Raw genomic sequence first — 72,089 nt, 5'->3', positions numbered from 1 at the left:
CTATAGAAGCATTGAGAGATGCACACATGAGAACTGTGCATTTCTGAAAAGTGGATTCGAGCAAAGGTAAAAACAATATGTATACTTACGGCGGCCATACTTGCCTTTTCTAGGTATGACCACTTTTCCCTCGGTAGCACCATCCAGTAAGAAGCACCAGCAACACGCCCACGAGACGCCGCCGACTCCTGGATTGAATGACGGCCCGCCTGAGGTCTTGGAAGGAGATCCGGAACACTGCTTTAGGCCAGATGTTGTATCTGGTGTGCAGGGACAAAAAGTAAAAATTAACAAATTTATCTGAAGCGCTAAATTACTATAGCAGAAACTCTAGGATGGCAGTATTTTTTTAAGTCAGTGATGCGTTTTAATTAAACACAAATGGTTGGTTTATATGATGAACCAGCAGCCGCCGTAATTTGCTTAAGTGTAACGCAGTGTCTAACGTTACGTCCGACGGAACCCGAAATTAAAATTAAAATTAAAGTTACGCCCAACGTAACTGTCAAGCATTCGAGTTACGTCCGACGTAACCCAAGATAAAAATTAAAGTTACCGTATTTACTCGAAACCCTATTTATTGGACCCACCGAGAGTAAAAAAAAACTAATTCAAATATTGGTCGATCTTTTTTTTATTTTTAAGAACAAGGGAAAAGTTCGCGCAGAAGAAAGAAACAAACCTTTATTTACATCACTCTCAGCTAAACCACGGGGCGATGCCAAAAACTTAATCACCATCAGAACTTCTGGACATGTCATCTTCGTCCGGAGCTTCGTCAGCTTGGTAGACATGCTCGCAAATTCGCAACAATACCTCATTGACACCGTTGTAAAATGACGACAAGAAGAAACGAAAGAAGGTGGAGACGGGCGAAGTGACGAAAGACAAAATACCAAGACGCAAGCAACGCCGCGAGTCGAGTCGCCATGAGCAACATGCGAGCCGAGCCGCCTCAAGCAACAAACAAAAGCAATCTCTGTTGTTGTTATTGTTTTTATGCGCGTTTGCGAGGGTGGAGGGCAAAGTGCATGGCGCATCGCGTTCCTCTCCCTCCCCTTCCCCGTTGCCCAGCGAGGGGAACTCTAGTGGCTAGAGGCGCGATGTCAAAACCCGACGCCCGATGGGGAAACCCGACGCCCGATGGCGAAACCCGACGCCCGAGGGATGCTCATTATGAAAGCGATTGGTGCGAGCGACCAAGGCAACGAGCGACGTTTTCTAGAAGCCCAAAAACCGAGCGGCGCAAGCAGCGAGAGTGAGAAATCTTCGTCGCTCGCCGCCGGCACTCGTAGCTTCTCGCCGTCGTTCGTCTCGTTAATCGCTATATTGTTTACATGCCGTTCAGAAAGGCGCTCTAAGTGCTTACCATTGCATTGGGACCAGCCTCGCATCCAACCGTAACCAGTCTTGTCTTTTTTCTAAGCCGCCCAGGTAAAAGTTAACATCGTACATACATCGTTTTCAAGCATGGCTCCTCGTTCATTGGCTGGATTTACATTTTCGGTAAATGACAAACCGTAATGAAGCACAATTATTCTAGCTCAGAATTGTCACGAACACTTGGCACGCATGCTTACGCTGAAGTGTACCTAACTTAATTTAAAAGTAGAACGAAAACGGGTCGAGATTCGCTTACCGCTTCACGGAAAGACAGACGCTCTCGAATCCTAGGCCTACCGGCCGAACTTCGAAGTCGTCGACGGTCCGGTGGTCAGACGAGGCGAGCCGGCCGCGCTGCGCTGCCCAGGCTGACCACACCTGGGTGAACTATGAGAGGCGCCGCCGAGTTGAGAACCAGAGTCGCAATAGAAACAGACCGCCAAACATCTGCCCCGTACAACGAACGAGCCGACGTCCCCCACGCCGCTACGACGGGAAGCCAGGGAAGCTGGGGAGGCTGGGAAGCCGAGCAGCGGAAGTGCAAGTCACTGGGTGGCCGCTTTTCGTTTCGCTTTTAGGCGACGCCGGTTTCAACGGGCCGTTTGCCGCTGTCGACCGGTGACCTGGTATCCTGGCTTGGTGTCACGATCGGTTTGTTGCCGTGCACGTTGGCTTTCCTATGCGATACGGCTGGTGCGGTTGTCGAATACTTGTGGTGCAAACTATTCGAGACAGTCGCCCAACACTCTAAGAAAAAGTGAGCATCCCCCCCCTCCCCCTTCGTCATCGTGCGTTTTGACGGCTGTAGCTACCCCACAGGCTTATTTAGCTACCCACTGGGCTCGAGCCATTGAGAGTTAGCACCCTGTTGGCAGGTGACAAGCATAGGGTAGTCACGTTTTATAAACTCTTGAATTGAACATTCAAGTGCATGCAGTCGTTCAATAGTAAAAGTCACTTCAAAAATCTCAAAAAGTACTTGAAACTTGTTTTCTTTGTGCGTTGGTTATCATTTATTCAAATTTGAACCGGTCGAAACAAACGTGTGGCTCAGTTCGTTTAAACTGGCAGAAAACAAACAAGTACAGGCAACCTTGGTAGGCACCTGCTAAAACCCGAGGCAGATAAAATGTATCGCGGTTGTCCTTATTGGTACCGTCGCGGGTTTTACCATGTACAGCAGTAAACAGCTGGCAGCTGGCGTCGTGCTCGAGGAATTTAACCAAATCTCTAGAAAAGCTCAGGAAGCTACGCACAGGCGTGAGTTGACTTGAATGTTCGCCGGACGAGATACTCTCGTCGTCTTTTATTGTGCGGTTCAGTAAAGAGCGTGCTCTCAATAAAGGTGTGATCGGTCAGTTCTGCGTGCAGATCAGTTGTAAATGGCCTCGTCGGTTCCGCCGAACTTGCGCGCCTGTCGTACCCAATTTTTTTGCTTTCAAGTGCAGGGAAGTATGAAGCATTGAACACCACGACTGAGGCAGGACAGGACGAACGTACACAGATATCTAGGATCATGTCCGTGTATTTCACTATTTCTCCGTCTCGAGGTACATGATTCGCCTTCTCTGGTTCATTTGGCACATTTCATCGAGCATACCCGATAAAAAGATGCTTCAAACAAGGCCGGTTCAGACACTAGCGTTTGACAGCGTTGCGTCGAGAACCGAAAGCCACTCACCGGCACGTCTGTGCTTCGTATCAAGCGTGGAATCCAATAGACCCTTTCCGAAATTCAGTGCCATCTGGTGGTTCGTAAAGCAGTTTAGGTTTTGCCATATCAATGGCGGAGATGAACTTGTATCGGCACCGCCACTTTCGTAAGTCAACGGCACGCGATGAATTGTTCAGTGTGAGTTCTTTCTTGATCACTTTCAGTTCGATGGTGACCAAGAACCTGCATTCAGAACAAAGCTTTAACCCACTCAGATGCCTCGAGAAAATTCTATACACCGAAGGGCTTTAAAGCCAATTGTGTGCCGCCCACAGATTGACTGAATCTGAGTTAATAGAAATAAACGCTTCCGTAGCTCTTCTGTTCCATTCCTCCGAATATACAGGCCTCGCATCATCCACTTAGGAGCGTCTTCAACGTCTTCCTTTATCAGTCATAGAAGGTCGCATTGGTATGGCACAGATGCCGTTCCACAGATGATGATAGTGATCAAAGTGGCCAGACTGAATTTCGGAAAGGGTCTATTCAAGGAATCATCTTGGCACGCGATATAAGCAGCAGGGATGTCCTGATTTCTTGCTGCCGCAACGCAGTCAGACGCACGCAGTCAAACACTACTGTCTCAACCAGGATGTAGATAATTTAGCTAACGTATTTCGCGTTCGTTGCAGGTGAAGGCACGGGCCCGAAAGCAGCAATTCTCCACTGTCCTCCTGGCGCGAGCGCGAACGCATAGAACGGATATTTAGCGAAAAGAAGAAAACTGAAAACTGAAGAAGAAAGTAAAAGGAATGTAGAGTGTTCATATGTGATGTTGTATCTTGCGCTGTTTCTGAATGCGTTAATGTATAAAATGCTGTGATGTCTGTATGTCGCGTACGAGTGCAGTGTGGCGTGGGATATGTACATGCGGCATTGTCTGGCGAAGTGCTCAGAGCAAGAATTGCTGGTTTCTTTTTTTCTTTAGTTTGAGTGCTGTTCGTTAGGTGGCGCGTGTCGCCGCCCAATTCAAGGAGTCGCGCGTTTATGTGTCTCAGTCTTGTACACGTTACTAAAAAAAAGTAATCGATTACAATTACTATTACTCTTGACTAAAAAGTATTCGATTAGATTACTTGATTACACGACGGCAAAAGTAATTGGACATTACTTAAAGAAGTAATCGTTACTTTTCCGATCACTTTATTGTGTGAAGACACATCTTTAGCGCTCATAAAAATGAACTACTTCCAATTTATATTTCACATTTGCACAAGTATTGAAGAAGAAAAACTGGCTCCCTCTTTGTGGTCGTTGCACCTTCACAATGCGGACACAAGCATAGAATTCGTTTGAAGACGTTTAATGATTTGAGCGTTCGCCAGTGTGTGTGTGTGGGGGGGGGGGGGGGGGATTCTAGATCTTGTTAAGCTTGAGCAAGGGTTGTCGCTCAAAGTTTGAGTCGCTCATTTTATTATTCACATGTCGATGAGCTCGCACGTTATACAAAAGAGCAGCAGCTCCAGGATTTGTAACGTAGGGGAAATGGGGAAATATTTCAATTGCCTTTGTTATATTTTGCATCTGCTTTAGGCATCCTTCGGTTCTGTTTCTCCTACGGGCTGCGAGTAGATACCCTAAGCAGGATTTTTTTTATTTTTTTTTTATTTTTGTGTGTGTGTGCGTGATGAGGCTTTTGAACGAAGTCACAAAGCTACATTCTGCTTCCTCAAACTTCGCCCTGAATGGCCTTTGTCACATACTGCGCTCCCCTGGGGGTTCCCACTCCCAGTCCCAGCTCGAAAAAAAACAAAAAAACGGACATTCCACAGAAACTGTACATAGAAAGAGTTTGACCTCGTTTCCTACAGCTCCGCCAAAATCTTTCTTTTTTCCGTTCGAAAAAAAAAAAAGCAAATTTTATTTTTGTCATTTTATAAAAAAGAGGCGTGTGCCGGGGGAGAGGGGGGGGGGGGAGTCCTGTGGACAAATTGTAACGGTTACTAGTAATTTTATTACTTCAAAAAGTAATCAGATTACTCTTGTGATTACTGCCTAATAAAAGTAATCAACTGATTACAAAATTACTCCAAAAAGTAATCGATTACAAGTAATTTGTTTACTTGTAATGCGTACGGTACAAGTCTGATGTGTCTACTTATTTGAGTGAAAAACATGGAGGCGTTCCATGGCTCCACGTAGCAGCCACAAAGGGTTCGGTCTGGTTCGGTTCTCGGCCTCTCGTCCAAATGGGATCAGTCCCATTGCCAGTTGAATGGGTGTTCCGTGCGGTGAATAGCGAGAAGTGCGTGCACAGACGCGGTGAGGATTACCAGGGACTTGAAAGTCAAGTGCGTGCACAGACGCGGTGAGGATTACCAGGGACTTGAAAGTGGATAACGAATGCTAACAGGTGAGCAGAGCGTTGAACGATCGGAACCGACGCCGCTTAAATAGGTGATGCTTCGCCTCGCCGCTGTCAACCGAAAACGCCGGATCACTTACGGCAAGCACAGCAAGCAGATGCTCTGTTCAATAAAGACATCATTCCATTTGTCGCTATTTTGTTTCCTTCTTTGAATGTTTTCTGGCCGCGAAGTAAATGCAGCGGGCCTCGCGAAAGCAATCGCGGACAAACCCCCTCGAATGCGCCCCCCCCGCCCCCCCCCCCCCCCCCCCTCACATCGTCGCCCCTACTCGTATTAGGTGCGGTGCCGGTCCTTCGAGGCGCGTTTCGGAGTGCTTTGTGCGCACGGAAGGCAGCGAACGGGCGTACGCACTTGAGAATCGTATTTTAGCAAAAAGCAGTCCAGGTCGCTAGGCCTTACTCGTATTGCTCCACTGTCGCTTGCCAGCCGCCATGTTGCTTTTGGGGGTGCTCACTGTGATTACCTGCTGATTGCGTGCCGTGTGACTGCCTATGGGGTTGTTAGTATAACGAAGGGGGGGGGGGGGGGGTAGCGATATCTGTGACGGCTTCTGACTACCCCAAGTGTAGCACCCTACGACTACCCTTTTGTTGGGAGTGAAGACGTCGCTGTGAAGAGTTGGCCGAGGAATTTGTGTTTGGGGTGGAGTAGAGTTCCTGTATAGGCTCCCTAGGTAGCTATATAGACCGACACGCGGAGCGGCTCTGTTTACCAACACGGCCGGAAGGCCGCGCATGCGCGGTAGCTATGTGGGCAAAAGCAGCCCGGCTCTCCGTGTTTTCGCCATTGCGCTCTATGGCGTGCGCTCGTTGTTGACGTTGTAGGGACGCTTGTATCTTTATTTGTGCGTCGTATTTCCTCATAACGTATGTCGTATGCTATGCCCGACTATTTGAGCTCGTTGCCCGAGCCTGAATGGTAGCGGTATCGAAACAAACTGTGCGTGGACGGCGTTGCCTACGAGGATCCGTGCGTCGTAAACAAGGCCTAGGTGCTGGACTTCCGACGTAAAGTTGCTGCCACGGAAGTCGACGGCTCAGGTCGTCGTTTATTTAGTTTTCGCCAAGTCAGTTCACGCCCGACACGGTGCAGGCCTACAAGTCTCTCGAGGCTTACGATTACATCGAGTCGGTTTCCGCACTGCCGGCGGGATCAGCAGACTGTGGGTCTGCGGAAGGGTTCCCGGACATTTCATCGAACGCCGTTTCGTCGAATGCCGTTTCATCGAAAAAATGGACGTTTCATCGAACGCCGTTTCATCGAATGTCTTTTATATAAAAAGTGTGAAAGTTGCTCTTTTACGCACGGATCGAGTGCACTTTCGTGTCATTCACCCATTTCATCGTCAGGTTTTTTAATGTCCAAACTTGTAGCTGTTACAATTTATGTTGATGCAAGTAACCCATGAGGATATTTGTACCGATTTTTTTATGTTTGTTTCGCATATTGTGCTTATCTGTTCCCCCCTCTGTATTGCCCGATGGGCCTTGAGGGTTATTGTAACAAATAAATAAAAAGTCGCACTCCCGGTAAGAGTGCACTCCGCCTCGTGGAGGCCAGAAGGCGACTTAGGTTTTGCGCAGGCGCAACAACTTTAGTCATGTGAGCCTCCTAGTCTCTTATGTCTTTCTATTGATACTTTTTTACTGCCCGAAGCTTGCAGTAGCTAAAGCTGAGGTGGTGTTGATGAAACTACAACGAAACATTGTTTGTTTAGTTCTAAGACTCAATGAAGTAAAAGTATGTACGTCACTTCAAATTTTATTTGAAAACTTTCGGGGATTCATGTGTTCGTGCGACAGCCATTCACCGTTTTAAATGATGAGCAATTGCTCTCAAAAAGTCCCCCTCAGCTATGCTCCGTCGGTTCTCATAAGAAAGGCGGACCTTCTCATTTCTTGCCGCTATGGCATTCTTCTGGCGAGGAGGCTCTTGGGAACTCAGCATCGCCTCCAGCTTGTCTTCCGTCAGTTGATGTTCTGCGGCGATGCAAGTCAAAAACTTCCAGAACCCGGGATGGGCACCTCCGACCAGCTTCAGGAAGCGGGAATGCCACCCTGGCGTTTGATAAGACGGCGTTCGATAAAACGGCGTTCGATGAAACGACTTCGATGAAACGGTATTCGATGAAACGGCGTTCGATGAAACGGCATTCGATGAAACGGCTTCGATGAAACGACGTTCGACGAAACGGCGTTCGATGAAATGTCCGGTCCCACTGCGGAAGTGTGTGTATTCATTAATTGATTCAATACACAGAGCGTCTTCAAGTCAAGGTATGATATTTTTCATACCCTCGTGACCACAAGGCATTACAACCAGTAAAGGTTTGTCCGTTCTGCAGTCTTGGCGGTAACACGTTACAAGTAACGGCGTTACCAGGAACGCGTTACTTTTTTCAGTAACGTAGTAACCCACTCGTTACGTTTTCGACACAGTAACGGGTAACGTACTTATGTTACTATTTCAAGTAACGTAGTTACGTTAGTCTTTACTACTTCCCAAGTCTTAAAGAGATTACACTTCAATTGTTTCCGTGTTTTAGGCGTCAAGCCATGTTCTTCTTTGCGTTTTTTCTCGTAAGTATTTAGGTGAAACCGTAAAAAAAGATAAAGTAGTTATGTTCAGTTTCTGCTCGATATATGACCTGTATCGTCAAAACCGTAAAATGTGTTAAATCATAATTTTAAAAAAAGTAACGCAGAAGTAACGTGCCTTACTTTTTATCGGTAGCGGTAACGCGTTCCTTTTATTTTTAGATAACGTAGCTCAGTAACGCGTACCTTTTATTTCCAAGTAACGAGTAACGTATTTCGATACTTTTTTCGGTAACGCCTACAACACTGCCGTTTTGTCGCCGATCCCCTTCTGCTCGGTAGCACGGGCGTAGCGAGCCTCCGACGAGCGCTTGGCCGGTGCGTTGTGCGCGAACACCGTGGGAACAAAATCCGGGTGGTCTCGATCAGACAACGGTTTCCCTGCACATAAGCAAGCCTCGGGACGGAGATTGAAATGTAAGCCGCACTTGCCTCCAAGAAAGTGTTTGCCGCACAAACGGTCGTTCGCGCGAGGCGACCATTCTTTTCGATCCACGGATATTATCCACCTTCCATGCCTTTTAGAGTCTGCCGGGTACTTGTGGAAACTCACTCCGCTGCTTTTCTTGTACATTTCGGTGCAATTAATGGCAACACAGCTTCGCAGCATGCTGAAATGCTATGACGCCCATGCGAAACGTGCGCGCTTTTGCCCACACCCCCCGGCTCCGGCGCGATCGCAGCGCCGCCGCAGCTCCGTGACGTCAAGCTCGCGTGTCGGTGTATACAGGAACTCTAGGGTGGGGGAGCTCAACGTCGGTCTGTGTTTCGTTTCGACTTGTATGGTACCATTGAAGTCGAAGAAGGCGGAAGACATCCATAATGGACCTTTTTCCAGTAAGGAGTGCCTCCTGACGGTTTCGCCGCCTACTACAAATGGAGGGCAACCGGACTCGCCTTCTCCCACAGGAACAGATTAGTGTCGCAAGAAAACAGTGCCCCCCAAGAATGGCGAAAGGGCGGTCAAGGTCAAGGGAAAAGGGTGTGCGCGTGCGCAGACGCTTACTGGAAAAAGGTCCATTGCAAGCGTCCTGGCTTCCGTGTGTTAGGGGATGATCCCATGGGCGATCTAAGCTGGGGAAATTGAGTAAAGCCCCCTCCTTTGTCGAGGACGTAAGGCTGTCGGGACGCCATGCGTCGAGGCCAGACAGAAGAAGCAGGGAGAGGGGCCGGACGGGAAAGACGGCCAGATGACACTGGCGTGGGTTAACGCGATGATCGTTCGGAGAAGGTCACGTCGTCCCCGTGTACCAAGGTACGTTGGCGACTCCAAGGCGCCTCTCGCTCTGTCTCCGGGTGCAGCTGACCGTTGCCACCTAGCGACGATGCTCCAGGACGTTCACCCGTGCCAGTCGGGTTGGAAGGGCAAGGTCGTCCTTTCGCAACGGTGTCTGCACCGCTCCTTGCATGCTTATCAAGAGCGACACGTTCACCACATTCTGCCAAAACATACTTTTAACCAAAAGTAAAGGCCCGTTCACACTCTTGCGACCGAGTTAGACCGAGAGAGACCAGACCGGTTTTTAAGCCTCTTGCGACTTCTTAGGACCAGCTCCGCTGCATCGCATCCGGTCCTAAGAAGTCGCAAAAAGCTTAAAACCGGTCTGGTCTCTCTAGGTCGAAGTCGGTCGCAAGAGTGTGAACGGGCCTTAATGGTGATTCTAATTGATTACTTCTTGAAGTAATGTCCACAGGACTATAGCAACCTTAGTTGTCATTTTCTTCTCAGTTTTTTTTTCCCGATTCCTAAGTTTTTTTTAATGTCTTTCCTCCACCTGCACATTAAGGCTGTGTGGATAACCGCGCTTGATTAATCTGTTCAACTGGCTAAAAAATGGCACATAATGTTATGGTGACATGACTTGTTTAAAGCCATCCGTATGCATATTACCACTATACCTGTTTTTATCATATCGAGTGGCTAGACTAAAACGGAAGCACGCATTTGTGCTGTGACGTAAAATTTACAAAAGAAGAGCCAGTGGGTAGGACCCTGCCGTTTTTGGACAGAACGCTTAGCTTTGAAGATATCCACGTGCGTTGGCTTTATTGCCCCAGATTTAACAAAGTGTAGCCGTTTGATTCTAGCCACTCAAAAGTAGTAAAAAGATATATTATGGTAACCTGCCTACGGACGGCTTTAGATAAGGTTGTTGCACATAAAATGATGTGCGTTATTTTTTCAGCCAGTTGAGCAGATTAACTGAAAGTGGTTACCCGCACCGCTTTTTTTTTTTGTTGGGGGGGGGGGGGGGGGTGACAAAACATTTTATATATCATTGAGGTTTAAAGTCTGAAAAAAATTCCAGAGACAAGATCTACTGTAAGGCTTGTATTATTAATGTATGCACACAAGGTGGTGCATAGGTTTAAGAGAGTTGCACAGGTGCATAATGTTCTTGCGGTACTATTAGCTCCTTTAAAATTCGGTCGTTTGTACGCCCAATTTGATCGCGGAAAATTCAGTGGTAAGGGCGACAGTAAAGGCAAATGTAAACTAAAAAGGTTTGCGCAATGTGGAGACGGTGTTGCGTATAATGAAGCACCTTCCTGAGAAAGAGTATATCGGCCAAAGCGGAAGGTGCGTCAATGACAGGCTGATTGAACACGCGCTGTGAGTCCGATCATTATCATCGGGCTTTCTAGCTATTCATTGTAGCAGATGTAAGCATCTGCCTAAGCTAGAAGATACGACCATTATGTGCAGACATGTCCAACAAGTCAGGAGGGAGATTGCAGAGGCATGCCTCATATCATAGGGCGAGAACGACACGTATGTCAGCGTGGCAAAGATAGCGCTCTATGACAAGGGAATTGCATTCTTAAATAGACCATCAAGACTATTTGGAAGTTCAGCTGAACGATTAAAATAGAACTCATCTGTATTGCAGGTAATCCTGATGTAGTTTCAGCCCGATGTTATTTTTGCGTGCTGCCACAGTAATTTAAAATATCGAGCAGAAATCGCATGGAGGCCGATGACAGCGACTGCGAAAATATTAGTCTTGGGTAGTATCGCGATACTGTAACTCGTTGTCTTTTTTTTTACATTTTAGCTGGAACTCGATGCATTTTTTTCAATGTAACTGTAACAGTAACGTAAATACTTTTCTAGTAACTCAAAGTATCTGCAGAGATACATATACTTTTCGCAAAAGAAATGTTCTTGTTTTGTAAACATTACAGCGGGCTGGATCTTGGCGGACGTGGGGCCTCACATTTGACGCGACAAAGTAAAACACTAGCTTTAAACTTTCTTTGTCCGAGCAAAGGGGCGGCGCAGACGGCAGTTCTTTTTCTACTTCGGTTTCTCTTTCATCGCGCGGAAAAGCGCATTTAGCATTTGCTCTACATTAGCTGAAGAGTGCGTTGGAAACGTTTACCGACAACAGAAAGAATAAAACAAACTCGGCACGTCGTCATTCATCTCGAGTTTATTTTGTTCATTCTGTTGTCAGTATTTGATTTATTTGTACCTTTTCGTGCGTGTCCCTCTCGCCTCGTCTTCATCCTTTACGGCCTCATGAAACACCCCCGCCTCTTCAGCAAAGCGACAGGGCCACCTCGCGGAAATACGCGGCGCGTAGACACCTAAAGCGCCGTTCACACATATGCAACCGAGAGCGACCAGACTGGTTTTTAGGCCTCTTGCGACGTCTTAGGACCGGATGCGCTGCAGCGGAGCCGGTCCTAAGACGTCGCAAGAGGCTTAAAAACCGGTCTGGTCTCTCTCGGTCCTACTCGGTTGCATATGTGTGAACGGCGCTTAACGGTGAAGTGTTGAACTCCAAACGAGAGCCTCTGTCGTCGGTGTCGCAACAGTCGCGGCGATAGCTTTCTTTGCGATATCGAGTCGCCGCAAGTAGAGACTGTCTGACCGGAGCCACATACAATGTTTCCAGTGGTCCACTTTCCCTTCCCAAGGAGCCGTGAGCCCGCCAATTGCGATCGAGATTTTTGTGTTGCGTTGCATAGGAAAAAGTAAGAAGAAAAGCGGAACACATTGGGAGACGATTTTGTGTTGTTTTCGTGCTCTCTTATCTTTACCTTGTTGGATAGTAACGATAGTTTGTATTTTATTCAGTTCCAAATAGTTTGGTATTCTGCTCCCCTCCCTGGTTGTTGTAATATAACCGTCTGTTAATTGGTACCTCCCTCTCGTATCATCCGAAAAAGAGAGCTCTCAAGAGTAAAAGGATGCAAGAGTAAACGTCACAAGAAAGTAGGAAAATAGTTGGATGGTAATTAACCGTTATCGCTCAAATCAAATGAGAGGCTATCATGAGTGGCGAATTGCAAGTATTACCGTCCTCACGATTGACAGCTGATGGTGTCCGCGTTAAGCTGGACACCACGTTCTGTCCTACTTGGTGCGTATAACAGCGAGACGCAACAATTATTGCTCTTCGTAATCCGATAGCGTCGCTCGCAAATCGATGGACAATAAACGTGTCGACAAAAAATAAGGCTCATACACACAGTTCCGTTTGAATGCTCTTGCCTGCGTTGCGTCGACAAACGGCCTCGAGTCAGTGGTTCATCCGTGTTTCGTGTGAAGCGTATAAACTAATTCAAGGAGAAGCTTCTCAAGCGGCATAAGAAGCACGATTGACTCGCCGTCGCAACGCGGTGCAAGACTCTCAAACCACAAGGCGCCGCCACAGCTTACTGTGACATCTACGCTCATGACCAATGAATTCCATCGGTACCGCCGTTCATTCTTGGAGTCATTTCCGTGTTAAAAGAGGCTGCACGGCGAGGTAGCCCAAGGTCAGTTTCGGTTTCGTTGATTTACTCTTATACGAAATAATGAGCGTTATACAACTGTATTAAAAAATTAGGCATGTTGCCTCGTCCCTCAAGAGTCCGATAACAGCGTTTTTTAGAAAAAGGTGAAAATTGTCTTCATGGTCCTTTCGAGAGCTTTTTACAGAATTTTACGCTTAATGACTTGGTGAAAGAAATATTGCTCTCCTTTTCGCTTCGATATGTGTGATTTTCAAGTAAAATCAGTTCAAAGTCAGCGCTTTGTCTGTGTACATCTCTATTCCTACGTCTCGTTTCCGCTGTTTTTAGTTTTTGAGGTCCCTATCTTAGGCCTGCTGGCCTGCCATTTATTTTCATTTTAAGATTCCTTCAGAATTTGCTCGAAGCCGTAAAAACGGTCATAATTGTTAATTTTATTAAAGACCTCTCGCGCTTTAAAAGAAAAATGTATAGAATGTGCGACAATCAAAACGTCTTCTTAACAAACCTCCAAAATTATCGATACTCACGTGCATTTCTGAAACTCAAGTTTGTGCGGCGAATTTCACCCATTGAGTGAAGAGTGGGTGAATCCCCCATAATTCTTCATGAGCCCATAGCCCATCAGCCAGTCCGTCCCGTACCGTATTCATTCCTCAGATGTTACTGCTACAACTTTAAAAGATGTTCCAAAGCTATCTGCCCAGCTGCCGCGAGGTTTTTTACTGCTTTTTAAGTTTTACTCTTTCACCAGGTCGAAAGTTCCTTCCTCTTATTTCATAAAACTTTTTAAAATGCCTACCGTCTACTTGCCACTTTTCAAAGTTTCCTACAACGTTACTAGAACCACTCAGTTGGGAAACTGCCATAGAGACTGTTCTGAAAAAGTGGCCCCAATCTGTCCACCAGAACCCAGCTAATGGCGAACACAACGCCGCCATTTCTCCCGCAGCGGTCACTGGAGGAACTGCACGTCACTTCTATTTTGGCTTTAATCGGCCATTTTGGCACCGAAACAGATACAGCGGAAGAGGTTACAGGGGTGCCACTTCCGTCTCCCCAGCGGACGCGCCGCGAATATCTACCGAAGTTAAAATGCACCTATACTCTGTTTCATGCTTAGAGTGCAACGCTGTTAAAGCTTTTGGCGCGAGCATGGAGCTTGATCTCGTTGATCATTTGCACGCGTTCTCGCGCAAACAAAACCATAGATGAAGCCACGCACTCGCGCCAGTAGCTTTGACAGCGTTGCACGCTAAGTATGAAACAGAGTATAGGTCGGGACGTGCTACCTGAAAGGACCGCTGAGGCATGGTTGTATAAAAACAATATTAATTGTTCCGCAAAACCTTGCAAACTAAAGATGATAAAAACATCACGCGCCCTTCATTTTGTACTAGACGCCAACAAATTTCATACAAAAAGAGTCTTTTCCGTTTGTTTTTACGCAAAACCATGCTTTCTAAAAGCTCATAGTGACCACAGTACAGACAAATGATAAAGAGTGGCGCTGTTATCGTATTGAGCTCGGTCTCGGTGGACGAAGCGGCCCAGGTTTCGACGGCGAGTTTCCCAAGTGAGTGTTCTAGTAACGTTGGTTTCCTATGAAGGGTGTAGTTCTTTGCTGGGGGCTGTTTTTGTTAATTTTCCGTCCTTGTTTTCTTCCTTTGTCGGAGTAGTTGTTTAGTCTTCCAGGCAGGAGAGATTTATTCTTGATTGACAAAATTGTACAGTTCATCACGTACCATGTTGTGTTACGTATTTTAGTATTTTTATGGTGTTGCGGTTGTTGCATTACCAAAATCTTCTGCAGGGTTGCTACAGGGTTGCTGCTAATGGTGGGTAATCTGTCGGCAGGTAGCTTCTAGGTGTTACCCTGACATAGACGCAGATATTTGACGCAGTCGTAAAGCGCCCCATTCAATGAGGGGTTGCAGAAAACACTATGCTTTACAGGTCCGCTAACCATATCTGAAACTTGCGCGAAACTGGGTTATCTGCAGCTATCAATCAGGTTTCCCGCGTGTTAAATCATCTCTCGTGATTACCGCAGTTCAAAGTGGCGAAGCGTAATCGGCCATGCGTGAGCGGCGCTGCGCCGCTGATAAAATGTTGGGGAAGAAGTAGGCGCGGGGCATTAGGTGTCGGAGCGCGCAGCGTAAACAGGGAATAAATGACTACGTGTTGTTAAGCGAGTAAGTTGTGGCATTCTTGAATTGTGAACAGCAGCAAGGAAAATCACACGAACTCTCAATCTGAATTTTATAATACATTGTAAAGCTGGAAGAGGAGAAGTAAAAGCAAAAGGAGGAGAAATTGTGGGCACTGTAGTATGCAGTATTTCTTGCTTCTCTTTACCTTGTCTGGGTACTTCATCGTGCATTCTAAAACTCAGCGCCAGTTCGAACAACATTCCGCACTGTTACTCTAGCTATGGGCCAACCGCTGCCTGGATTTCGCAGAATAGAGTTTTACTGCGAACTGAAAACTTAAAACTCTGGTCTGTCAGAACCTCAATAAGGGCTAGGCCCCTGCCAAAAGACTTTCCATTTCTTATACTCGTTCACAAAAGTGCGAATTTGCACCTTTCAGGGTATCTTTTGGCGCTTCTTTGTTTGATAGATTGCTTCATCGCTCTGTCAAATTTGGTGCAGCCTCTATCGGAGAAGCGTCACTGACCACTTCACAAAGAGGTGTCTCAACTGACTCTTTCCTTTTTCTAACTCCTTAGCACTGAATTGATTCATAAAATCTTCATTTTATAAAATTAGATTGTGAAACAAGTATTAGGTGTCGTCCGTGCATTTCGTGAGCGTTATGATTTTTTACGATTTGAACATGGATCTTTTGGGCGGGTTAGAATACATCGCACGTACGACGCACTCATGTATAGGACGTGTTTATCAGAAGCTTTAGGACGAGTCTTAATTTATTAAAAAAATAGAGCGTGTAAGGAGTATGCTTTAAAGAAAGGTTTCCATGTGTTTAGCTCCTGCGTATAGCACGTTGAGTTCCACGTGCTGTTGGACTGGAACGAGGTGCACCACCGCAAGCTCGCTGCGGGGCGGTAATTAGAGGGCACTTAACGACACCAAGATCTAGCGCGCGTTGCTTCCATACCATGCCTCGCCAGCTGCACCTGATTAACACCACATAGCATAGACAGAGCTCTTGCACTAAAACTATGACCCCATTTTAGTGGGATCGAGCGAAGACACCAATTTCACCCGAGTGCTCCGTCAGCGTTCCGCTGGGCTTCGTGTCCCTCCAACGCGTCGAATGTCGCAACTCATCGGGGTCGGGTCTATTTGCCGACGATGCCCAGTTTCCACCATTTTACTGTAATGGCGTTCCATAGAGGAACGACTCCTTTCTATGTGCAAACTGGTTTTCAGAATAAAACTTGCGCAATGTGAGGAAACGAGCTAAAAACCGAGCGTGCTGGTTAGTAGGAAGAAGGCGAGTTGTGCAAGTTGGTATGCATTGGACATGGTGTTAAACAGCTCACAAGGGACAAAGAACCACAGTAGAAGAAAACAGATGAACAAGCGCTTGCCCTGTCTGTTTTAGACTACCGCGTCTTTTTCTCCTGTGCGCTGTTTATCACCTTGTTCAGTGTTAGTGGGATTCATTTGCATACGAAAGAATAAACACAAAGGACGGAGCACAGATGAAGGATGTCGTGCTTACTGTTCCGTCCTGTGTTCAATATTTCGTCTGTGAATGGATTTATGGCTCATTTATTTCACATTTATGTTCATATTTGCTAATGCGTGATCGACGAGTTCAAATAAATTGAGCCCTGCAGCGCATTTTTATACCCAAAACTATTATAAGAAATTTGTCTTTCGAGGAACATATTGCAGGCTTAAGGAACGCATCGCAGGCTGTGCCCATTTGGGGCTAACAAAAAGAAAATATTTGTCTGTGTACTTCAATGTCCTGTTCAACAGGGTAATTTGTTATCAAACAGGTGCTCGTATCCCATAATATTGTATGAAATCATCGGTTCCACCAGTAGGTCATGCGTCCAAATTCCACACGTTTTTGTTTTCACTAGAATGAACCTGCCCAGCGAATTCGTGAGATCACGTGAGTAACTACACTTTGGCATTCGGGGTTCAGCTGCGTACACCGCCGGTCGACTCCTTGCTCCGAGCACCGGCGCCGTGTTGTAGTTGTATGTTCAAGGGTTTGATTCTCACAGAGCCGCTCGGGAAATCTCGCTGATTGCGACTAATTATGCTCAGGTATAATTATGATTATTTATGATTGACTGCCGCCTTTTATATGAGTTGTATGCTTATACATCGCCTTCTATTCGCTAATTAGGCTTTATGTTACTTTGGTCTGCATGTAGCTGTTTTTCTTAAACTTCCGAGCTTAGCGCTCTCGCAGAGAATTCCACTCAAGATACATGTATACGTACGTACGTATTTATTTTTTATCAGAATGAAACGAATAAATATTGCTGGCCCATGAAAGCAGCATTCCGATTGTGCGTGAACCCAGGCCACCAACTAGAATTGAAAAGCGCCACAAAGCTACAAGCTTTGGGGTGGGGCGTGCCCTACGAGCATACTCATCATAAGCCTGTGTTAATATGCTTGTGTAAACTACGTCACACGCCAATCCAATGTCGTTTATTCTTCTATTCGAATCACATCTTTTAAATTAAGCGATGGAACATTTCCAATAAGAGTTGAATTAAACCCTAGAGGAATGATGTGTACCTACCCGGATATTACTGACGAAATACAAGTAAACCCGTCATATTTACCCGAAAGCCCCAGCCGAAATGAAAAAAAAAACGAATTCTTCTTGAGCATACAATTTAAAGGGTGGTGTTTATTAGCAATAACAAATCCAGAGGACTTGGAAGCAGTAGCCTTTACTTGGACACTTTGTTGAACAGTGTTTTTCACGGGTCTGAACGACCGGTTCAGCAATGACCCAGGCGTTCTTGCCTCAGTAGCTCGCTGCTGGAGCAGCGTAACTCGGAGCTGGGGCGGCGTAGCTGGGAGGGGCGTAGCTAGCGTACGAAGGAGGCACGTACGTGACGTAAGTGTAGGTGACCGAGGGCACGTAGCTGCTGCTTCTGTAAAAATAAGGAGGCGACATTATTCTATCATGCATGCAAAAAATAAAAGACGTTTACAAATCTCTGCAATGCAAAATTAGAGCGCAGCTCTTGAGGAGGAGGAGAAGAAGAGGGTTACGGAGGGAGGGGTATGCCGTTCCTCCTCCTCCGTACCCTCTCTTCCTGCCCTCCTCCTCCTCCCCTTCTGCTCCTCTTCCAATTCAGTTTCCCTGCTAAATGTACCGGGGAAATTGACGTCACATGACTAGGTGTCACGTCAGCTATGAACAAATTCCATCTATCCGCTAAATGTAGCGGACGAAACTAAATTTTTGCTGTTAAATTTACCGGATATTGAATTTGTGTTGAGGTCACGTGACGTAAACTTTGCCGCTAAATTTAGCGCGGTTACGCCGACGCCGATGCCGTGAAACCCGGAAACGGGCACGTAAAAGCTGCTCTCTAAAACGTCCTTATGTCACCACGTACAGATATGTAAAACGTCGTACCCGCTGTAGCTGTCACCATAGCTGTCACCATAGCTGTCCTGGCTTGGAGCAGAGTAAGACGGGGCACTGTAGCTTGGCGGAGAGTAAGAGGGGGCGCTGTAGCTTGGGGGAGAGTAAGACGGAGCGCTGTAGCTTGGTGGAGAGTAAGACGGGGCACTGTAGCTTGGAGGAGAGTAAGAGGGGGCGCTGTAGCTTGGGGGAGCGTAAGACGGAGCGCTGTAGCTTGGCGGAGAGTAAGACGGGGCGCTGTAGCTTGGGGGAGAGTAAGACGGAGCGCTGTAGCTTGGTGGAGAGTAAGACGGGGCACTGTAGCTTGGAGGAGAGTAAGAGGGGGCGCTGTAGCTTGGAGGAGCGTAAGACGGAGCGCTGTAGCTTGGGGGAGAGTAAGACGGGGCACTGTAACTTGGGGGAGAGTAAGATGGGGCGCTGTAGCTTGGGGGAGAGTAAGACGGAGCGCTGTAGCTTGGCGGAGAGTAAGAGGGGGCGCTGTAGCTTGGGGGAGAGTAAGACGGAGCGCTGTAGCTTGGCGGAGAGTAAGACGGGGCGCTGTAGCTTGGGGGAGAGTAAGACGGAGCGCTGTAGCTTGGGGGAGAGTAAGACGGGGCACTGTAGCTAGGGGGAGAGTAAGATGGAGCGCTGTAGCTTGGGGGAGAGTAAGACGGGGCACTGTAGCTTGGGGGAGAGTAAGTCGGAGCGCTGTAGCTCGGAGGAGAATAGGACGGGGCACTGTAGCTTGGGGCAGAGTAAGACGGGGCACTGTAGCTTGGGGGAGAGTAAGATGGGGCACTGTAGCTTGGAGGAGAGTAAGAGGGGGCGCTGTAGCTTGGGGGAGCGTAAGACGGAGCGCTGTAGCTTGGAGCAGAGTAAGCCGGAGCACTGTAGCTTGGAGGCGCGTAGGATGGGGCACTGTAGCTCGGAGGGGCATAGGATGGGGCACTGTAGCTAGGTGGCGAGTAAGAGGGAGCACTGTAGCTTGGCGGAGAGTAAGAAGGAGCACTATAACTTGGAGGCGAATAAGATGGGGCACTGTAGCTTGGAGGAGAATAAGATGGGGCGCTGTAACTAGGGGGAGCATAGGATGGGGCGCTGTAGCTAGGTGGAGCATATGATGGAGCGCTGTAACTTGGAGGAGCATATGACGGAGCACTGTAGCTTGGTGGAGAGTAAGAAGGAGCACTGTAGCTCGGGGGAGAATAAGTAGGCGCGCTGTAACTTGGGGGAGAATAGGATGGGGCACTATAACTTGGGGCAGAGTAAGAAGGAGCGCTGTAGCTTGGTGCAGAATAAGATGGGGCACTGTAGCTTGGAGTTTTATATGATGGAGCACTATAACTTGGGTAGGAGTAAGAGGGAGCACTGTAGCTCGGAGCAGAATATGAAGGAGCGCTGTAGCTCGGTGCATGATAGGATGGGGCACTATAGCTAGGGGCTGAATACGATGGAGCACTGTAACTTGGGACTGAATATGACGGAGCACTATAGCTTGGTGGAGAGTACGAGGGTGCACTATAACTCATGGCAGAGTAAGAAGGCGCACTATAGCTTGGTGCAGAATATGATGGGGCACTATAGCTTGGGGCGGAATACGAGGGAGCACTATAGCTTGGGGCAGAATACGAGGGAGCACTGTAGCTTGGTGGGGAGTAAGAAGGAGCACTGTAGCTTGGAGCAGAATAGGATGGGGCACTGTAGCTTGGTGCAGAATAAGAGGGTGCACTATAGCTTGGTGGGGAGTAAGAAGGAGCGCTGTAGCTTGGAGCATAATAGGATGGGGCACTGTAGCTTGGTGGGGAGTATGAAGGAGCACTGTAGCTTGGAGCGGAATAGGATGGAGCACTATAGCTTGGAGCTGAATAAGAGGGAGCACTATAGCTAGGTGGGGAGTAAGATGGAGCACTGTAGCTAGGAGCAGAATATGACGGGGCACTGTAGCTTGGTGGGGAGTATGAAGGAGGACTGTAACTTGGAGCGGAATAGGATGGAGCACTATAGCTTGGAGCTGAATAAGAGGGAGCACTATAGCTAGGTGGGGAGTAAGATGGAGCACTGTAGCTAGGAGCAGAATATGACGGGGCACTGTAACTTGGTGCAGAATAAGAGGGAGCACTATAGCTTGGTGGGGAGTAAGAAGGAGCACTGTAGCTTGGAGCAGAATAGGATGGGGCACTGTAGCTTGGTGCAGAATAAGGGGGTGCACTATAGCTTGGTGGGGAATAAGATGGAGCACTGTAGCTAGGAGCAGAATACGACGGGGCACTGTAGCTTGGAGCAGCATAGGACGGGGCACTATAGCTAGGTGCTGAATAAGAGGGAGCACTGTAGCTTGGTGGGGAGTAAGAAGGAGCACTGTAGCTTGGAGCAGAATAGGATGGGGCACTGTAGCTAGGTGCGGAATACGAGGGTGCGCTATAGCTTGGCGGGGAGTAAGAAGGGGCACTGTAGCTTGGAGCAGAATAGGATGGGGCACTGTAGCTAGGTGCGGAATAAGAGGGCGCACTATAGCTTGGTGGGGAGTAAGAAGGAGCACTGTAGCTTGGAGCGGAGTACGAAGGAGCGCTGTAACTTGGAGCTGAGTAGGAGTCTCCGCCATAACTTGGCTCGTAACCTGAAAGGAAAGATGAAAATGTGGGAACATTGCTTTAAATAAGAAAGATTATTTGATGTTTACATTTAGCGACTAATACTTGGTTCATGCGTAAGTTCCTGTGTTAGACTAACATACCATTAGACCAAGTTTGTTGGAATGTCACTTTGTCTATCTGCATAGTGGGGCACTGGTGAACTATCATGTAAAGTTAAGGAAGCAGAAACATGATTTTTGCTGTTACGTTTAGGAAAATGAATTGCATAATTTTTTTTTCTTAATGCAAGCTTCCTAACATCATCGTGGTGTACGTGGAACCGTCACACATCATGGCCACGACGTGGCGAACCCAAAAAACTACTTGTAATGCAGCCATGTCAGCCTTTATAAAGCTTGAGAAACCGAGCAAAATTTATTTTATTAGCCGCATAATGAGCCATCAGGGGCGGTTCGCTGGTGTAGCGGGTGTCTCTCTCGGCGGGTAAAATCCCCGCAAGTGAGAATTTCTGGTCACATCACTAATGTAGATATTGAAAAAAAACTTCGGATCAATTATTTTCTGCTACATTTTGAAGGCTTGCGTACCTTCCACAATGATGCAACCCAGCATTGCTGCGCTCGCGCAAGAGCTTTGCCAGCTTTAGCCTGCTGTGAAAGTTGCGGCTGCCTTGACTGTGTAGCACAAAATATTTGCCGCCGAGACAAGCAAATGACTGCCGCAAGTCCGTCCTTGCTTCGATTATTCAAGTTCGGTATTGCGCGCAGAAAGAAAGTTGCCAGGCTTAAAGTTTGAGCGTAGTGAACTGCATGTGTGTTCTTACTTTACGAGTGGCCTGTAAAGCTATTTTTTTGGAAGATCGTGTTAGGCAGGAATGAAAAATAACAAGAAACTAGACTTAACTCTGTTGATCGGAATTGTCTGAAACGCTAGGCACTTTCTGCCCTCTCAGCTGGTTACGTGGCGTAAAAATCTTTCGTTCCCGCCGGAAGGAATAGCCGAATTCACTAACAAACCGCCCTTGGTGTCTCCGCTTGCAACCAGGGCGAGTTGAATACTTTATTTGGCAGCTGTGGTGCGCGCGGTGTCGACACCTATATACTGTAGATGTAAACCATGCCCACGGCAAAATTTATTGTATATTCCATCGACTGGCATTATGTGGTCGGCCAATCAACGAGCACCATTCTTGGCGCAGCGTTGTTTACGCGCGACACTCGGAGTCAAGTTTGCGAGCGGCTTCGCCCGTTCCCTAATGTCAGTTCATGGAATCTACGTTACACTTTGCAGTGTCTGAAAAGCACATAACACAACGTTATATTATACAGTTTCGAATGGGGTGGTTAAGTAGAAGTACTCATTGTCATGTTATTACAAATACAAATCTGCAATATGGGTGTTAACGTTGTTTTTATGCGCTAGAGGAAATAGGGCGTTCAATACTGACACTCGTACTTGGACAAGATGTTGAAGAAATGTGCTGTACAGCGTGAATAGGGTTTTTTCTCGCAGGCTCGGTGAGCCGGCAGTTGTGGGTGATGCAATATTAGATTTACCCCGATGTATTAAATGAAGGTTTATGACGCTACGCTTACCAACGTAGCATTGAGGAATGAGCTAATGTGGCCCACTTTGCATCTACTCTTGACTCGTAGTGGCAGTCCTTAACGTTAAAGGGCAAGTTTCTTAAGCAACCTACGTCATCGGTACTGTGCAATGAATGTCTTTAAGCCGGAGCCAGACCTCGCACCACACGTCATAAAAATATCGTCTTCGCTTTAGGTTTCAGAAGGACCGAGTGTAAAACAACATCTATTGAAATGGTCAGCTTAGGATTCTAAATAACGTGCATAACGAGCGCGACAGATCCTTTTCGAAAAGTCCGCGCCAACTTGTAGCTGCACCGCCTATTGTCAGAGTTGAACATTGTTGGGACATGTACTCTGATCATGTATTATTGGATAAGGATGGCTAGTTGGGCTAGTTGGTTTTGCATCATGGTGTAATACGCCAAAACAACAGGAAGATAGAACCTGTCTGGTTCTATCTTCGTTTTTCGTCCCTGTTGTTTCGGCGTATTACACCATCATGTATTATTGGACACGAGTTCTACATCGACGTTCAGCGAGGAACACTCGCTGAACGTTGACGCAGAGCTCGCTCTCGTATCCAATCAAACGTTTCGTGTCCATGAAACACCGACCACCAATGTTGCTTGACCGGGTTTTTAAAAGACCCTATTGCCCATTTCTACCTCTAGCATCAACATCTGAGTTCAACAGTACGAGAAAAGGTAAGAAGGAGAGGAAGGTTAATGTGAGCCCATGAAAGTGCGAACGGAAAGTGCGAAGGTTCTCCTTGATTTTCGAATCTGACAAGCTTCCATGCTAGCCACGTATTTTCGAAGCGAAGACCAATTTTCTCACTTTCTAGGATTCTCCTGCACTTACATTGCTCCGCATGCTTTGTAAAAGCATAATTGTGTTTATTGAGAAATCAAGTGGCATCATGCTCCTACGGTCATGCAGGAAACAACAGCAAGGAGGTCGTCCAACACTCTCGCCTCCGAAGGCGTTTTCACACATACATCACAGCGCTAACTCGGTGGAATATAAAAAAAGCGCTGACTTTACGTTACATACCAGCACTGCATCGGTGCTCCGCTGCATGTGACCCCGCCTTCCATCGCTTACACACACTGCGCTGTCAGCTCAAGCTGCTTTAGCGCTGACCACGGCGCTGGTACGGCGCTGAATTTGCGTTGTTTGAGAGTTTAGATGCGTGACTAAACGGACCTTAAAGCCACAGTAACGCTGCTAATGCATCTTACAAAAGCCAGTCTGCACACACTCTCTGAGACATGTTTTTTCTTACATCATGGTTCTGACATATTGGTCACAGAAATGCTGTCCACAGACATGTTCACACATGCTTCAATCATGCTCGAGTCGTGTGCGCAGATAATAATGTTCCTATGCCTGCAGTGAACACCATGTCCTTCGTATGATGTACGAGCGGTGGGATGGTGGTTTAACAGTGCCTAACCATTCGAGCGCGATCTTGATTGCATATGATCTCCGACTAAACTGATTTAAGAAAAGCCAGTGATTCTTGTTCCTAGTGTACCACGGATCAGTGCACGAATAGAAGCTTCTGGATGTGTAGAGACGATTGCCTTAAGGAACTTGCCCTTTAATTGGTCCGTCTTTTTGCGCGGACCCATAGCGGACTTACCATACGCGGGCACTGGGTAGAAGTGCTTGACCGTCTTGACGAGATAGGAGGACGTGTGGGCATTACCTCCTCCGTAGCTGTCGCTTCGCTTCAGTCGCAGCACCGGGGCGTATCCCTGACATGTCCGCAACAACTCCTGGAGCTTGGCGCTGGTGGTCTCGTTGTACTTGACGATCTTCACGTCGTGGTCCAGCGGCAGATGGGATACGCCAGTAGTCGGGAAGATAACCTTCTCGTTCTTGAACAGGAGGACAAAGGCCGTTGACTCTGCGCAAGAAGAAGTCGTTGATGGACCACATGCAGTGGAAGAGGGGCGGTGGCATCCAAGTCGGGAGCTTCCTAAAGCCTTGCAGTTTCTGTGGCATAGACACCCAGAGATTACGATATAACATGATATATGAGAGCCAGCAGGTTTACAGAGTCTGCAGTTTTTAGCGAACCCTTATTGAACACAATAGCACAGAAGGATAACGGCAGAATGGTAAAGGGAAAGCATCTCTTTTTTGGATACCCGGTCCGCAGTGCGCGCTTGTTGCGGTCCGTCGGTCTTAGGCTGCATTTGCACACTCGCGGTTCGCGAGACGCCATAGCTTTGTGTAAGGAAGGGAGCTTAAGCTGGGTGAAGGGATAACTGAAGGATTACCCTACCATTCTCATTCTGTGAGTATGGCCTCAGTAATTGGCGACATAAAACAAGCCCAAAAGAACCTTTTTTGTGGCGTTAAATTGGGGCTCACTTTGGACGTGTAAAATATTTTTTTCCTTTCAACCAAGTATCAAAGATCCTCCTCGATGCATGGCTACGATTATAGTACTCATTTTAAGTGAACGGAATGCACGCCTAAAGTAAAACAACACGTGAAGATAATTGCGATATAATTAGGTAAAACCATAACATAATCAATGGAAACTATTTATGCTGCAGTAATGTCTTATTTCCTCTGCATCATTAGTAGCAATAACTCTTACAAAAAGCGTCTGGCCAAGAGTAGTGGCAATTTCAATTGATATTGTTTTTAATTGCGAAACTTATGGCGAGTAGAAATAGACTTGAAAGATTTGCAGAACTTACTTTTGCCGGAAACGCAGCTGCAATCTTCGTCCAGAGATACCCTGTAGACTTCGGACAAGGGCTCGTTCACAGCGCGAAGTGCAGTCAAGACTTTCAGGTATCCGCAGAGCTTGTTTTCATGCTCGACCGCTGCACAAATGTTAGACAACGCCGTTACTCACTTGAACGATCCATTTTCTTAAAGTACACCTGCCCTATCCGGGAGTAACCTGCTACAACGGTTGAGCTGTGTAAACCGCACAATCAAAGTACAGCATTAGCAAACGCTTAGTTTCCTCCCAAATGTAGCGCTAGCGTCCGGAAACAATGCCAATATTTCAAAACAAACCGTTAAATTTGTCGAGTGTTATAAGCGATTTCTGTAAATTTTAAATGGGAAAAAGATGGCCGACGAAGGCCACGAATACGTGGTTTCGAACCGCGCACAAACATCCGGCAGCAAGCTCCATTTTCCCATTAAAATATGAAGAGAATTACTTATAACTTCTAGTTAGGGTAACGGCTCGTTCTGGAACCTCCTTATCTTATTCGGACGGCTAGCGCTACATGGGAACGTAAACTGGGAGCGTTCGACCATGAATGACTTACGTTTGCAATTTAAATTAAAAAAACGCAGTATTTTTTTTAAAGCGATATTTTGTTTTATTTAGCACGTCTTTAATCGGAGACCGAGATAGTCCCTGCCGGAGTACATGGGGACAGCAATGAATGCGATGGAATCTGGAACGCTTCGCCAACACGGCCCTTTCGCATTGAGCCCGACCGCAGGGAACGCTTCCATTACATGGAGCCGATCAACTCGGCGTCGAGGGCGCATCGTCACGTCGCTCGTTCGCTTGTTGTCTTTGTGTGTTTGGCATAACTGGCTGAACCAAACACGTGCTGTAAATGCGCAGTGATCCTGCGTTTTTTTGTTTTTTTTTCTTGTGAGTGACTGGTTTTGGGTGGTGATAGAACAAAACACACAAAGACGACGTGCTCCGTGACGATGCAGTTTCTGCGTTCTTTTATTGGTTCCACTGGATCGTAGCGTCGGCTGCCGACGAACTTAATTTAAATCTGTGTACTTTTTTTTTTGCTTTTTTTTAATATATTTAGGCTCTGAGAAAATACACCTAACTCGAATTGAGTTAACGGAAAACACTAAGCTTTAGTGTACTCCGAACGTTGCCGGCACTTTAATATTATACGAAGCGCGATGATGTGACCTTTGACAAAAAGGTAAATTTACGAGACATTAACGGTCGCATGAAGTTACTGGTAACATTTGACTCGTAATTTCAACGGTAGGAATGATGTTTGACGGTGTGTAAATATTTTATACAATTTTTTTATTTATTTTACGCGCTTTCACGTAAGGCGTCATCGCCCGGTACACCTATTTGTGTGGTAGAAATTGTTCACGTTTGTTTTTAATTTTATATTGATCAAAGATGTAATCTGATCACGGTTTTGATAGAACCTGAAAAGCAGACATTTGTAAAGTTACAGCTGACGTGCAACTTGTACAAAGTTTCTTTTTTTTCTTTTGGTAGCGAAATCACGATTTATTTTACTGTTCCAGCAAGGAAACGACTGTCACATTTTATTAGATTTTTGATGAAGTAACCATTGACTAGTTTAGTTAACTCTGAAAAGGAACGTGTACAACACAAAATTATCCCGTTTGGTTTTCACAACGGTATGTGACTTTTACGGCAAAAAAGGGAAAATAAGAAAATAAAAAATATGTTCCTATGAATTCGTAAAAAAGCGAGGCATTATTGATGACCCACCATATTGGAGCGTGGTTACTGCTTCAGAAGAGGACACGCTCAGAATAACGAGAAAGTAGCTACTTCCTTTTAATAGAAATTTGTTAAGTTTTTTCAGCAAAAAAAGGTCATGCATTCCTTCTGAACAATTAAGTTTGAAAAAAAATATATGCGGGATATATAACGATCAGGTCAGTGTTGCTGATGGAAGTTCGGTAAAGCTACGTTTGTATTCAATTGAGTAATTTAGCTTTTACTGTAGACTCTAGAGAGTAATTTGTTTTGTTGTATATATTTTAACTACAAACCAAATTTGAAAAATACTTACGCTTGATGAACCCGTAGACGTTGAGAACAACAGTAACTGAAAGATACAGACAAAAATGCATTCTTATAGTGCTGGCGAGACGTTGTACCAGCGGGAAAACGCAAGGGTTCAAAAACAACTGTGTATACAATTTTATTTTTGCTATATGTCGTTGAAGCACGACCGTTCTAAAAGGGCCTTTTAGACTATCCGACATTTCCAAACGTATATTTTAATAAGGCCGTTGTAGTATAAGAGACAGAGGTGATATATGGTGGGGCCAATATAGCAGCTTTAATATTATTCTCCCTTTATGATAGATTTGTTACGATCACTTCATTTCAAAAGCCTTTTCAAAATGGCATATTTAATATGACGCAGCATGGTGGTAAGCATGAAAGTACTACTAAATTTCTTCTGGGACTGCATGTTTTTTTACGGACGCGATATCGTTGCGGTTTCAAAATCGAAGAGAGGCTTTTGTGTTTCTCCCCCCTAGCAACACCCCCGCGCGCCCCCAGGTTCAGTACCACTCACTGAGGCCTCTCTGAAGGGAATTAGTTGGTACCGGAAAAAAAAACAAAATTAAGAAATCATTAGACCTGCCACCCATAGCGGAGCGTGAACCAAAATCGAATAAGCGTGCCCTAATATAGTACACTGCATACCTGCGTCGAATTTGCAGACATCTTCGCTGGTCAGTTCTTCTGCGGAGTCATAGCACTGCGGGCAGGTCTCGGGCAGCGAAGGACACAGGTCTGGAGCAATCGGGGAGCGACCACGGGGTGTCGGATGACCCCTGTGAAGAATAAAAAAACAGGTTGTTGATTTTGAGAAGTTTTCACTGGTTCATCAACGAACGATACTGGAAGTGTGTTAGGTTGCCATATTGTAACGAATGTCAGATTCATCCTCCTGAGTTTCTACAGTTTTTTGTTTGATTTTTCTCTCTCCGCCGCTTTTATCTAGAAATCCGAGGAAGACGTGCACAATGTGTTTTGTGCCAAGTAGGAACAAAATATCCAGAAATGAACTAAAAACCACACATGGATCAACTGAATTCTGTTGTTCACGCATATTGGTTCTCGTTACTTGTAAAGGGCAGTGCAGAGTACCAAGAGACTACCAGAGAGACCGGAACGGCGTCTTCGAGTGTTCTGTTTATGAGCAAAGTCCTTATTTTTGCTCGATTCAATTTTTGCGTAATGACGTCACAGGTTCGTCACTCTGCTGCAGTTAGTTCGGCAGCCGGCCAACCGAATGAAACTACAACAGCCATCGTTGGTACTCCGCAAATACAGATATACTTGTTTTCCTCTGGTATTCTCAGTTTCTGCTTCTACAATCGACCGCTGGGATCGTCTCAATGTATAGAGTGACGCGTCGCTTCTTGCGATGTATTTTTTATTTTCCATTACAAGGTGAACGAGAAACATCTCAGCCAGAGACGCGTGTCGGGCACAATGACATGGCCTGCAACAAAGAGCGATAGCCAACAGGTACGAAGAAGCCCATTTTGGGGCTGTAACTCGACGTCGTCGACTTTATGCTGCTGCGGTCGCCGTGCGCTTAGTAGCGACTACATACATTACGGGTGACCGGTCAAATTTATCCGAAAAGCCCTCAAAAACGGTTAATTGAAGGACCGCGATTAGAAAGGGGCTTGGCACTTTTTTAATTTCTTTCATGTTAACTTGTGAAAACAAACAATCCCATTCATAAAGTGATGATTCGACATGTTCTTTTTTTATTGCACGTTTTTATTTGGGAGACAAGCACGTGAATGTTTGGCTCAAATGACGTAGTTGAAGTCGTGAAAAGCTCAGCTAGGTGCTCGTTCATTAGGGTCTCACGCTGTTTCGATTTCACCGCTTTGATTGGTTAGAAAAGTGCGGTTTACAGCAGCGTGTTCATTCGAATATCGAAGTATAGTCTACAAAATCCTGTCCGTCTGCTTTGCCGCACAACATTCGAAGAGTCAATCACCGCAACTTACGGAGATAGCTCAGCGAATGACGATGTTGAATCATATGTTTACGCCGAAAAACGCAGTCTGAGTTATGACATTAAGCAATGCAAGCGTGACGTTTTGCACTGCTTGATGTCACAACTCAGACTGCGTTTTTTGGTCTGAACATATCTTTCGGCATCGACATTCGCTGAGCTGCCTTTCTAAATTGTGGCGATTGGCTCGCCGAGTGTTCTGCGGGAAAGTAGTCGCACGGGCTTTTTTTTAGAGTTTACGTTTGCGCCCCGCAAGCTTAACGTAGGGACACATTACTTCTGTTGGCATGCCTACCAGGGAGCACCAAGCCCCACGAGACTCATGAGCAACAGTTTTAGCGCCCATGACATACATGCCAGTCTAAGCCGCGATGATTGTTGGTCCTATGGCCCTTGGCAACTTGGGAAACACGCAGGGCGTGGCTCATTATAATTCAACTTCTTGCTTCGCAATTGGTTCTTTGGCGTCCTTATCTTCTAATGCCGTGATCTCACTGGTTGCGGAGGGATAATGAAATGCACGCGTCTCACCAGACCCTTCGTTTCGTACGTTGTCACAGACTGTAGTAAGGTCGCAGAGGACGAATAGTTTTCTGTTGGCGTGTGAACGTCCCCAAGAGGGCGCAGCGGACTGCTAACTGCTAAGGTCCCTCTAAGTCTATACTGAAAGGTAGCGCCTTCTCCTCCCTCCTCCCCCTCTTTTTTCTCTCTCGCCCTCGCGCGTCGACGGTATTGCCGCCTGAATCGCTTCAAGCTAGCAGACGCTCCTGCTTGAGTGCAATGGGGCGGAAGGTTGTTTTTGTTAGCTGTCGTGTTTCGCGATTGCATTTCTGTCGCGAGTTCTACAGTTCGACGCACAATTGACTGCACAGATTTTCGAGATAGCAGAAGAATGAATTGGCAATCTGGAAGACGCAAACTAGCGCAAAAATGGGCACGCAATGCGAGCACGGTCTACGCTACTATGCTACCGGAGCGAGGCTCTGTTTCGCTTCTGCGCGAGTAAAGCCCCCGACTACCTGCAGCAGCGAACTCTTGTATGTTGCACAGTGACTTTGTTACAAATGAAGGCAGTGTTTTTGTATTACCGCACGCGTACCCCAGACCCAAAGAAGGGAGATCACACGCTCGGTTTTTTCGTCGCTTCGTAAGGGAGGCAAGACGTAACACGTAAGCACAAAGCGATAGCTGTTTTTTCTTTCGCAACTGAAGCAAAAAGAGATTTATGTTTGTTTTTTTTTGTTTTTTTTTCACGCCTAAAACACTTTTTTCAGAGCGACTGTACTTCCTCTCACCTTAACATAGACCAACTACAGAGGGTACAGACGTGAGCGGGCAGCTTTGACTTGGGCTCCCGCTGCACGAGCGTTAATGCAGCCGAGGCGCGATCAAACCTAAGGAGCGGTTAATTCATGTTAAGCGGAGTATGCTGTGGTCTAGATAATAAAAAAAACGTTTCCCTTTTTCACAAAAACCGTCCTTGGCGTGCGCAACGTGTCGTAATGGTTGCGAAAAATCAATCTACTAACATTTGATTCACATTGCTGTAAAGGCGCGGCTAAGAGCCTTCACCCAATACGCGGTATAACTAAATCGGAGTATTTTCATAAACAAATCTTAGCAGAACGAGCAAAAACCCAAACTACCCGCTAAGGCAAACGCGGCGGGTGACCGGAGCGAAAATCGCGACGAGGAGCCTCGAAAAGCAAGAACAACCAGAACAAAATCCGCGCGCAGAGAGCTTCGAATAGCCGACTACACCCGTGCAATGAGAGAAGCTGGCGGCATTCTTTAAAATATGTCTCTACCTTTTAGTATAGAGGGACCTTACTAGCTGCTAGAGTTGCACTATAGACGCTTTGCAGCATCTGTGCATGGGCGCCGCCATAACTGACCTTCAGTTTTTGTTTCCCCTTATTACGTTTACTTCACTTCATTATTAGCATAGCAGGCTAGGTCATTGCGATCCTAGATTTTATTTTGTCTTTCTCCTCAGCCTTGGCTTTTGTGGAGGCTCGTTAACACCAATTTCAGTGGCTCGGTATTTCGGTAAAACAAGAGAAGGTCAGCAATGGCGGCTGTATTCTGGCGCGTGTGTAAAGCGTCTATAGGCTCCCTACAGGAGCCATAATTGTGCGTTCATACATACACGCAGTGCCGTCTTTCCTGCTCGCAATGTTGATCCTGCTCCTCACGTGACTGAATTGGGCGAATAATGGCGCCGCGCGTTCGATGCACACGGCGCGCCCAAAAGCAGGAAAACGTACGCCGGGGCGCGTGCAACGCCTACTTTCTCTTATGGCACTTAATCCGGCTCCTCACGTGATCGGATCTCGGCGAATAGCGGTGCGGCAGCACGTGGAAAACAGACGCGCAACTCTGGCTCCCGTAGGGAGCCTATACAGAAACTCTACTAACTGCTATTTAACGCAAGTGCGTCATAGAATTTGATCTGCATTAAAAAAAAATCTACACCAGAGAAATTTATTTTTACTGGTAAAATAAGTTACTTGAGTCCAATTCAAGCAACGGAAAAAAAAATAGGAATTTGAAAATACTCTTGTCAAATGCTGGACACTTCAATGAATGCTTCAAAGCACAAGGGTGAGCTTCCGATTCCAGTATTTTTTTTTTTTTAAATTACCACCTGCCAGAAATTTACTATAAGCAAATTTAACATCCGAAGTCGTACGGAGCAAGAAGCGAAGCTTTCTTTTTTTAATTTGTTTTTGCGGGTCGCTTTGCAAAGGCTCATTCATTGCCACAGTAGGTTCTGCAATGATTGACTACGTGCGCGGGCTTACTTCCATATACACCGCCTCTTATCTTTCCAATTAAGAAGATTTTAAATATGACGACAACAGCAATGCTCCGCGATGCATCTTGCTTCCTCAAAACCCTTCTAGCATAATTCTTTAAGCCAAAATGTGGTTTGCGGGGTTTTTTTGTTGCGAAATATGGGGCCTTAAAAAGCCCGAAACCAAGGCAAAGACAAACTTGAGCTTCCTTTGCCAGTCTCTCGATATCTTAATTCTCCAAACAAGTGCCAAAATTAGGCTTTACATCTGATAGTTTGGTTTCATGTGGAAGTTCTGGGACTAAATTGCCAAAGTAGTGCAAGGTTTAGACTTGACTGCTGGTTCTGTGATTTATACGTGGCATCTTTGACTGAAGTTTGGAACTCTGACGATTCTGTGGCGAGTCAGGCAAAAAAAGCCATCGAAAAAGCAAGGAACCTACTCTGGCACGAACTAACGCCCTTGATCAAAACTGCGTTAAGCTGGGGTCGCACAGCTTACACATCATACAAAAGACCGACTGCATAAAAATTCGAACGCGAGTCATTGAGAGATCCGTGCCGCGTGGCAATGAATTCAAGGAGAAACTTCGCACGGGGCATTCGAACCAAGGATATTGCGGCAACTCTTGTTTGCACAATGCTTTTTGTATAAAGGATCCCCAGTGTGGCCCGGACTTCAGGCCCACATTAGGCGCCAAGGATCCCCCAACTTGAGCCAAGTCCGTCGTTTTTCCGTGGCGAGCTACCTGGGAAACATCCTATGTATGTACAGAGACGAAGGATTAAAACTAGTCCAATGTGACTCACTTCATAGCAGCGTTTGCTTTCCGTTACTTAAAGCCGTAGTGACACCGTTAATACATTCTACAAAAGACAAGGTGTTGCTGCAGACAAGACGACAAAGCATTTTCGGACACCCCGCAAGCACGTTGGAATTATGGATGCTTCGTACGTAAGCATGCCTTGATAGGTTTTGTCTGACCGAAAAGACGTGTTCCTCATGCAAGATAGAGACACTCCTCAGACGCTTTCTGCAGACGGGCTCTTGTATGATGTTGTAGCAGTCTTTTAACCACACGCAGCCCACAAGTCCCTTCCGCGATGGAGCTTACCAATATATCGCCGATGTTGTCTGGCAGAGCACGGCAAGAAGCGCGGTAGCCAGGAAGGCCCAGAGAACACTTGGTGAGCCCATGGCTGTCGCTGATGCTGCTGGCCCGCTCGAAGCACGACTACGCGCTTTTATGGACACGTCGCGGTGCTGACCACTGGTCGAAAACGTTCACCTTAGCGTAATGAGACACCCGCCTCTCTCTACACTTTCCCTTTGCTCCCCTCGTGGCTTTCGAAGAAAGAGTAGCCTTCGGCGATAGCGGGTGGCCGTAAACGGCACGTGTTGGATTGCAAGCTTCACGCTTCGGTGAGGGGAACCCTTCATTCAAAGGGGACCTGCAGTCGTCTCGCGCAAATGCGGAACTGTATTCGTTTTCGCCTCAAGAACCAAAGTAAATAAATTTTCACTCCTTGCAGAACGCTACCGATTTCCCTCTTTATGTGATGAATTAAGAGAGGTGTCCTAGATTAGTTGCGTGTCGTCTTATCAAGCCGTACACTTTCCAAACATCAAAATCATCGACTCTTCCTCAAATCTTGTAAGAGCTATCCCGAGCAAAGTACGAGTCATCCGCCAAACTTTATTTTTTATAGGACTACCGGTATAACACTATCTTCAGTAGAATGTTTTCTCGAGCTTATTACCACTATAGAATGAGTTTGCCAATAAGGAGTACAACAGGTGTAGACATGTAAAAAAAGTTCAAAGAGTAACTAAAAATTGTTACTCCTCGCTAGCTGAGATGCTAAGTATACTTGATTTATTATGAACAAACCGCAAAGACTAGACGCGCGAACGGATGTCTGAAACCGGTGCCCCCGCTTCATGACCGTTCCTGCAGTGCTGCAAGGAGTTAACGGTTGTAAACTTTTTATTGGTAATTCCAGCTGCCCAAAGGAGTCGTCACTGTCGACATAAATGGTGGTCGGAAAAAGGTCGTGTTATGGCGCCTTCGTCCTGCTTAAAGGATGCTGCGCTTAATTTAGCGGCCGCTGATGGTTCATTCTTGACTTCGTTTTTTTTTTTTTTTTTCCTCTCTTTTTAACTTCAGTTGTTACTAACGCAGTTTTCGCACCTGATTTACAAAAGTATACCCTTTTATTTATTTTTTTTTTCCTGGACCTGCGCATATTTTCGGGGAATAAAAACTTTGGTTTCGGGGTCATTGCGTCTGAATCAAATTTAAGACCGAGGAGCGGCGGTAAATGCTAGTCATCACCACCAACCAGCTTTAACGACGGCTCCAACGATACATTTGTGCAACCGAGCATCGAGTATAGTTGAGCTGCGCGAAACCAAAACCGCGCAAACTCTTTGCCTGTAAAAAAAAAAAAAAAAAAAAAAAAAAGAGCGGTCATGCGCGTCCGCATTCTAGAACCAGCCTCAGTCGTCCGCTCAAATATCAGCTCAGAGATGTGACAGGAAAATTAAGAAAATTAAGCCAGTGCGTTTTCATTGGAAGCTGTCCCCTTTGGTGCACTCGTAAGCAGATATTGAACTTTTTTAAATTTTGAATTTAGTAAATATCTTGGAGTCAGTTTGAAGAAATATGATGGCTAGCTAAAGCATACAAAGCAAACTATAGTCACCGAATGCTTAAGGATCGCAGGATATGGCGAGCCAAGCGCAGCCAATCATATTGCTGCATTAGTCGATAAGAACGCCGAAGGACTTTTATTTTATTTATTTATTTATTTCAATACCTTCAAGGCCACACGGCATTATAGAAGGGAGTGGGGGAAAAACAAAAGTACAAAAAAATAGAATTCAACACATATTAGTTAACATAATAGTTTTCAACGGCAGACTTGAATGCAGGAGCGTCTGTGATTGTGGCGATGGAGGTGGGCAGGTGGTTCCAGTCATTAGTAGTTCTTGGAATAAAAGAATCAAAAAAGAGCTTCGTGCGACTGAAAGGAACGTTGACTTTATGGTGATGATCATTTCGATGGGATACATACGATGGTTCAGAAAAAAGCTCTTCACTTAGATGCTGGTTGTGATGATAAATTTTGTGAAATAAGGACAAACGAGATAATTTTCTACGCAATGAAAGATTCGGAAGATGTAAAGTTAGTTTCATGGATGATACACTGGAAAAACGCGAGAAATTAGACAATATAAAACGTGCGCCACGATTTTGTACGGATTCAATTTGATTAATTAGAAATTCATGGCCTGGGTCCCACACCGAACTCGCATACTCAAGCTTGGATCTAACGAGGGTCTTGTACAGTAGTAGTTTTAATGATGAAGGAGCCCTTGAGAAGTTGCGGCGTAAGTAACCTAGCATGCGATTAGCGTTGTTAGCAATAAAATTAATGTGAGTTTGCCAGGAGAGGTCAGATGTTATATGGACACCTAGGTACTTGTACGATGTCACCTGCTCAAGAACAGAACCAATGTTGTATTGAGGAAAGTTAGTACAGGCAGCTTTCCGTGAAATTCTCATTACTTTACATTTACTGGCATTAAGGCGCATTTTCCAGTCGTCACACCAGTTAGTAATGGAATTTAGGTCAGTCTGAAGAAAAGACGTATCAGTATCAGAATAGATTACACGATAAATGACACAATCATCTGCAAACAACCTTATGGATGACTGGACATTGTTAACGAGGTCATTTATGTATATGAGGAAAAGAAGGGGGCCGAGGACGGAACCTTGCGGCACACCCGAAGTAACAGGGCAGGGAAGAGAGTCTGAGTCGTTTGCAGTTACAAACTGTGATCTGTTAGAGAGAAAATTTTCGATCCATGCAAGAATGTTAGAGTCAATGTTTAGTTTTTTTTTAATTTTAAGCAGAGCAGTTGGTGAAAGACTAAATCAAAGGCTTTCGAAAAATCAAGAAATATGCAGTCGATTGAAAGGTTATTGTCTAGCGCAGAGAGAACATCGTTCGTGAAACAAACCAGTTGCGTTTTACATGAGAATGATTTACGAAAACCATGCTGACGATATGTGAAAAATGAGTTGGATTCAAGAAAGTTAACTAGGTTAGAATAGATGATATGCTCCAACATTTTACATGGGACACTAGTTAAAGATATAGGCCTGTAATTAAGAGGAGAGTGAGCATCACCTGATTTAAACAAAGGTACCACCTTACCCACCTTCCAATCGCTGGGCAACAAACAAAGATCTAGGGACTGCGAGAAAAGTTTAGACAGTATTACAGAAGAGAGCATTTCAGTGTTCTTCAGAAATTTAGAATTAATCCCGTCAGTTCCAGATGAAGAAGAAACTTTTAAATTTTTTATTAGGCTAAGCACACCAATGCAATCAATTATAACAGGATCCATAAGTGGAAAGGCTGCAAGATTATATTCAGGGCAAGAAACAAAAGACTGTGGCATGAAAGACTGAGAAAACACATCATTTAGTAAATATGAACATTCCGACCTTGGAACTGAGACTCCATTATCGTTGATTAGCGATATGACACTCTCTTTTTGTCCACCAATTATATTCCAAAATTTCTTAGTGTCATTTGTCAATAAGGATGGTAGGGTATCATTAAAAAATATGTTTTTGGCTTTTACCACTTCATTCTTAAAGAGGGTTGCAACATTCTGATACGCACACAACAAGTCCGGTTTATTGAACTGCTTTGCTTTGCGGAACAGTCGTTTCTTTTTATTTCGCACTAATCACAAAGCGAGAAACCTCATCATATATTAACCACACCTTTCGTTTCTTAAGCTCTCAGCAACTACAGACGATTGTGCTGACACAACCCGTCTGTTCAGCTTAGATTTTGAAGTTTGCGACATTGTTATAGGCCGTTGATGTGAATTGTCGCCAACACAAAAGCTTTTGCAAGCCTGGAATCTTTCATTAACGTGCACCCCGCAATAGCGATTTGAAAACTGTTGTCGGTAGAATGATAATTGTTTCCCTTTATATCGAAATGGGATTTCGAATCAGAAAAACATTATTTTGTTTTTGTTACTTTTTAACACAGCTACTTATATTAAGTGTCATGTAAACTATAGGTATTTTATCGAAAGTCAATTACTGCTTCCATTAGGCGAACTTGGTTTGTAGTCGCGAACAGGACGTGAAGGGTAGGGAGGTGTTTCAGTTCCGCCTCCAACGCGAGCTTTCCGCCTTCGATGACGCTTCAGCGTCTCGTGAGCTTCGAGCGTACACGAGCAGTCAAAGCACGGTGGAAGGCAATGAGCTCGTTCTAGTAGCCGGAATTCCGAGTTAGACGCCCTGTCGTTTTTATCTTCACAGTATCTATAGTTGGTAGTAGGAAGGACTGTGCGGAAAAACTGAAAATGATCTGACTGAGTCTCCGGTCTCAATGTATAGACCGTTCCATAAGGGTCATAGCAGAGAGGGTAAAAGAGAAAAAAAATGCACTCTCCCTCTCACCCTGAACGTCGTCTGCTCCGCCGAGTGGGCGGTAGCTAGCGTTCGGCAGGCGTGCAAACTCCGTTTAAAATCGCGTCATTTTGGAACTTTAAGCGCAGATGCGCAGATTTTGGTATGCCAGTTGTCGTGTAATACTGTGCTAGATAAAAGGATTCACAGGGTCCAATTGCGCTGTTACCTGCGTGCAAATAAAAAAGAAAAATAGGAAAAACTGTGTCAGATTGGCCGGTTTCTTTGGCGAAAAGTAAATCCGGTTGCTGTACCTTTTTTTACTATACTAAGTTCGTACTGGTGTAGGAATTTAGCGACCATGAGTGGAAATCTGAAATAATAAAGAAAAACGTGCTCTCCTGCCGCAATACGCGCAGTAGTTGAGGGTAGTACTGCCGGCTGACTCAACTGCTATTTAAGTAACGGAAAAATGATATGCTAGTTGATCATTTAGCGAAATAGAACAACAGAGAGCTATAGGCTGATATTGGAGTAGCCACAACTATTCTAAGAACGCGAACCACTTCACAACGGCAGCCACGAGCGAGAGTTCGATGTTTCGTACTGCCCGCCGATACAGCCCAAAGATGGAGAACGGCAACCTCCCGGTTTGTCGTCTGCTAGCGGAGTCGGGCGCGTGCCCTCTTTCTCGTTCTACCCTGCCGAACCCGCTGAACTTCCCGGATGTGTGGAGAGGGCGCTGCGGTCCAACAAAATGGTGCCGCCCAGAGAGCGCTAAATGGAATGGTCTATAGGGTGGTCCAAGTCACCAGGCTCGATCTAAAATGGACCGTAAAATCGACGCCTGCACGTAGCAATCTAAACTTTTCGTCGAACGTGTGTATCACTGGTCGGTTTTTTCTTGTAAAATTACAAAGCGTAGTTCTCTTTCTTTTAAAAATAGGACCAAGAAACTTGCCAGGGTCTACGGCGGGCGACGATCCAGACGTCCAAGTCCAGTAGCGGGGTGTGTTTGGCGTTCGTATTGATAGATGGCGTCGGGAGCAGCGTCTGAAGGTGCAGCCGACCAGCGAAAGAAAGCAGACGACACGCAGCCGAAATCCGCAGCAAAAGGGCCGTTGTCATGCAGACGCGTTTTTTTACTTGAAGTTTTGCTTTTATTGTCCGCATATATTTTTTAACCGAAGGCACATTTCAAAATGATTATGTTCATTTTAATAAACCACGGTGGTCGCGAGCCGTCGTGATAAGGAGGTAGCGCCATCTATCAATACGAACGCCCCGCTACTGGACCCCGCTCGTCTGCGTCGCTGCCCGCCGTAGACCCTGGCCAGTTTCTTGGCCTCATTTTTTCCAGAAAAAGAGCTACTCTTTGTAGTTTTACAAGAAAAAACCGACCTGTGAAATATACCTTTGACAAAAAGTTTAGATTTCTACGTTCAGACGTCGATTTTTACAGTTCATTTTAGATCGAGCCTGGTGACTTGGACCACCCCCACCGTCTAGAACGTGACTTCTAGCTTGAAAAGAGATAATTGAAGCTAATCGCGAGCAAATTCTCCTCCATGGTCGGATAACCTGATAAATTAGAACACATGGCAATACAAGTCGACAGGGATTCGGGGGTAAGGGTTTCCTCAAAATCAGATCATCGTAAAATTGGCCTGCTTCGTTGCCCTCCATCGGCTTGTTCCGTGAGAAATTACCAGCAACACCTAACTCGCAATCGACTTATACTCTTTCTCACCTTAAGAAAATAAAAGGTAAACAAGTCTGGCCGTCGGGCGTCTTTGATCTTCGCCAATGAATCGGCGCCGTATTACACGAACTACACGAATCTCCGTCAAAAGGATGTGGAGTGTACATTTTGATACAGGGACCATACTTCGGCTCGTAATGCAGCACTCTCTAATGGTACAAGAACGGCTACATTAAACTTCTAAATTAAAAGAGAAACTTTACTTTGAACAAACACTGATTATGAAAAGTATTGCTTAAGTTGGTTTTCTTAACTGCTTCCCATTCGCAGTGTGTATTGAGCATCTGTGTAAAATTCGACGGCATTGTTTATCGAACGCCTGGGAATATGTGTATTGAACGTCTCATACATTCTGAACCTTTTTAAAAGACAAGGAGGTGGAATCACCTTGTCTGCGCGTCCTAGTTAAGTAATGCTTTTTTTTATTTTACCGCAACTATGAAACCCCAGAAAAGCGAGAACCGCTGTCTTTGTGTGCACAAGGAGTTGGGTTTGTTGAGAACCTTGATCAACTGTGATGGCTGAAATTTGAGTTCACTCACGGTTGTTTGTATACGTGTTTTCTTTTTTTAAGGAGGAAATCGTTAAGCAATGTAGAATAGGTTAGGTGTAGTATTTGTACTTATTTATTTTTGTTCCCTTCATCATCGCTGTGTACCTGTAGGGGGTGGCTGAGGACCATGTCACGCTGCTTGGACTGCTTTTTTCCCCATTTCCAGTCACGTTATACACGGTGAATCATATTATTATTAGATTTGTTTTGCAAAACGATTGCAGGTGGAATATAGCGAACCACATCAAAGGCGGAACACAAAAATTAGGAATGCGATGCCTTAATTAATATAAATACCATCAGAACTGTGGTAGCTCTTTGTGGTTGTAGTTTTCTTTAATAGAACTAGATGAGTCGTGCGTATTTCCTTGAGTGTTTGAGTAATACTGCTTCTCCTAAAACTTTCACCCAATTGCATATTAAGTGTAACTTGCGTTGCTACTCACGGGATGAAAAAAGGGGCATCACATCCTCCAGGCCCTCTCCAATTATTTATTTGCAGACTGTCTCATATTCTTTTTGTTGTTTACAGCCAGACAAGTGCTGCAAGAGCGCCAGCAATTTTCATTTTGTGAATCTTTGTTTTTCTCAGTTTGTTGACGTCTCTGGGTTTGTAGGACATTGTGCGGCAGTTGGCTGTCGTATCTGCACTTGACCATCCAGGCAGTGTGAAGCAGATTCACTACTGAGGTGCAATCCTTCTCTTTATTTGTTAAGTTCGCCAAGGCTACTGTAAACCCTGGCTAGCAAAGGTGTTTTTCATCTTCATTCTTGTTGCCGGGTTGGTCGCCTTTCCCAGTTGCCTCCTTTCTCCTATTCGCCATCTAGGTTAATGATGAGCAGCTCAATGTTTGACTCTTCGGCAGCGCAGTGTCAACCGCTTTCTTCAAGAACCTCTCAAAACCCTCCGGCTTAGATATAGTATTGTTAAAGGCGACATCGTGCTTCGATTGTGCCCACGATAACTATATATAAAAATTTAATTCAGCACAGCACAGTTGTAGTGTTGGCACCTCATATACCGCGTCCTCTGCCATGAGATCAACTTCGTACGTTATGCACAAATCCTTGACTGTTGTGAAAATGCTTTAATTCTTAGGACTTCTAATTTCAACAGTCAAAGGAAGGTGCTTGGAAGACTACCTATTTTGGATGACACTCTTGTTGCCGTCTTTCGTAGGATGCACTAGCTGTGCCACTGACGCTTACAGCCGCGGTCACACTGCAAATACACCACACAAACGACAGCCGGTATACATTCTCTGTAGCGTGCTTTTCCCTTATAGGACTGTCCTATCTTATCGGTCATGCAAACAGTGTCTGCAGATACATTCAAAGCAGTATGTAGCAAACACAAAACACTTTGAACATGCTTGAGACGTGTCCACAGATATTTCTGTAAGCATGTCTACAACAAACACCGTGTCCTTTGCGTGATGCATGCGCAGCATGACCGCGACTTCAAAGACACATCCAGACTTCTTGCTGTGGCATGATGCATTCGGGATAACACACGAACAGTTAAGATCAGTCCGGTCCTAGATGAAAAAACGAAGCTTGAAATTTGTTTCGAGCTATTTTCCTCAAAGTAATCTGCCTTTTTGGATTCATGGAAGACGTTGTGCGCTGCCGGGAACAAAGAGTTCCTCACATCGAATGCTGGAAGTAACGCCTTACAAATAACGACGTTTCTGGTAACCCGTCAAGGATTTGTTTTTCAGCAACGCACTAACGTACTTTTTAGGTTTCGATATCACTATCGTGTAAAGTTCTTTTTTTGCTATTTTACGGTATCGTCTGTCAACTTACGTTACTCGTTACTTTTGTGTTTATATATATTTTACCCTCAAAACAAATTAATTCACCGTCTGCGAGATGCACCAAAATGGAGAAATATTTTCGTTTCCGCGGCCTCATTTCAATATCTTTTATTGAATGAAAACGCCCCCCCCCCCCCCCCCCCCCGGCGCCCAAAATAAGACGTAAAGTTGTTCAATGACTGGCAACAGAAAGAATAAAACTCCGGACAAGGGACAACGAACATTTCTTGTTGTCCCTTGTCCGGAATTCGTTTTATTCTTTCTGTTGCCAGTCATTGTTACCAACACGCTCTTCAGTTAATGTGAAGGTTGTTCATATGTCACTTTCTCCACTTCACCGTTCCAACCTAGATCTTCTGTCTCTCTCATTTCTTTTAGACTGACGGGTGTCTGATAATTTGTATTAACTCCCCTAACTCCTTCGTGGCACACCACTAAGTCCGTATTGTATGAACTCTGCAGAGAAACATATCCATTCAGAAAAGAAGACAATCCCTCGCCGTCCGGTGATTTATACATTAAAACCTGTGTTTTCTTAAAACAATGTTTATTACTTAACCCCATTGTTGCACACAAAATTAACCAAATCATTCGTTAAAAAATTGTATCCAGTCAGAATTTAAGAAAAAGGAGATTCTACAAATATTACAAAAATATTATAAGCACTTAAGATTACCTTCTCAACGTTTAATCGTTGCGGAAGTTCCCAGGAACGGCTTGTAACTGCCAATTGATACTTAAACTAAAATTAACACAAATTTAACGTTTCTTCGATTTAAAAGAAATGGTAGTTACGTTTCTGTATATTTCCAGAGAAGTAACGAATCTCAGTAACGCGTTGATTTTTGACAAAATGAAAAGTAACTTACTTTTACTACATTTTAGGTAACGGGTGCACACTGCTCCCAGGCTGCATGAGTGACAATCCTCTTTCCACCTTTTTGTGAAGAGACCTTGAGCCTGATACACAAAGGGTTGATTTGGTACTTTACGGTGCTACCGGTCTATACCTTGCCAATTGTACGGCCGACATTGACTCATGTGTCATTTTGAATATGGACCATGCAATCCTCAGCAATAAGCTTCCTGATCGCCCTGAGATTTCCGCTCCAGGATGTTCTCTTTTTGAATTTAGATAAGAGCTGGGGTGGCGTTTCAGCTCCTTCAAGCGCAGATTCCTCTGCAGATGGCATAACGGCAGCACGTCGTCTGCTAATGCAGCGGCCACTTTCTTCGTGTTAAATCACTTTTTCACGGCCATCACAAGGAACACGTCGTAGTTTTCTATCCTCTTCTCTTTACCACCAGCATTCGGACGTTTTTTCGAGAAACTATTCATAGCCTTGTTACCGCGTATGACGTTCAGCTCAATTTCTAAGCGCTTACACCACTAACGCCTGTCGCACCAGAATCATGGTGGGCTAGTAGGGGAACGGGTGACATTGACGCGGGCTAAAGCGGCTCCGTGATGTAGCCCTCGAAGCGGAGTATAATCTGCGTAAGGTCGTCTGTGCCATCTTGCACTCCTAGGGCGAAAAGAGAAAAAGGTGTTACAGACGCTTCCTTTGCTTAGCTGGCGATAGTGCGCGACCCAAGACAGAAGGAGAAGATTAGCACGAAATAACAGACGCATTGCGGAGTGCCGTTGTGGCACCGCTGTCAGCTTCTAGGTGATACCATGGTGATAGTGACACTGAGGCATGAAGCGTGGGACTGCTCTCGGTCGCTGGGAGAAGCAAGCGATCGCCTGGTCCGCGATACCGGAAGTAAGGGTAACGTTTTACTGCGATAGCCGTTGTTGGCGAGGTTTCCCGGCGAATCTTCCGTGTGCTTCGTCCACGTACGTCGTTGCCCCGCTAAATTTAGATGGAAAATTTCTACCCTTAATATAACTGGGAATCACAGTGTCGAGACTATGGAACGACACAGTGTCACGTAGTCATGTCAGAAGATGTCAAAAATTAGAATATCCTCCACCAGATTTAGACAAGTAATATTTCTGCTTAATTTAACGGAAACGACTGTGTACTTGTGTGCAGGAGCGAGCAGCGTCTCGGCTGTAGTTGCTGTTGATTTGCATAACACGGCAGGAACTGGGAATGTTTTTTTTTTTCTCGGCACTGGCTGCGCATCTACGAGTTGCCGTTTATCTCCCTAACTTTTACGCACCCTCTACAAGATATTACCATTTGGATGATGCTTGGAGAATCCACAAGGGCAAACGTCTTTGGATGATACAGTTAGTTTCGTGTGAATTAGGGATATTTATAATTAATATAATTAAAAAGAACAAGCTTCACGACGCTACGCACGCTGGCTCTTGAGACATCGAACTTTGAGACGGACTACCTTGCAGAGCGGATGAGCATGTGCGAAAGCACGTGCCCAAAAAATAAGCAACGGACTGAACTGACCCTTGTCTTTCCGAGGTGACGGTGATTACAGGTGGCTCGAGCTGTCATCTAATCGCTCGTAACCAAACCTGAATTTGTTCAACTCTTGCTCGACTAGGGATCTCGTTGTTCTCAAGTGAAATGGTTTGAAGTACTGCGTGTCCCCCAAAAAATCTTTTTTTTTGTGTGTGCGTTCTCGTATCCGCAACGTAAAATACGCGTCGACGAACGCTAATTATCTGCCCAAATATGGAACTAGGGGTCGGAGCCAGATACCAAGATTTCAGCACTAGCCATTACATTATTTCAAAGTTAAAAGTGATTTTCTGAAATTCTCGATTAAAAAATTGGGCTCATTTTTTTTTTTTTTTTTTTTGGCAACTGAAGTTATAGAGTTTCACGTATTCGGGAGCTTTGTCGGCCGCCCTCTTTGTACTGAACGTTTCAGAAAATCATCGGTAACTTTTTAATAAGATAACACCTAGTGCTAAAACTTTGGCAACTGGTTAGGACCTTTAACTGTACATTTGGATGGAGAACGAGCGTTTGCCAATGAGTAGTTTATTTTTGAGGTAAAATACCTTCTAAACTTTTTTGGAGATATCCTTCACACCTAGACAAAGTTTTCGGCTGTCGGTTCGCAGTTAAACTTGTTTATTCATTCATTTGTTCGTTTATTCATTCATTCATTCATTCATTCAGTCATTCATTTATTCATTCATTCATTCATTCATTCATTCATTTATTGTGCCCTTAATAGCTCTCTACAGGGGCAAACGAAAACGATAATTTTGAGTATGAAAACTACTTTAACTTTAATGCATTTACAGCGCCAAGATGCAAACATCCCAAAACACTCGCTGAAATAATGTCCAGGGGAGTTTGTTATAAAGACTTATTTTTTTACGCACCGTTCACGAATGGAAATTCATACCCGGAACAATTGTTTCTACAAATTGCATTCCTTTACATGCCTGTTCAATGATTTCCCATAGTTTTGATATTTCCGAGGATTATTTAATTTATAATGTTCTACCTATTGTTGTTGTTGTTGGTTTTTGCTTCTATAACGGGGCGCTGTTTGTATCAAGTATAATGATGCGTTTTCGCACTTTTTCTGTAGAGTTCTGTTTACTTGAAGAGTGTGTTGTTGTGCACCCATTAGGAGTACAGTGTTGTCATGGCTTTTGTATCTTTTGTGAGCTTTCACCCTCCTTTTTTCCTACCTTTGCCACCACTTGGCGACCGGCAGTATGTATTAATAAATAAATAAATTATATCTTATATAATGAAGACGAGGGAGGTACATATAAGTGCTGCAGCAAAAGTAAGCAGCAGAAAAAACAGGTATTTTCAGCTAAAAGTGCTAGTGCCGTACAAAAACAAAACAAAAATAATAATTTGATATGAAAAGCGGACTATTTGTCATCACTATATGCGAAATACTTATGATCAAGCAGGTACTTTCATCTTTATAGTGCTTCAAGATGGACAAGCCCTCGATATCCAAAGCCCGATACCGTGTTGGCGTATGCTGGCGTCAAAGGATTGGTCTTCTCTAGGAAAATAATGGGGCGCGGCCATCTACCGTCGTACCAACGAGCTGATATAAGCTTATTGTATTCATTAGCAATTGTACCCGGTCATCCAAGATGAAAACTTTAATTACAATCAATAAATCAAACAACTATCCAAGTACCAAAATTCTTTTCGGCCGAAAATTTTTTTTTTTTTCGTTTTATAAGAGTTTAGGACCTTAAAAAATCCAAATAGCCCAATCTTGAGTGAAACTTTTCCTTCTTTACCCAGAGTCTGGGTATCTTGGCCCTATTTCGCCAAACAAGTGCCGAAGTTAGGCTTCACTGCGGGTGGATTGGGTTTCATAAGACATCTTTGGGCCTATATCGGCAAACAAGTGCCAATGTGTTAGGGTTTACTGCTGGTGGTTTGACTTTCATAAGACATCTTTGGGCGAAAATTGGCCAACAAGAGTAAAAGCCTAGGCTTCATTGCTGGTTGTTTGGATTTAACATATTTGGGCCTAAAAAGGCAAACAAGTGCCAGAGTTAGTCTTCCCTTCTGGTTGCTCGATTACTATGTGGTTGTTCGGCTGATAGGGGACATCTTTGGATCCAGCATGACATTTTGGCGATTATGGGATGAGCCAGAGGAAAGCCACAGAAACACCAGCGCCAAAAAAAAGTTCTCTAGCACTAACTAATGTCTTGGAGCAAAACCGCATTAGGCCAAAGTTATGCCCCTTGGAATGTGAAATTTGTGCCAAGTTGGGTATTTCTCTAGAACGTTGCCTTGGTATAAACATAAATAGAATGTTTGGACTAACCTCCATTTACATTTTTCGCCACCATGTCGACAAGACGAAGCATCGAAAGCCTCCTGATACGAGGAGAGACGCAAACCTTAACCGACCTGCTCCTGCTAGTTCACTACTTTTCCCTTACGTGTAAGAATACTCTACAAACCGGGCGAAGACATGACAACTGTAATAACGAAAACGGCTTGACGCAACAAAAATAACAATTTAACTAAACGTTTCGCCTCCCGTGCGGGAGGCATCTTCAGTAACGCAAACAGCAAAGGAGAGTCGCACGAAAAGTTCGGCTATTTAGGCATGAAGTTTGTGTACGCAACCGGCAGGGGGCCACAGTGTTTGTTAACCAGCGATGAGTCTCTTCCGCGATTTTCGTTCTGAATGAGCCAAGATTCCACCAGCGTTCTCTGTCCCCACCTTTTCTACCACGCCAAGGTCGATGCCTTGTCAAAGTCAAATCGGTGGCCTAATGTCCATGCGTGGTGGACGAGTTCGGATTTGAAGCGGGTGGCGTTCGTGGAATTGGCGACATCCCGTGCGTGTTTTTTTAATGCGGATTCTTGGACGAGTTGGTATTGAAACTTGGAGAACATAATAGCGCTTCAGGACAGGAACGAAGATTAGGAACGAGACAACACAATGCGCTAACTTCAACTGGTTTAATAGTCAGAAAATCAAGGGCATAAATACTCTGCATCATCGCGCCATTCAGCCAATTCCATGCTACGCCACTGATCGCAAGAACTGTGTTTCTTTGTCGCCGCTTTGCCGCTTTGTCGATCAATTTCGGCGACAAAGAAACACAGTTATTGCGATCAGTGGCGTGGCATGGGATTGGCTGAATGGCGCGATGATGCAGAGTATTTATGCCCTTGATTTTCTGACGATTAAACCAGTTGAAGTTGGCGCATTGTGTTGTCTCGTTCCTACTCTTCGTCCCTGTCGTGAAGCGCTATTATGTTCTCCAAGTGTTTTTTTTAGTCTTGTTTTTCTTTTTCGTCCCGTCTCGTCAATGTAGGAAGCGTCACATTCCCTGCACTGCACTTGGTAGATCACGCCCCTTTCTGTCTCCGAGCGGATCGGGTCTTTCGGCTTCGAGATAACGTTGGCAATTGTTCTGTAGGGATTGCATACAGTTCGTACCCCCAACGGCCTAAGCGCGAGTCCCAATGCCTCCAAAACCCGCTTAACGCACGGGATTCACACGGCGTCACGTGTTCGTCCTGCTCGATCCGCGCGCTGACGGGACATTTGCTTCTTAACGCAATTGATAAATCGGTCGGGGTAGTTACGTTCCTTCAAAGCCTCCCGCAGATGGCTAAGGTCTTGATTGCTAAGCGAAGAGTTAAATGGGGCTGTTTATGAACGATGAAGTAACGATCTTACAACTGAGCTTTTGTGTTGAGTAAGGTGATAAGAGTGGTAGTCAAGAAAGTTTTGTGTCACATTGTTTACGATATACGGATGTCTCCATCTTAAAGGACACATGCAAAGGAAAAAAAACATTTTTATTAAACAGCTTACATGGAAAAAGGATGTCTTAAAACGATTTTACAACGAAGAAAAAACGAAGATACGAATTTGTAGTTGGCGCCCGCGGGGGCCACCGCTTTTCACGTGGTAGGCCCGCGCGCCACCGCGCTGCGTTGCCGCCGCCGCAAAGTCACGGTGCCGCCGCACGCTGAGCGTTGTGCGAAAGCCGCTTCAACGAGTTTCTCCACGCCGCCGTCGCCGCCGCCGCACAAGTTCGTCGGCTTCGGGGCGCCGCAGCCGTCGTCTGACCGGCGCACAGGTCTAGCTATCACGTCTGCTTGCGCTTTTTCATGAGTTTCCTTTGGGCGCTAAAAGTTACGTATTAATCTTAGTTTTTTGTTATACTTCAAGCAAATATGAATAAGTTACTTTTAGACGCCATGCGAAACTTCCGAAAGAGCGCAAGCACCACGTGATAAATAAGGGCCAGTCACGTAACAAATAAGGGCCACTTTTCCGCGGCGCCGGCGGGCGCCAACTACAAATTCGTATAGCGCCGTAAATATAGCTCTAAATTTTTTCTTCGTTGTAATATTGTTTTACGACATCCTTTTTCCATCTAAGCTGTTTAAAATATATATATTTTTCCTTTGCATCGTGTCCTTTAAATTAAGGTTCACTCGTTCTATGGGCACGTACATCTAAAAACGGCAAGGTACGGTCAATTTCATGTTCGCAGGGGAACTTAATAGAGGGGTGGACACTATTCGAATTGCGGTGAAAATTGGTTAGTTGCTCTCTGTTAGCTATTACAAAAGTGTCATCGACAAAACGACGGTAGAACTTCACGGGGAAATTAATGCCAGACATTAGCTTTTCCTCGACATATTCCATGACGAGATTCGAGACGGTTGGATTTTTTGGAGCCGCGAATGTGTACTTCGCTCGTTAACAAACCTCTAAATTAAAGCGGAAGTTTTTTTTTTTTTTTTTTCGCCTTATGGTGCAGTATTTATTTCGTCGCTAAGAGCTGAAGAATAGCAGAGCGTGGAGAGTTTCGAACATCGTATTATCGATTCACGAAGCAAAAAGTGGAATCATAAAATGCCGCGCATTTATTGAGCTCAGTCACTATACTGGCCGACACAAAGATAAAATAAATATCGAAGCGTCTTAAGTATCGAATAAAATCACCGAAATATTAGCAGAATAAGCTGCAGAGCACGAGACAACAAATCGCGGCTAACAATAGAAGAATTCTAGTGAACGGCAGGGGTCAGAATGTGATTACACAAAACAAAATGCTATGTGTGCAGGGACGGTAAACTTTCCATTTTCCTTCCCCACTCTCCCTGAACATACCGGTTCTTTTTTTTTTTTTGCAAAGTCTAATCGTATTATTCACTCGGTTGTTTTGTGGGCCTCTTTAATATTTTGCCAAAATTGGCTGTCGACGTGTTCTGCAGAAAAGTTAACTCGCATAATTTTTTAATGGTCTAGAAGGAAGTTCGGACTAAATACCAGGTTCGGACTACCTACCAGGTACGGACTATCTAAGAAAGAAACTTGTTGCTTTCAACGGAAACGTGCCTCTGCGAGTGATACACCGGCGGGTGATAATATTCCGTAAAATACGGTGCGTTTGCAATCTAGAGCACTTTGCTAGTTCTTGCGCTGCTAGTGCAGCAAGCGGTAAGTTAATTGGAGTTAAAATGTTAAGGGTCAAAACACTTTTTTTATTTCTTTTTGTCTCTCCTGGTGCTCCTATACGACCCGTGGGCCTATGGCATCAATTGTCAGATACATATCGCATTGATGCAGAACATTTGTTGGAAAACAGTACAAACTTATTGTAAATGAAGAACGCATGAAACACAACGTAGTCGAAAAAAGAAAAAGCATTACTGGCAGCGTTTAGAAAATATGTTAACAAAAAGCATGGAGTAAAAATACACACACCGAAGTCGATGAAACAGTGCTTTCAGTGGTGAAATAAAAACAATTGAAATACAAAAGTTGGAGAAAAAAGCTCATCATGCAGCGTCTATCTACACAGCAGTACTGGCTAAAAAAAAGTTAATTTAAACTGTTTTATCAGAAATCCAATCGTAAATTGTTCCCGCAAAAACATATTTATATCAGTCTTGTTCATCACAGCCGACGTATTAAACGCATACCAGATACGTTCCAGGGGTCTTGTGCCTTTTGGTTCATAGCAAAAAGCAAAGAGTTATGTTAGTTACAGCAATCAAAAGGAAGAGGTTAGTATTGAATATTTAATAGAACCGGGGAGACGTTTATGCAAAAAGAAAAAAATCCCGTGCTTGACTCCTTCCGGAGAGGTAATGCTAGTTTAGATGTTTCAACAATCACTCATGAATGACTTAAATCTGCCTATTAAAATAACGATCGGAAAGCAGTCTAAAATCCATTTGTATATTTTAAAGTTTCTTTTTTTTTTTGTCCTTTCAATTGATTTTATTCCTCCTAGTGAAATCTGATTTTGGCAAGAAGAGCGTTATATATAGATGTAATAAGTAAGAATAACTCTTAAACTGACGAGTTTAAGAGTGATTATTGCGGTAATATTATTGCTCAAATATTTTACGTGCTCGGAAAATTTCAACTCAGTATCAAAGAAGAAAAAAAACGGATCTCGTACGACTGAAATCCGCTCAGTCAAGCATCTGTTCAAAGCGAGCTAAAAAGTTATTTTAAAATATTTCCTCAAAAAATATATTTGTTTGGCTTTAGCCGGGTTGAGAACAAGGTTATTTTTGTACCATTCTGCCAGTGCGTCAATATATTGCTGCAGTTTGTCGCAGGGAGATATATTTGTAGTACTTTGAAAAAGTTTAACGTTATCAGCAAATTGTAATATTTCTGAATATTGAGTGCGCTAATATTGTTCAAAAATACGTTGAAAAATAAAGGCGATGAGCAACCGCATCGCGGGACGCCCCATGTAGAAAGGTACGCACTTGAGTGCACAACACTGTATAAAATAATGGGATGCCGGCGGTAATGTGGGCCTGCACTAAAAAGTCAGTCGCTACCCAAATTGGGACAAGGGAGAACAGAAGAAGGTTAAAGCGACATAATGTCAATTTCAAGATAAACCGGGTTTCCTAAAAAGTAGGTGCATGGGTATAAACAAATGTTTAGATGGAAACTTGGGCGACTTGGCGATTCATAATAGCACTCACAGCGCAAAAAAATACAAGCGCAAGAAAGCAGGAGACACACTCCCTCTTGTTGTTCTTGTCTCTTTTTCCCCTGTCGCAGCAATGAACATATAACATATTTTATAACATATAACATATTGAAGAGCACCGGTCACAAACGTCCTGTAACGCCTGCTCCTCTTAAACGGCACTGCAGGTTCTTTGGCTTGAGATACTTCTGCCTGAGAATCATCACTGAAGCATTAAGCGGTAGGCCTACAGACACGCTTTTATCACTTATCCAACTGCTCCTGTACCAGCGTCGCTGTCTCGGGGGTAATGCGGAGAACAAGTCGACTGCTTCTTTCGCACGAGTTGCGGTGAAGTCAGAACTATGTCGAGCTCTGAGTGGCTTTGATTGAAAGGATATTGAGTAGGCTTCAGTGCTGGATGATTTAGCGTATACCCAGTTCTTTTTTTTTAATCAGCCAATAAGAGCTCGGCGTTCTGACATCATCGCAAGAAGCAGACGAACTTTTGCTCCGCATGGGACCCTATTGCAAACTTCGTTGATTTGTACTTGTATTTGGGATCTTTTGTTAACTTTCTTTTCAACTCTCGACAAGGGAGGGTATTAAACAACTTTTATTATTTGAACGGCATACACCCCCTGCGCTCCAGGTTTAAACAAACTCTGGCGCCCACATTTCGGGCAGTGCAAACTCGTATGATTGGGCCTCGCACTTCTGTGCCGCCATCGTGGAGCTTTTTTTCTTTTCTTTGTAGCGCTGAAGAACGGAGGAGCACCGCTGGACTTTCTAAATCGGCGAGATTCATCGCCGTAAGAAAATCAAAAGTGCCAGATTCAGGCCACCACCATGCTAGGATACGCGTCTCTTATCTCTGGGTGGTAATATCAGAAAATCTAAAGCTCCGACGCTTGCTCTTTTTTTTTCTTTTTTTTTTTTGTTTTCTTATTTTATTTTGGAACGCGTGAAAAAACGCCTCTTGGTCCACGCTCTTAGCGTCTTAGCTTTGACCTGTGATTCGAAGGCGTACGCCTTCGAAGGACTCGAACGTTCGAATCCTTTATGTGTCTTTGTACTTACCTCTTGAATGCGTTTCGCACTACTGCAGGCACAATTCTACAGTGTAAAAGTTTGACAGGCTCACGTATTTCATTTCATTTCATTTATTTGGCTCAGGAGAGTCGGGAGTACAGCAGAAAGGCCGAAGGCCCATACCAGTTGGTCTGCAAACACGCAAACTAAAGGGGCGGGGGGGCGGGGGGGGGGGGGGAGAGGGGGGGGAGGGGAAGCAAAAGCAACAAAATACTTTTGACAAATACAAGTTAAAGAAGTAAACAATAACAAGACAGACAAAAACAACTAGATACTTGCACAAAGGCTATGTGAGCGAATGACGGAGATGGCTAGTTACTCCATGGCAGAAGTCCTTCACTTCGTCTCGTGCCGCGGGTGGGCACAGGGTGAAGCTAGGTGGCGATGATCGCCAGTGCGTCACAGTCCTCACAACAAAAGACTGGCGATGCCTCTCAGTTCTCAGTATGTACTACCAAAAACAAGTCCTAACAAGTCCCCTTGTGCAGCACCCTCTGGGCAACGTAGGAGTCAAAAAGAAACACCCAAAGTCGACCTACCGTGTTCGTCCCAAGTTTCGTTCTCATAATTTTCTTCTCCGGCGTTCGGAACGCGCTGGCCTGCGTTCAGAACTTGAGCCTGCGTTCGGAACGCGAGCCTGAGTTCGGCACGCACCCTTCTCTCATGTCTTTGGGCACGAGCAGCGCTCGCACAGCGCCCGACTTTTGCCCCACGGTAAAGTTCCAACACTTTTGCCCAAATGTTTTCGGCACTCATCCCAAAACTATAAGTCACTTGGCCCTATGCCGGAGTTCGTTAGTTTCCGCGATAAGAAGGGCCCAATAAAAAAGGTCTGATTTGCTAACCTTCTTTTGCGAGACGTTATATTATTCCCTCATTACCTTAATGCATCTGAACACATTAATATTGGCGCTATAATGTCATGGTGAGAACGGTAAATGATACTGCGCCGTGATCCAGTGGCTACAGGGTCTTGAGTACAAACTTAACACCAACAAAAACCGGTTTGAAAATGCAAGAACACGAAGAAGCCCTTGTTTGTGCACCCGTGTCCATGTTCGTCTCTTCTTGCGCATACACATTTTCTGAGAACCAAAAAGCAGCAGTAAGATGGACCACTCAATTAAGCGACCATCCTAACCAATCAGACCCATTGGTCTCTACAAAATTGTGCCACAGGACGATGCACATGCAAGGGATGACGAATAGACGTCGTGCTACTTTTGGTGCAAGGACGAAGACAACAAGAATTCAAAAGCCTTTATTCTTGTGACCCTAAACGGTGACCTTGGAGCCAACAGGACCAATATGAGGGGGAGGGGGGAGCTAAGTCCAAGTGAATAGCAAGTGATATTGTTGTTGTTACGCAGAATACTCTTCTGCACAAACGCAATTAATCGATCAATCATTTATTTCAAAGCGATGACCCTCCTTGAATGGTTCATTGGTACAAAAGGCGAGGCACGTCGCCTGAAGATGTACCTATGGCAGAAATCGGGACAAGGTTTAGTCGAACACATACGTAAAAACAGATAAAAAGAAAACAAAACAGTGGAGGCATACCCTATCGCCAGCAGCATTAAAGCTGCCCTGAGGAGGTTTTTGAAACCGCCAAATATGGTGGCAATTCCCTCTGCTGGCTCTAAGCATCCTACGAACACCTAAATCATGACAATATGCGGCCGATTTTCCAATTCAACAAGCAATCAAATATCCCAAAACTCCGAGGTTATCTCCGGCGATGAGAGGAGTATGTTCCGAAACCCGGGCCACTATCAGTCAATATATACCTTACCGCCAGAGCTCTGTTTACCGCTAATATGTGGTGCCCCCAGCGTCTGCTTTACGGATTGTGACGTTCAGAAGTACGGCTCGTGAAATTATCCAAGAAGTGAAGATGAAGTTGACGTTGGTTTAACAGTTCGTTATTTTAGAATGAAGATAAGCCAAACGGAAAGCAAAACAGGGTATGTAATAACTTTTTTTTTTCCGTTCGTTTTTTTTTTTTTTTGTGCGTTCTGGCTTTTTTATGATAAGACATAATGAATCGTACCGCTACCAGGATATACGAAACGTTCGAACCGATACGAGCGTACATCTGAACTGCTCGACGATTCCTCTCGTTGCAAGATCGGCTGGGGTTTACGGAAAAGGTATATTAACCCCGAGAGCGAACACAAGCGTCGCTGTGGTCGCCGCGCCCTGATTGGGTGAGCTGTACCGTGACGTCAGGGGAAGGACTCCGCTCCGTGATCTCGCATCCGGCTCGCTTCCCTGCACCGGTTTGGCATTGTGTGCCGCAAGCACTTCGAGGAGCGGGACCTCGGTGACCCGGTGTGCAAAACGCTGGGTTATACCGATATTGACGTGCTTCCGTACATTTTATAAATCTGCTTCTCACTCTTACCTTTATAATTGGAATACGAATGCCGAAAGCTAACGGCGGAGGCAATGGACCTTTTTCGTGAAGCGTTCTGCGCACGCGCGAGCGCCCAATGCCAAGCGGTGGAAGTCGGCAGGAAAAATCGAGGAAACTCGGAAGGAGGCTGTGGATCAGCGAGTAGAACACGTAACTGCAGCATATATATATATGTGTTACAAAAAAAAAAGAAAGTGGACGGAAACAAAAACACGACGTTTGGGTGGACGCCGCGGATGCCCCGCTTTAAAATCGCGTTGGGCACGCGACGCAGCTGAGAGAGCGAAGCAACTGGTAGCATAGCTCCCAATATCGATTGGCAGCGCAGGTAGGTCACTTCCTCGATTTTCAGTTCGTGCAGCTACCGCCTCGTGCCGTCGGTATTTGGAAAAGGTCCATTCCGCCGATGAACCTCCCCGTCCGTCCACACGACATAAGGCAATCTTGCGAGGGGTCGGTGGAGCGGCGGCGTAATTGTTACAGACGCTGGAATTCTGTTCCTTGCATGTTCATGATTTAGCAGAATAATATATCCCGCTTTGCAGGCATTTGAAATGGCATTTATATTAAGGGCCTTGGGGTGGTCGGCAAATTACCTCGCGACCCCGACTTTGCGCGTGCCACTCTGCATGCGCTGGTTCGCAGATGTTTTAAAGGCCCTGGGTCTGAAGGCCTTTGAAGTGCTCGTGGAACAGGGTTGTTTTACATAAATGTAGCTTCTTCGTGAATTAATGAAATAGTTCATACATGTACGCAGGCATGTTTTATTTTTTAGAAGATGCACAATTACTGGAAATTAGTTTGTATGGTAGCAGGAAAAAAGGCCGAATATCCCACAGTTACTTCTATGAGATGTATTGAACTGCCTAAAATATGCACAGCAATAGTACCGTAATTTGGAATGTTTATACTTTCTCCTGACATTCTTTATTCCAGCCTTGGGTATTCGGAAAATACACCGTTTAGTCTGAATTCTCAATTCCAATACAAAGAGACACAGCTGTGGGTGCCCAAAAGCTTCCTCAGCCTCCAAACTCCCTGCAGCTGGGTCGCTAAACTCGTCAAGTACAACTTTGTGCCCGAAGTTTGCGGAACGCGCTAATTGGACTCTCGCGACGCTGACGTCGCGTCGAGCGAGGTGTCACTCATTTGAACGCACATTTCTTTGAGAGAGGCAGAATGAAGCAAAGTTCATCGAGGCGCGCGTGCGGCGGGTGAGAGGCGCGAGGAGCCCGCTGATTGAACGGCTTCGCCGATGACGTAGCGCCCATTTGTCCCTACATCCCTACGCCAAGCTAAAATTAATGCTTTGCAGATTGTCTTTGGGCAACCTGCTGACGCTCAAAATCCCTCCGAAGTTTGTGTAGAAAAGAAACCTCGTTTGTCGAAGTTGTTGCTGACGTCAAAGTGACGTTTCCGAACTTTGCGAGAACCGTGGTTTGAGCTCGAGATCTTCGCTTCGGATCGAGGCGAAGTTAAACTTTGTCAACATGGCGGTGCCGTACGCTGCGGCCGAGTTTATCTTCCGCCACCGCCGGCGTCGCTACTGAGTCCACCGGGTACGCCTTTTAACTCCCCGACGACGACTTTCGGCGACAGTACCGGCTATCGAAAGCCGTTGTGCGTTGACTCTGCGACGAGCTTCGTTCGGCGCCCGGACTTCGAGGCGGCGGACGATCGCGTCTACCATGACCCTGGAACAACAAGTTCTCTGCGGGCTCCGGTTCTTCGGAACCGGTAGCTTTCAAGCCATTATGGCGACTGACGAGCACCTATCAGTCTCCCACATGACTGTGAGGCGGGCTGTCAGAGTTTTTGCGGCTGCCATTGTTTTTTTGTTTGTTTTTTTTTGTATTATCCAAAGAGGTACTAATAAGCTGGTATACAATTCAGAATGTTGGGAAACAAACAAGAACCGGGGCAGTTCTTGGGTAGGGTCGAGTCTCCCGGCAGCCGGCAGAATTATTTCCCCGAAATTCTACTGGCAGTCGTCACTCATTCGCGGTCAAATCAAATCAGTTCATCAAACAACGTGTCATCGACAGATCGTTTCATCGGCACGCGATGTAATCACATGAAAGAGAGTTTCTTCCGTTAGTGGTATATACACATTAAACCTTTTTACACCTTTATACATGTAAGTGAGGTGTCCCATAACGAACACCCTAATAGGTGTAGCGATGGACCTTATAAAATAACTGTAAACCTCACACCTTTAAAAATGTGATTTTTTAAACACGTTTCTTACAACGTGTGATAATGCACTACACCTTTTTATAAAGATGTAAAACTACAATACCCCTTCTCGTCAGGCACGTAGCCAGGGGGGGGGGGGGGGGGGGGGGGGAGGGAGCATAAGGCCCGCCCCCCCCCCCCCCTTCCCCGAAATCTTCCATTTTGCTGGGGCCTCCTCTCCCCCTCCCCCTCATAGAGCACTTTGCCATGAGCGCCCCCCCCCCCCCCCCCCCTTAAACAAATTTTGGCTACGTGCCTGCTTCTCGTCAATTCTGTAATTACCACAGTACATTCCTTTTTTGGGGTGTACACAGTGGCCCGAGACCCAATAATATGACTGAACAAATAAATTACACAAACGAGTCGCCGAAACAGCACGTTGCTTCTTGGCGAGTGTCGAGGCAATTTCGGCCGAAAACCGGCTTCAATATTGGCCGGATGTATGGTTTTGCGCCTCGTCCCAAACTCCGGCAGGTATGGGTGTACCGATGCAAATAAACGATTTATGTCTGCTAGCACTGGCACCACTGATTTCTTAGAAGGCTAGGTCGCGGATAGAGGCCTGTATTGCTGGGGTCGAGCGGCACCACCGGCAGTCATCGCTTGACACGATCTTATGCATGCTACAGGAGAAACGGGAAAACTCAATTTTATTACATTAGTAAGTTGTTCTCGACCATGAAACTTCTATCGTGTTTCCGCAAATAACAGTCAATATTGTGGGCAAGAATATTAAACGCGTTAGAATACCAATCTTGTTTAACTAAATGTTGTGTGGTTGAGGGTCGAGGGCGACTTTGTTGGGCGTTAACTGTGATGTTTAATGAGGCAAGGGCTACCGAGAGTTATTGTGTAGTCATCCGTGATTTCAGAGTCATCAAAGCTCAGCAAACGATAAGCTAGAAGGCCTTTACTGGGGACATTCGCATCGTTTTAACCGCTTGTACATAGTACTTCATGGTGAAAGTTTTTTCTTTGAACCGCTGTGGAGGGATTCCGTGACAAACTGAAACTGGGAGCGTGCCGTTCAGTCGGTGAACGTGCCATTTATTTAGCAACCGAAGCAAGCGACGTCGGTAAATTCAATGGTGCTCCTGCCGATTTTTTTTAATCGATGTTCAAACGCTTGACGAATGTCTATTTGATCTCCAAGAAACCGACATAATCATCGCAGCACGTCATAAAATGCTCGCCCTCGAGCACCGCGTACAAGCTTCCAATTTTTGTTTGTTTTTCCCTTAGACTTGCGTGTATTGCCTCATGGTGTAATAGGCCGAAACAACAAGGACGAAAACGAAGGGAGAACTAGACAGGACGCGGCGTATTGCCTATTGTCAAGCAATGGCCGCCGGTGAGGCCAGTGACGGGCTTCCGATTCGCGATCCAGACTTGCACTGTGAGAGTGCTGCACAGAGTACAGGCCCCGAACGAACTTGCCGAATGCACCGAGTGCAGACTGATGCTGTCGCCATAGATGTTGTAGAAAAGTACCGACCTCAAACCAAAACTAGCGACTTTTTGTTCGACGTGATGGGTGGGAATGCGAGAGATCAGTCGCTGCCGGGGCCGTAACCAGGGGAGGGGTTAGGGGGTTCTGACCCACCCCCCCGAAATTTTTTTCTGGGTACGGCCCTGGTCGGTGCACTGGCAGCCAGCCGATTTTAATCTCCACCTCTGCGCACGCGCAGTGGCGCCGGTCGGCTACCGGGTACCAAACCGGGACCGGTTCTCCGGTTTGCTGTAACCCTCCATTATATGCCACCGATGCACATGATTCATAGGCGAAAATAAGACAATAAACACTTTCAAGATGGCCGCCGTTGTCCCCGAAACCCCCCCCCCCCCCCCCCCCCCCCGAAATGTTTTTCTGGGTACGGCCCTGGTCACTCGCTGCCATCGTTTATCTATAGACGTTGGTTGCTGCAACGTGGAACTTACATTTGCGATGACTTCCAGTTAAGCAACTCGGCTGTCAGAGATATCTACAGACGGCATAACTTTCGGAAACCAGCTGACTACAAAACAGCATACACTTGAGAAAATTGATGGCACTGAACGCGCAAGAGCTTGCTTCGTTTTAAGCATAGTGTTATGATTGAACCACTGAAAGGATACGGCTTAAATCTAGTTCTTTGGAACATCTAGCAATACTTTTCGTAAGACTTTTTATTTCCCTGGTGAGGGCATTGAGAACGCGAGCTTCTCAAAACAAAATATGACGGGGCAAGATAGCTCCCGTTCAATGTGACTTTGCTTGAGTCTCGGGAAACGTCTCCATGTTTAGCCTTCCCGGACGCTGAGTGAATGCGTCACAGGTTTCTGCTGTGGGAGCTTTTATCGAAAAATGTTCCACTTGTCACCCATACACAAATGATGCTAGATTTCCCGGCCCCTGTGATTGTCCTGGGCCTTTCATTACACACTGGTAGTTTTCAGCGTCTGTACGGCTACAAAACGACTCAAATTTTGCAAATAAAACACGGCCGTCGATTCCTCCCTTCGTGAAATATCAGACGCTTACAATTCGAGCTCGCGTTTGCGTTTGTGGCCCGCAGGACGCGATTTCGAGCTGAAAACCAACTTTTTCTTTCAGTTCCGCTGTGCGAATGCCGCATCGTAGCAGACGAACTCTCGTCGTCTGCTCTCGCTCCTTGCCTGGGCGAGGCAAAGACAACGTAAAGCGAGCGGCGTGAACGCTCGCCTCCCCGCGCTGTCTCGTGCTCTCGTGCAACGCCTAGGGATCGCGGGGGATTTTTCGTCAAAAGTTGCAAAGTTGAGCGCGCACAGGGAGGAAGAAACTTTGCGGCGTTCTTTTGGTCACTCCCCCCGCTACGTCAAAAAGCGAAGAATGTTTTGCTCCACGAGTTTCGCTACCCTGGACTCTGACAACAGAGAAAAAGAGGAGGAACAGCAAGCGTTCGAACGGCTGTCCAGTGGCAGATGCTGCATTATAGTAGCACAAAATGTAGGGCCTGTGAAGGTGACAGTTTGCGTGAGAAAAGCTTCTGTTACTTTAGCTTCGGGACAATTTGATTTAGCTAAAATCGCAGTTTTAGAGCATAAGGGACTAAAAACGGGCTAGACACCTCAGTTTATGTTGGTTGTGCATTACTTAGGGAATGATATAAACAAGTCCGCAGATACCACCAGTGGAGTCCATTGAAATACTATCCGAATCCAGCAAAGGTCAAATGCGAGCGATGTAAACATAAATAAAAAATAAGTGGTATATGCCTGTCTTCCTTCGTTACTCTTCCCCTGTACTTCGGCTGCCTCCCTTGTGATTCTCTCTCTATGGCCTAGACTGTATTTAACATGTTGCTCGAGCAGCATGCAGATTTTCTGCTTCGGCGATCTTGCATAAAAACAGATACCAAAAAAAAACACGAAATAGTATACATAACCTGTGAATTCATTCAGACCATCAGCAGCATTTATTGTGCGACATGTAAATATATAGGGATACTATGGCAATTGTGGCCATATTTCTTTATTTTTATATACCAGCTGCGATTCGTGCGTTGCTGCCCTGTCAACCATGTCTGAAATGTTGGTTGAAGTTTCGCCTGCAGCTACAAGCCATACCTCAATAAAGCCACATATAAAAATGTACACTTCCTACGATAAACGCGCACGAAAAAAAAATTAATTAGAAACGAGCGCACTGACAGTCCACGTCGTCCCAGCCTCCATTGGCCGAGCGGGGCGAGTCGGGGAAAACTTCTGACGTCGCCGTGACGTCACCCCGGTTCGCCGTAAGGAGGCGCCACGCGAACTTCTCGGGGCCAATAGCAAGCTTAGAAGGATCCTCGCGCCCCTGACTGGTAGAACTGCGGAGTAATATCTCGAATGCGCGCGAGTCGTTGCCCATAAAGCCGCTAGATCATGGGAAAGTAGCGCCTTCGCCTTCCCTGCCCGCTTGCCAAACACAAACAAATACTAACATACAGACCACCAAAAACTCGCAAGCCAATTAGCTAATCAGTCTCCGTTGCTAAGACAATCGCTATTCTGGCCCCTTCAAATCTTCGAGAGGGTCGTCTTAATTCAGTTGCACCAAGGTCACCACGGAGCATCATCGTACTCAAGGCGTTCCTTGCCAATATAGGCGTCTTTGGCACTGTATATGGAATCAACTTATCAATCATGCCCATCTCTAGAGATATCTTGCAGTGATGTTGTTCTTGCTTATATCAAAACAGGAAAATTGTTTTTCAGTGTCTCCAGGCACCGACACAGCATGTGGTGGTGGCACGAAAATGTACGCTTGTTTCGCCGGTATGCGGATAGCAAAATCTCGGTATACAAGAAACATCTCTGAAAAGCTACCCGTCACCGGCGAATTTAGATCGGCTCACCAAGAATGGAGAGGTCAAGGAGAAGTTGCTCATTTCAAGGGCCAAAATGGCGACCATACGAGGAGCTTGGCGCTACTTTCCCACGATCCAGTTTCTTTAGTTGCCCATACAAATAGGACTACGGTTCAACCCAGCAAGCGCGCGTTTGTGAACTGACGACCATACGAGGGGGGACCCAAAAGAAACCGAACTAAATTTTGTTGCAATTATTTATTCCCATTTCAAGTACAAACGTTCAATCTCCTTCAAAGTACTGTCCACTTGCACTAATACACTTGTCTAATCTTTTAATCCATGTGTCGAAACATTGTTTAAATTCATCTTTTGTGATGCTTGACAGCGCCTCCGTCGTTTTTTTCTTCACCTCAGCAACGTCAGCAAAACGCTTTCCTTTCATTTCTCTTTTCATTCTAGGAAACAAAAAAAAAGTCGCACGGGGCAAGGTCGGGTGAGTATGGGGGGTGAGGAACAGGGGTCATACCATTTTTGGTCAAGAATTGTCGTACAGACAAGGCAGTGTGAGCCGGGGCATTGCCATGATGGAAAAACCAGTCACCCGACTTCCACAAATCGGGACGCTTCCGCCGCACACTGTTGCGCAATCATTTCAAAACCTCCAAGTAGAAAGCCTGGTTAACTGTCTGACCCTGCGGAACAAACTCTGAATGGACGACTCCTTTAACATCGAAAAAACTAATCAGCATTGTTTTGATGTTTGATTTCACCTAACGAGCTTTCTTGGGGCGAGGCGAACCTGAAGTCTTCCACTGGCTTGATTGTTGCTTTGATTCAGGATTGTAACCATAGCACCAAGTTTCGTCACCTGTAATAACTTTTGAAAATAAGTTTGGGTCACTTCGGGACTCTTCTTTCAAAGCACAGCATGCTTCCACGCGACCCTGCTTTTGTTCAGCAGTCAGCAGTCGTGGCACGAATTTGGCAGCCACCCTTTTCATTCCCAAATCTTCTGTCAGAATTCGCTGCAATGAACTCCAACTCACTCCCGACAGCTCAACAATTTTGTCAATGATCCGTCGTCGATCTTCGTTGATTACTGCACGAATTTTTCAACGTTTTCATGTGTTCGTGCCGTGGAAGGACGACCGGAACGAGGTTTGTCATCAATTGACATGTCGCCATTCTTGAAACGGGAAAACCACTCAAACACTTGAGTTTTCCCCATGGAATCGTCCTTGTACGCCGTCTTTAACAGTTCAATAGTTTCTGTTCCACTTTTTCCGAGCAAAAAACAGAATTTAACCGCCACACGCTGTTCACAGAAATCAGACATTGCAAAAACGACGCCTACACTAAACACTTGTCACTATAAACCCAGCCGCAACTAGTCCTAACCTTCTTCGAGGACGGAATTAGGCCTAATGACTCAGCAATGTTCGCTCTATCAACTCCTAGCGGCAAAACGCGGTACTGCAAAAGCTCTGCTTAAAAAAGAATTAGTTCGGTTTCTTTTGGGTCCCCCCTCGTACACATCACTCCCGCGGAAGAGAACAAAGAAATTAAATAAAAACCAGTGTTTGTTGTTTTTGAGACGATTATTGCAGTATTAAGTTCCCTTTCTGCGAACAATTGACATTTTTTTAGTATTCTTACTTCCTTCTACTGTCTAGAAAAGTATGCACATTTTGTAAGAACAGTGTTTGCAACTTTAACGAAATGTCGCTTTTCCATTGGTCATATGTCGTCCTGGTAGCCGGAACAGTGCCCTTCCCATCGCCGGAGGAGACTTCGGTGCGTTCGCATTTCATTGATTTTTAACAGGCAAATCGGCCGCGCATCCTCATGATTTGTGAATTTCTATGATGCTTAGAGCCTTCCGAGTGAGTTATCGTCATATTTAGGCGATCTCAGAAACATCCTCAGTGCACATTCAGAGCAATACCACAACAACGAACCCGCTGCCTCTCTCGTCCAAGACCCTTTATTCGCACACACCGTTTAACGACAGGCTTTTTCAGAAGGCAGAAAAATCTGGTCCAGCGAAGACTATATGGCGCTGTCACCTCAGTGGCTCGCTGCCGGGTACGACGGTGCACTGTAGCTTCGGGGAGAGTTAGAAGGTGCACTGTAGCTTAGTGGAGATTACGATGGTGCACTGTACCTTGGTGGAGAGAAATAACGTGCGCTGTAGCTTTGTGGAGAGTGAGAAGCTACCATGTAGCTGAACTCAGAATATCAGGGAGCACGGTAGCTTGGGGCAGAATAAAAGGGAGCGCTATCACTCGATGCGGAGTAAGAAGGAGCATGTAACTTGTGGCAGGGTACAAAGAAGCACTGTAGCTCGGAGAGAAGTAATAAGGGGCGCTGTAGCCTGGCGCAGAATAGGACGGTGCAGTATAGCTGGGTGTAGAGTAAGATGGGGCACTGTAGTTAGTAGCAGAATACGATGGGGCACTAGGAAAAGAATAGGAGGGGGGCGATAACTTTGTGGGGAGTAAGAAGGGGCACTGTAGCTTGGTGTTAAATATGACAGATCACTGTAACTGGGGGAGGTATAGCAGACTCCATCTTAGCTTGACTCGAAGCTTGAACCTGTAAAGAAAGAAACCCTGGTATTACATTCCGTTAAAGCGAATGAATAGTATGATGCCTGTTTTTTTATAAATATTATGGTTCATATGGAACTTAACAAAGAAGCAATGACAAAATATTGGTTTGTGTTTCGCTTTGCCAATTTGCATAGTAGGACAAACACCACATGGGGTATAAGAAGCCAGAAACATATAAATTATTTATTTTAGGAATAAATGCGGAATATTGTATTTGTTTTTAAGGAAAACATTTTTACCTTATCGAGACCCGACCAAGAACAAAGAGCTTCGGGAGCTACACAGCCAAATGCGGCTCACTGGCAGAGCAGAATAACTGTGTCGCCTGTTGGTTTGTTCTTGTTAACAATTAACCTGAGTTCCAATATTCGGTTTTACGTTCGTGGATTATTTGTGCAACGAAACTCGCCGGACTCCAAACTGACTGCAGCAGAACACGCGCTCTTTGTATTGACACCAACCCAGGCACTGGTGGTACCCACTGGAATAAAACCATAATACTAATTGAATTTATTTTCGTGACAACTTGATGGCAGCTTGATAGTTCTCAAAGTTAACCCTATCTAAAACGTCTGTTAACTGCAATTGTGTCAAGATAGAAATGATCCCGTAATTTATGCATTATTTAAAGTGTGTCTCAAGCGGACCTTGGGTTGTAAAACGAGCCGAAAGAATCACCGTCTGCGCATAGAAAGCTCAAAATTTCACCGAATATGCGCTGAACAGGTTGTTAGTCTTGCCGCGCGAAATCTCAAAACGTAATTTTTTTTCTGTAAAAAAAAAAAAAAATGTGAGCAAACAGTTCGCTGGGTGCATATCTCATGAGCGAATGACGTTTAACGAACAGCGATATTTGAAGAAATCGACGTTTTAGCGAATAACGGCAAGCGCATGTTCAACCCCCCCCCCCCCCCCCCCCACACACACACACACAGTGCGCTTACGCCGCTTCGTGGCGACAGTCTGAAGCGGCTCATTACAAATATGTGAACCCACTTGGGCCACCCGTAGACGCCGCTTCCCAGCGGCGGACTATTCGCTAAATTGTCATTCACGTGAAACGTGGGCGTTCGCTAAAACGTCAGTCGATCAAATGAGCGCCTCCCACAATTTGCCGAAAACCACGTTAGGACTCTTCGCAGACGATAAGAGTTACCGACGCTATTAACTTGTGGCGCCATCTCCCGATAGATGCTGCGAGCAGAGGACGAACTCTGTTGGGTGCTCGTTGAGCCAATCGGAAGATGGCACCACAAGTTATTAGTAGGGCTGAGCGTCGATTAAACCTTTTAACCCGATTCATCATCACCCTTTAATTGATTAATTAGTTGGTCACTCGGCCTCGTTTATTTTCATGCCTAAAATACAAAGAAGGATAAATAATATATTTTTTTAATCTTTACTGAATATGTGACAAACGACGGAATACAAAAAATATAGATTTCGAATAAACTCTCGATGTGTAGTTGACAATGATTCAAAGACACTCACACTCAAATTATTACTTAGCTGCATGAGGCAAAGATGTTAGTTTTTATTTCTCCGGCAAGAGCGTCCTCCCTTGATTGTTCACAATAGGGAGTATTCACTGGCGGCCATATCCGTGTGCGCTGCTGCTGAGCGCGTGCTGACGGCGAGCTTCCGCAGTCCTTTTGGAGCGTGCATTTAGCACCATCAAGGTTGCCGGTCTTAGCAGGCTATTAATGTGAGCTCGTTCTGAGCATGCGCTCTAAACATCGCCCTCAAATATGGCGTCCAGTGAATACCTCCTATAGTCTCTGCTGCGCTAAACGGACACTCGAACGGCGTTAAAGTAGCTGGAACATGTTCAACCTTCTGAAATTATCTTCAGTTATAAATATCGCCCCTACAATTTACTTTAGGCTTAAATTTCGCCTAAAGTTTGCTCTTCATACAGGGGTACTCGCCCACGTCTGCTTGTTGAAAGCGCATTATTATTTACTTTTTTTTTATTCGTCAAAATGTTAACGATTAAACGGTTACAAATATTAATCGCGATTAAATTATTAATCGACTGATCGGCACGTTATTCGATAAGTCGCCAGCCCTTATTAGCGTCGGTAACTCGGGCGTCTGCGAAGGGGTTTAACGCGAACTTCGGCAAGTTTTTTTTGCTCTAATTTTTTGCACAAGGAGAACTACTCATTGAGATTGCACGCTGTAAGATTGAACTGCTCAGTTTATATTCCGTGAAAGTTAGAGCTATGTACAGGCGCCGAATTTATTGGCTCGTTTTACAGCGGAAGGTCCGCCAAAGACACCCTATACATTTCGCTTTTTGTTTTCTTATGACAAGCGCACTAAGTAAGTACACAAAAAAAAACTATGGCACCTAAAGAGGAAAAATGTAACTTTCATCTTAACTCTATTGTGTATGCTAAACATCGCAAAAGTTTAAACAAGAGCTCCCAGAAGGGGCACTGCGAGCGGAGACAGACGAAGAGTGTCGTCCGCTCTCATTGTGTGCTTGTGCACAAACGCTGAACTGACTTTGATCCCATGCAAGGTTTTAAATATCTGAATCTGAACTCGTTCAGAACTGAGATCAATCGAACAGGAAAGTGCAGCGACCGTGAAGCTTCCGGTTGAATCGAATGCACTCGTTCACTGCTGAACTTGTTCAGTAAGTTTAGGCTTGAGCAAGCAGGGAGTCATCAATCACTGTGAAGGACTTACAAACTACGGCCGCTAAAGCATAACAAACCAAGCACTAATCGTCGGCTAGAACGGCTGAAAACGCAGCAAAAAACACCGCGAAAGAAGTGGCAGTACGAACAAGAAACCTCCTTGAGTAGAAACCTGGCACCGGGGCACAAATTCGCTTGACAAACAACCAACCCCCGCTGAAGCACAATACCGATTGAAGCTGGTGGCAGAATTTTTAATACCAGTCTTGGTGTGGATCGCTATTCCCGATTAGTGTAGTATGTTGGCGGTGCTCGTATTTATTATCTATAAATCGCGAGCGGTCATGTACTTTGGTTCGACATTCGACAGGGGCTACTTTTTAACAAGTGATAAGGGCTGAGCGGTATCTCACCCCAGTAAGAATGTAGTCTCAGTGGCCGAACGATGCACACGCCTTTCAACCCCCGCTGAAGCACAATACCGATTGTACACATGGGCATCTTAGAGTGAGGAGGCGGTTGCCTTAAGGATTTTGCCCTTCAAAAAACACTGACAAACACCAAAAAAACTTTTTTTTAAAATTTTTGTTAGACGATTTATTATGGTGTCAACCATACTACGCAATCAACTTTCGCTACAGCGTTACATATATTTTTAATAAAGCCAAAAAACGAAACTGCTTGAAACCGAAATTGAACTGGGGAGGAGGAAGAAATGTAGTGGAGGAGCGAGTTGGGGCCGTAAGTCACGTGGATACAGCGGAATGCGTTTTCTTCTTTTCTTTCTTTTTTTTTTTTACATTCTTTTTTTTCGAAGTAGACGAAAAACGCTTACCGTAACGCGAAAAACGCAAACGTCAAGCACTTTGTGCTTCACGTTTGCGCGTTTCTAAAGCTTTTACCGATTCGTGTTCGTAAGACCAGCATACTGTCTTCAGCCAGAAGAAGGCGCGACGGTTCGGCGACGTCTTGGTGCGAATCAGCTGTTGCTGGTTGGGCGTGTCGTACAGAATAAATTCTATTTGTCGTTTCTCTTTCGAAGCTAAACAGATTCGCCGGTACCGCGAACAGCAGCCGTCACCCGCCGCCATCTTTTAGTCCGCTTCGTTCAGCCGTCCAACCCGCGACTTCCGCGATGCGACGCCGTGTTCAGACTTACACAGAGAATACATAGAGTGCTTCCAGTTCTCTGTGCAACTTTTTTTTTTTTTTTCATCAAAGTATTTCCAGTTTTTTAGAAGCCACAAGACATTTTTTTTTCCTATTTTTAATGTTGAGTGTGTTGTGCCTTCGATGACCCACAAGGTTTGTGATATTTCGCGCGTGTGTCTCAGCCACAAAAAACAGCACGTGACCACGGCAAAAGGGTGAGCGCGACTCATACCGGCCAGCTCTCCATCGGCGGTTTTCTGGAGGAAAGGAAACATATTTCGAGCCGCAAACTGTGTTCCGGCTAGTTGGGATATGTCATTTAAAAATAAAACCTTTGGCGAGCATAAATACCCTATCAGTCTCCTTTTAAAAAGGTCCGTTTCCGCGTGCCGACAGCGGAGTTTCTATAGCTCGTTTTAGCTTAAAGGGGCCTTGCAATCATTTTTAAGCGTCAACCTTTTTTTTGCGGTTTCCACGTCTCGTGGGGTTCGGGCAAGCCAGCGGGCACGGAGAGAGTCACTAAATATCAGTGCGTCATATTTTAACCGGACGACGCGGAAACCTCCTTCTGCGGAGGCGCCCCGTGGTGTCGAACCCGCGCGGCATGTGACGAAATCGTGACGTTTTTGGTCCTGACGTCAGCCGAGGAGAAGAGCTGCCCCGTTCCCGGGCAGCTCTCTCTCCTCGTCCTCACCTCCTTTCCCCATCTTCCCCTCCCTCCCCATATTCCTCAGTCACCGCGGTCCTCGGGCGCTTGAAAAGGCGGGACAGAGGACCGAGGACGTCATGAGGGAGGTTATTTTCTGCTGGTTTTTTTGTAATTTAATACGCCGATAACTTTTAAAATAAAGCGAATGTCCGGAAAAGAAAACGTTCACAAAGTTACAACGTTCAGTCCGCTCAGGTTTGGTGAAAAATAAAAAAAAAAGTAAAAATGTCGTTGCAAGGCTCCCTTAAGTCCAGACAGCCAACTCTACGTGATTAATCAATCAAACAGTGTCAAAAGAGCAAATCACGGGGTCATTTCTGGGCTTAAGTTGAAATAGTTAATGTTACGTCTTTGCTGCCATCCGCCGTTCGGCCAGGCGCGACGGGATTACGACACGCTCCTGTTGGTAGCCAGTATGGGAAAACGCCCCCTTTATTGCTTCGAACACAGATATATAGAGAACGCCACGACTGGTGACGTCAACGGGGAAACGTCAACTGCTATCGGCTTGATAACAGCGGATAGACAGGATGTAAACAATGACAATGCAACAGTTAAGTACGTCAAGACGGTTGGGTACAAGTACTTAGCCGTCTTGACCAGATAGGAGGACGACTCTGCTTTGAAACATGTTCGTGCGTTACCTTTCCTACACTACGCATAACCAGCCAATCACGGCTCAGAAAACAATGATTCAAACGCGTGATGTAGCTCGTAATACGATAAAACAAAACAAAAAATGTGTGCCGGCATAATGAGCATGACAATTCATTTGGTCATCCACTGTATATTGGATTTACTTTGTTTATTTTACGTAATCGTATTTTGAGTTACGTCAATGCTAGGATCCTTCTATGGATCGCCGTCAATGGCTGCCTTCATGTTCTGCAGTAAAGCGAGCCCAGAGACGTTGGAGAATTTTAATCTTTTTTAACAGAACCCCTCCCCCCCCCGCAATCTTAAAATGTGTCCGTCTTGCGGGGAAATGACATCACGTAACATACAAACCAAATTATTGTCCCTGCTAAATTTAGAGGCGAAGTATAGTGGACCTCGCGTCACTTGTACATCAGTCCAGTTAGTTCAGTCTTACCAGTGAATTTACAGTGGATATTGACGTCACTCTAGGTGCACACCAAGTGAGTTCGCCGCTAAATTTATCGGAAATTGATGTCACGTGGTTATGCACCAAGTTAGTTTCCAGAGTAACTAGACGCCACGTGTTCTACGCCCCAAGTCATTGACGTCACGCGACCTAAAGGCAAATCCAGTTTCCCCTTAAGATGTTGCGGGTGAATTCATAAAGATATGGGTCCCTCCCCAAAGCGCCGTTATAACACCTTCTAACAACAATTAAACGATGTTTTGGTTAAAAACTGCATTCCACGCATTATATGACCTTGGACATAAAGGGTCCTGCCAATTCTGCGAAATGTAGGCATTACCTCCTCCATAGGCCTGGCCGTAGCTGCCGCTTCGGTTCAGTCGCACCAGCTCGCGATTTGTTTCGCAATCCAGAGACAACTCCATGAGCTCGACCATCGTGGTGGAGTTGACCTTGTACAGCTTCACGTCCCGGTCGAGGATCAGTTGGGTCATCCCGTTGTTCTGGTGGATCTCGCGGGCGTGCTTCCACAGGACGACGAGTGCGGTTGTTTCTGCGCGAGGGGCACCATCGATGTACAACTTGCGCGGGAAGATGACAGGTGGTAGCCACTAAAGGAGCTACGCCTAGGGCGGCACATGGTTCTCTGGGCTACTGGTGGGCGCCGCCATTTTGGTGCTACGTGCAGAGCAGGCGCAACTGTCGATTTTTCCACCATTAAAACAAAAAAGCGACTTCCTCAGCTTTAGACATGCTGGTGGGAAGCTGATGGGATATTGTTTCGCTCTTTCCTGAGCTGTTTTAACATTTCCGGAGGCCGGAAAGACGTCGTTTATTTTTGCGATTTAAAACAAAGCTTTACATAACTGGATTAGTATCGTCATGTGGGCGAGTTGCTTCATGGTAAACGGAAATAAACAGCGCGCAAAATTAGACAAGGACGATGGGAAGATGCGAACAACACAAGCGTTGGACTCACAACAAATACATTTATTGAAAAAAAGAACAACGATGTAAACCACACTACCGCTACAGTACGTTTCAAGAGCGCATACGCGTCTCAAGAGCACGCGTATGCAGTAACAAAAGAGGGGCAAGATGCATCCCTCAGTCAGACATCGGGTTTTCTTCAGAAAAAAAAAGAAATTGCTTATCTTGACACGTGCTGAAGAGATAGTGCTGTTTACATCCTTGATGTTATTTCAATAACTGTTTAGTTGTGAGTCCAGCGCTTGTGTTGTACGCATGTTCCCTTCGTCCTTGTCTATTTTGGCGCCTTGTTTATTTCCGTTTACATAACTGGCAACTATGATTCTCAACACCAAGCTGGCTGAAGTTTGTGCCTGGAACGCGTGTCCAACTGATGTGTTAACCGCGTGCAAAAAAAGTGGTTCCTCGATTTTCGCCCGATGACGTCGTGTCATGCTGTCTCAAGTCGCGACACTGGAGGCGTCCCAACAGCTGTAGCGTAGTGGCAGACGCCTGTTGTGCTGCGTGTTGCTCTTCAGTGTGGCAGTCCGCGGAAGCGTCAGCAGCCAGAAGTTGGGACGCCGCGACGAAGGCGACGCACGCGTTCGCTCGCGCTTTTCGCCGCAGCATTTCTACGGCCAACCTTCGATAACCGCGACTCCGACAGCATGACACTATCGGCTTCTTTGACGTCATTTGTTGGCACTTCGGGACCGCTTTCGATGTACGGGCGGCATAGGACGCTAAACAAAACCGGTCGGAGACGCGCTCCAGGCACCATAGCCCAAGTGTCGTTATTCTGATGCGTAGATGACTTCGCTGTTGTGGTACCCTGGGTTGTTGCTCGTCTCGCGCGACGAAGTTTTCGTGGCTCGGAAGTCCGGTAATAGAAATGTTGAAAAAGACTCGCACGAAAGCCTGAAAAACCTAAATAATGTGGCCACACTGCTAGTACATTCTTCAAAAGACAGCCTTCAAACAATTTCTAAAACGTTTTTTTTTTTTTTTTTTTTTTTTTTTTTTTGTCATGCATGACGGCTTTTTTAACATTGGTCATACTAAAGCTGCGTGCAGACATGTTCGAGGCAAATATATGTAAAAAGCAAACCCGTGACGCGTATCTGCAGATATTTCCGTCATCATGTATGCAAAAAACTCGCGTGTTTTTTTTTTTTTTTTTTTTTTGTATGATGTGCGATAAGTTAGGTTATACTGCTCAAAAAGGGCAGTGCGACGGTTTTTGGAAACTTTCCGAACATACCACTTGCAATTGGACCCTGACGTTTATAACCTGTGAAACACGCGTTAGTTTTTCTCCCTACGCAATAATAGACGATAAAAAACAAAACAATATTAGCGTTAAGCCTTTTAGCTCGCACCCAGAACAAGCGTCCACGTGTTCTGGAGCCGATTATAGGCAGCCTATGTTTATCATAACCGCGCGCTGTGCTTGGTAAAGCACATGACACGTGCCGGGTTCCAGATATTGTAAGGGTTCAGCTATTGTCGGTCATTGCAGTCATTAGACACGAGGTACTACCAGAATGCTTATAAAGTCACCGACTATCACGAGTCCGACTCGAGTGCTCTAGCCATGCTCAGGACCAGAGTATGAGTCGCATTCAAATATCGTCACTCGGAGGAATATATGCGACGACTGTCACCTCGGACCCACGTCATTGAGTATTGCAAAAGTAAGACTAAAAAAAGAAAA

At 45.4% G+C, this 72,089-nt stretch overlaps 1 protein-coding gene across 1 annotated transcript; it reads right to left on the bottom strand.

The window, feature by feature from the left end:
• Positions 1 to 17,777: 17,777 nt before the first annotated feature.
• Positions 17,778 to 69,900, bottom strand: LOC120839591 (proline-rich extensin-like protein EPR1). Its single transcript, XM_042289029.1, has 5 exons — positions 69,747 to 69,900; positions 25,287 to 25,415; positions 24,215 to 24,481; positions 18,399 to 21,003; positions 17,778 to 17,907 (listed from the first exon to the last, which is right to left on the bottom strand). The coding sequence occupies exons 1-5, from the start codon at positions 69,898 to 69,900 to the stop codon at positions 17,778 to 17,780; spliced, it is 3,285 nt and encodes a 1,094-aa protein (XP_042144963.1).
• Positions 69,901 to 72,089: the final 2,189 nt, after the last annotated feature.

The sequence above is a fragment of the Ixodes scapularis genome, unplaced genomic scaffold (assembly GCF_016920785.2).
Source record: "Ixodes scapularis isolate PalLabHiFi unplaced genomic scaffold, ASM1692078v2 PGA_scaffold11__112_contigs__length_91849675, whole genome shotgun sequence".
Lineage (NCBI taxonomy): Eukaryota > Metazoa > Arthropoda > Arachnida > Ixodida > Ixodidae > Ixodes > Ixodes scapularis.
The sequence above is the reverse complement of the archived record's forward strand: the minus strand, read 5'-3'. Positions and strand labels throughout refer to the sequence as shown.

Coding starts and splice junctions, on each gene's coding strand:
- LOC120839591 (XM_042289029.1), bottom strand. CDS start 69,900: ATGACCCAACTGATCCTCGACCGGGACGTGAAGCTGTACAAGGTCAAC. Junction 21,004..24,214: donor CTACCCAGTGCCCGCGTATG/GTAAGTCCGCTA, acceptor CTTTCCTTTCAG/GTTACGAGCCAAGTTATGGC. Junction 17,908..18,398: donor TATGGTGACAGCTACAGCGG/GTACGACGTTTT, acceptor TTATTTTTACAG/AAGCAGCAGCTACGTGCCCT.